Source organism: Nilaparvata lugens, unplaced genomic scaffold, assembly GCF_014356525.2.
Source record: "Nilaparvata lugens isolate BPH unplaced genomic scaffold, ASM1435652v1 scaffold1920, whole genome shotgun sequence".
Taxonomy (NCBI): Eukaryota; Metazoa; Arthropoda; class Insecta; order Hemiptera; family Delphacidae; genus Nilaparvata; species Nilaparvata lugens.
Window position 1 is genome coordinate 316 of NW_024090266.1, and position 67,753 is coordinate 68,068.

Below are 67,753 nucleotides of genomic sequence, written 5' to 3' on the forward strand. Positions count from 1 at the left end.
GGATGAAATGATTTCATAGGGGAATTGAGTAGGTAGCCCTATTAGGGGAACTTAAAGAAAGGTTAGAGTTTTAGGATTATTAGACAAATTTTCATGAATTAATAGGAGATTAAAAAAGTTCTGTAGGCCTATACCTAAAAATATTATTGTATGATTCTTGTCACTTATTAGAGCTATTAGACTTAGGGATCAATGGAAATTTGTTTTTAGTCATTTAATATATTATAAAATGAATTACACTGTATAAGGTTAACATATGTGGTTGAAGATATTTCTACTATATATACTGTATATTTTAGGAAATAATTTTAAACCATACTTGATGATTATTGTCTTTGTCACAGTTCCTGAAGGGAACCTCAAAGAGTTTGATAATTATTTTTTAAAGTAAAAACATTTTGTAGCAAGCCCATTGAGTCAAGAATGGACAGCCGGGGTCGGCTGTCACAGTGGAGGAGGGGGAGATGTCATGAACCACAAGGTTTGACATACCCCCAAACATCAGTTCCTTCCTTAAGAAGAGAAATAATTTTTTTCAACTTTAAAAACTAAAAGCTGATCAGACAGTTTTGGCTGACAGACTAAAAACGCTGAGGAGAGGTAGAAGTGGGGCTAGCATTCTAGTCTCCCCTCCAGCCAGCTAGTGGAAAAAGCTTTCCACTTTTCTTTCTGTTAAATTACACACTTTTTCATCGCCTACCTCCTGAGACAGACCGAGCTGGCCCGTGGATGGACATCCCCTGGTTCTCCATTCAGACCATGGCAACTTAGGATGGACATCAACAGTATAACGGTATCGTTCCACATTCAATTTATTTTTCAATATTGTTTTGATTTTAGAAATTCCAAATTAATTAAAAATGAATAATGCTTTTTAAACTGTCATATAACTTGTTTAAATAAAAAACACAATAATCTGTCCAACACATTTCTGTCTAACGTTTTGTAAAATCATTGGCAACAAAGTTTATTTTTAATTTTTTTAAATTGATTAAATGCTCAAAATTTCATAACCCTCCTTAATTGTTCTGTATTAGAATAGTTGTAGCATAACTAATTTTATAAAACCAAAATTATGTTAAAATTCACATTTAAATCTCACAGAAATTTCTTCTTTTAAATAAAATAAATCTGACTCCTAAAAAAAATGTTTTTCTTTCAAATTCAAAAAATCATCTAGTTGATAATAAAAAACCAACTGCTTTTGCTCTACCATCAAATGCTATGCAACAACAATATAACAGTGTTCCCGTCTGGGAACTGGTGGATCGCCCCCTTTTATTACTTTACAAACAGGTCACCAATCATTTATTACAAATGATGGATATCACAGTTCAATCAATTTAATGTTACATTATAATGATCTATTTATCTGTTAATTCTGTTAACTATGTTTCGGTGATACCATGTAATGTGCAACACAACTATTTACGATAAATTCTCAGTTAAAAGTTGTCCGCATATCGATTACTCTGATATTTACTATCAAGTTTTATAGATCTCGAATTGAAGATTCGATTTTAATCGAGAAAAAATGTAATATTACAAAGTTAATCAGCTCAGTAGGTACCTAGGTATTCATACGTGATGAAGCTTCATTCTTGTAGGCTATTCCCTATCCCGTATAAATTTATAAGCCGATCCTTCCCTTTATTATATTATATAGTCCTAGACTAGCAGGAAACCCGTGATCCGCAAGAGTCTATTTTAATACTTGACAAACTGAAAACTTGACGTAATGAAATCTTGAATTGAAAATAGGCCTTGGTTAATTAAGAATCTATATACAAAAATTCAAGTTGATCAGTCCAGTAGTTCAGACGAGATGATGCGTCAAACACAATTTTCTTATCCCGTAGGCTACGTATACAGAAAACCCGTGATCCGCAAGAGTCTATTTTAAAACTTGACAAACTGAAAACTTGTAAAAATCTTGAAGAATTGAAATTAGGTCTATAACCATCCTTGGTTGATTAAGAATCTATATACAAAATTTTAAGTAAATCAGTCCAGTAGTTCAGACGTGATGATGCGTCGAATACAGTTTTCTTATCCCGTAGGTACTCCCGTAATAAGCCAGTTCTTACCTTTATTATAGTATAGATATAGATGATGGCTGAACATAAAAGTGAGACTTTTCACAATCATTCATTACAACCAGGTAAAGCTGTAAAAATATAATGACAATTTTCCAAAATCATAAAACCAAAAGGCGGCTGTTCAAAAATACTGTATAGGGCTAAGTTTATTTCTTGAATAACCATAGACCGTTGATTTTACGAAATAAACTTACAATATGAATAACAGTTATTATTAAATTTGATTATAAATCGATTGACACTCATAGTATTCAAGATTGAAAGAATATTAAGTGAGATATAGCAGCTTTATAAATAGTGGTAAGTGACCTATCGTAACTTTAGAGGGTTATGAAACGTTTCATTATTGCTTGAAATAATCCAAAACCGCATTCGTGATGATTTCCCAAAAAACTTACAGGAATAACGTTTTATTAAAAATTTACTAAATTTAAAAAAAAACTACTAAATTTTATTACAAATCGATTGGCACCTCATTTTTCAAGATTGAACGAATATTAAGTGAGATATAGCAGCTTTAGTATAGGTGACCTATCGTAACGTTAGAGGGTTATGGAACGTTTTTACTGTTCGAATCACTGTGTTATTACTGATCTATATAATAATCTAAAACGCTCTCGTGAAAATGGTGATTGTTAAATTATTGAGGCAGACTTTAGCATCATGTCTTGGCCAACTTGGCATGCACTTCAATAAACCTCCAGTGCTGGTCACGTAGGCCTATCACTACAGCTCCCATATCTCACTCTTAACATTTTTTTCATATTCTTGAAATAGGCCGACTTTTCGTCATTAAAACGTCACTAACTAGAAAACTATCAGTCGAGATCGAATTCTAAGGATATGGTTGGAAAGAGGAAAAAATTTCAGTATTGAAGGATTAAAAGGAAATTCAACTTTTTTTTAAATTGAAAACATTGCGAAAATTTCTTTTTCTTTCGAATATCACTTCTCTCAGAATCATGGAGTGTCGTAATGCGTGAGAATTTTACATCAAAATAACGGGGAGAATGTCTCCTCTCTATTGGTGTCTGGATCATTTTTATCCGATCTATAGATATATTTTTATTGATGATTATGTTCTTCAATGTCGAGATATTTCGAGCAGAAAACATGACACTTTTGACATGCTGGAAACGTTTTAGTTTCGAAAGATAAGTGAGTGGTGAAAGCTTCTCAGAAATAATCGAAATTATTTTTCCGAATGTCAAAAGTAGTCGTAAGATTGTATTTTAGTCTCCAAGGAATTTTAAAATTAAGCTGCGTTTAGACCATCCAAAGTTATTAACAAAATGTTAATAATTTAGTCCTTATAGATTCTATTAGATAGAACGGAACTTGACAAATACATAATATGTTCATCATGTGTATGATAAGTCATGTTCAATCTAATATAATCTATAAGGATTAAGGTATTATAATTTTGTTAATAACTTTGGTGTAAACGCAGCTTTTAGGAGAGCGGCTGCATGGTATGCAGCTGACTGAATTATTTCATTTGCAAGCAGCTGGTTGCCATGAGAAAGGTTGCAATGCAACATTGCTTGGATTATACGAGGCGAGGTTGTCATTATTTTCACTATCTACTAGTAGTTCTGTGAGCAGTAGACCTCGCGCAGTTATAACGACGTCCCAATCCATAAGCATATTCACACTGATACACTAACTATTTATTTGATCAGATCATGCTTACACAAGATTTAATTATCATTTATAACGCTTTCCGGAATTTAGCGCGAGAAAACCAGAAGACATCTAGGCGCCCAGACGAGCTGTTATAAGCTCTTTGCATCCTATTTAATAGTGCATTAAAATTGCATTCAATGAGGCATGCAATGAGGCATGCAATGAGGCATGCAATGAGGCATGCAATGAGGCATGCAATGAGGCATGCAATGAGGCATGCAATGAGGCATGCAATGAGGCATGCAATGAGGCATGCAATGAGGCATGCAATGAGGCATGCAATGAGGCATGCAATGAGGCATGCAATGAGGCATGCAATGAGGCATGCAATGAGGCATGCAATGAGGCATGCAATGAGGCATGCAATGAGGCATGCAATGAGGCATGCAATGAGGCATGCAATGAGGCATGCAATGAGGCATGCAATGAGGCATGCAATGAGGCATGCAATGAGGCATGCAATGAGGCATGCAATGATTCTTTCCAGATTTTGTTATCATCTGCACGTGTGCACAAGCGTAGGCCACCGAGATTACTTGCGCAAGCGTGCATCCAATATTATCCTAGCTTTGTATATATTACATTTATTACGTGAAACCCCTATTAAATCATAATTCTAACATATAAATATGCTTTATATGTTAGAATTAGATTATGTATGTTAGATTATGTTCTAATATTTATTGCCTAGGTAAGTCTCATAGTTGATTCACTGTCGCAAAAAGGCAAAAACTATACAGGCCTACAGTTATAACTCAAATTGGTTTTTGGCGATCCCATTTCTATAGTCTAGCGAAGTAAGTGTAGACTTTTCTTCTTGAGTGAGGCTACTTCTCTTTTTTATCCCTCAAAAGGATTGCTCAATTACTCACAACCAGCTATAGTCTGTGTAAAATAAGTTGAGACTTGAACCTCCATCCAAAGAAATTATTACAAGGTTGCCAAATCGTGTAAAATTGCAACTTCCTGAAATTTCCAATTTAACGTCTGAATTGGATGTAGATACTAAAAAATTTCAGTATTGAAGGATTAAAAGGAAATTCAACTTTTTTTTAAATTGAAAACATTGCGAAAATTTCTTTTTCTTTCGAATATCACTTCTCTCAGAATCATGGAGTGTCGTAATGCGTGAGAATTTTACATCAAAATAACGGGGAGAATGTCTCCTCTCTATTGGTGTCTGGATCATTTTTATCCGATCTATAGATATATTTTTATTGATGATTATGTTCTTCAATGTCGAGATATTTCGAGCAGAAAACATGACACTTTTGACATGCTGGAAACGTTTTAGTTTCGAGAGATAAGTGAGTGGTGAAAGCTTCTCAGAAATAATCGAAATTATTTTTCCGAATGTCAAAAGTAGTCGTAAGATTGTATTTTAGTCTCCAAGGAATTTTAAAATTAAGCTGCGTTTAGACCATCCAAAGTTATTAACAAAATGTTAATAATTTAGTCCTTATAGATTCTATTAGATAGAACGGAACTTGACAAATACATAATATGTTCATCATGTGTATGATAAGTCATGTTCAATCTAATATAATCTATAAGGATTAAGGTATTATAATTTTGTTAATAACTTTGGTGTAAACGCAGCTTTTAGGAGAGCGGCTGCATGGTATGCAGCTGACTGAATTATTTCATTTGCAAGCAGCTGGTTGCCATGAGAAAGGTTGCAATGCAACATTGCTTGGATTATACGAGGCGAGGTTGTCATTATTTTCACTATCTACTAGTAGTTCTGTGAGCAGTAGACCTCGCGCAGTTATAACGACGTCCCAATCCATAAGCATATTCACACTGATACACTAACTATTTATTTGATCAGATCATGCTTACACAAGATTTAATTATCATTTATAACGCTTTCCGGAATTTAGCGCGAGAAAACCAGAAGACATCTAGGCGCCCAGACGAGCTGTTATAAGTTCTTTGCATCCTATTTAATAGTGCATTAAAATTGCATTCAATGAGGCATGCAATTTATAGTCTACATAGCTGCTAATTTTTTACCAAGTTACATTGAGATATTGAATTGCATGCGTCATGGCATGCAATTTATAGTCAACTCGACAGCTGATTTATGATGAATAATTCTATAGTCTGATTTTCACTCTAATATTGACGTATGAAGGAGGCTCCTTCTTCCTTTAATATTATCCTTGAAATGCAGAATTTCCAAAAACCTTGTATATATGTCGACGCGCAATTTAAAAAGGAACATACAAGTCAAATTTCATGAAAATCTATTACCGCGTTTCGCCGTAAATGCGCAACATTTAAATATATAAACATTTAAACATTAAGAGAAATGCCAAACCTTCGACTTGAATCTTAGACCTCACTTCGCTCGGTCAATAAAAATGTGGCTTGCAGGCAAAGTTAGTACCGTTACCGTAGACATCTGTCTACTAACATTGGCTTGCAGTCACAGAATTTTTCCAGCGTTACTGTGTACTGTGATTTGTTGCTTTTGTTGGCCCAGCTTTTGATAGCATAGTGGTACACCATTCAGCTGCTATCCTTGACGTCTTTGAAACACCTGAGAGGCCAAGATACGATCTTCCGACTACTTTTGACATTCGGAAAAATAATTCCGATTATTTCTGAGAAACTTTCACGCTTTCACCACCCACTTATCTTTCGAAACGAAAATGTTTCCAGCATATCGAAAATTTCATGTCTTCTGCTCGTTATGTCTCTACATTGACGAACATAATCATTAGGTAATTGAAAAATAATAGGTCGGATAGAAATTATCCAAACACCAATAGAAAGGTGACATTCTCCCCGTTATTTTGATATAAAATTCTCATGCATTACGACACTCTATGATTCCGAGAGGAGTGATATTGAAAAGAGAAACAAATTTTCGCGATGTTTCATCAAAAAAGTTGAATTCCCTTTTAATCCTTCAACCCTGGAATTTTTCAGTACTACTGGGATATCAGGGATGAACTATTGATATTCTACATCCAATTCCGACGTTAAATTTGAAATTCGAGTAAGTTGCAATTTTACACGATTTGAAAAATCGGAAATTTGAGGAAGTTGCAATTTTACACAATTTGGCAACCTTGTAATTTCTTCGGATGGAGGTTCAAATCTCAACTTTTTTTACACAGACTATAACTGATTGTGAGTCATCGAGCAATGCTTTTCAGGGATTGAAAAATAGAAGTAGACTCACACAAGGAGAAAAGTCTACACTTAGTTAGCTAGACTATAGAAATGAAATCGCTAGTCCGTACAAAACTTGGATTTCAGCTTTACTCTTATGAAGTAGGTTGGTAGGCCTACAGTGCTACCACATTCCACCGAAACCAGAAAGTTTGTAAGCTTATATGTATGAGAGAAAGAGGGAAAAAGAAGCGCGGTGATCCTAAAAAGAACTGTTAATAAACTCATAATAATATTCATCATTATAAAAAATTATCAAACTCACTAACCATCATTTACCAATCGGCATTGAAAAGTGCTACCTATTATTGGAAAGTTGCGATTATGTTCGATAATTCAGTTTCACTCTAAATAAATCCCATTTCGAGAATATTCAAGATAACATTTTTTTAATATTGCCAGTCTTTGGTGAATATAATAATATATCGAGTGACCTGGCTGGCTCAGGTCTGGTGTCAGACTTTTCAGATCTTTGGAGAAATTTGTCCTCAAGTTCCAATAAATTTCACCAAAAATTGACTCATCATGGAAAAATAAAAGTTACACGTAATTGAAAAGAAAGAAATTTAGATTCTCCTTTCTTTTCATCATTATCAGTTTATTATCACTCACTAACTAGAGATTGAGCCAAGAAACAAATGATGAGGAATTGTAAGGAAGTATATTCTCTATAGTGTATAGTGTGGTCCACGTTATAATGGCAGTGGATAAAGATATAGTAAGGTCCACGTTATAATGGCAGTGGATAAAGATAGAAGAATAGCGATGCCGATTCTCTGCATTAATTAATTATATTTCTACACTGTCAAAAACATAATTGGCATCGTTGTGAACCTAGAAAAGGATAGTAACACCGGCTTTGTCGAATGATAGACAAGGATAGCAAAACCAAAGTTGATCAAATACTGTCATTATAACGTGGACCTCACTATAGAAGAATAGCGATGCCGATTCTCTGCATTCTTCTTCTCTAAGTGCCTATCCGTTCCGGACGTTGGCTATCAGCATGGCTATCTTGATTTTGTTGGTTGCGATTCGGAAGAGTTCTACTGATGTTTTACCGAACCACTTCCTCAGATTTGCCAACCAAGATATTCTTCTTCGACCCGGTTTTCTCTTGCTGTTCATCTTGCCTTGAAGGATCTCTTGGAGTAGCCCGTACCTTTCTGTGTTCCTCATTATATGTCCTAGGTATTGGAGTTTCCGGCATTTTATGGTGTTTACCAACTCTGCTCCTTTTCTCATGCGCTGTAGTACTTCTGCGTTCGTGACTTTTTTTGTCCAAGATATCCTTAAAATTCTTCTGTAAAGCCATAGTTCAAATGCTTCAAGTCTTCTGGTGATTTCTTTGTTCAGAGTCCAGGTTTCCACACCATACAGCAAAACAGAGAAAATGTAGCAATGCATGAGTTGGAGCTTCATTTCTAAAGACAAATTGTGGGATTTGAAGAGTGAGCTCATTTTAACAAACACTGAACGGGCTTTTTCGATGCGACACCGGATTTCTTGAGAGTTATCCCACTTCTCATTAATAATTGTTCCTAGATAATTGTACTGCTTTACTCTTTCTACCCTAACTTGATCGATGTAAAGGCTGGCTCCAGCAATGTTCTCTTTACTCACTATCAGAAGTTTTGTTTTCTTTGTGTTTATTTCTAAACCATACTGTGAGCTTATTCTTGTTACACTGTCCATCAACTGTTGTAATCCTTCAAGACTATCTGCAAACATGATGGTATCATCCGCATATCGTATATTATTCAAATTTGCACCATTTATCATGATTCCTTCTTCCATATCACTGAGTGCTTCTCGGAAAATAAACTCAGAGTACAAATTAAACAAAATAGGAGACAAAACACAACCCTGACGCACCCCTCTCAATATTTTCACTTCATCAGTGTGGCTGCCATCAACTCTCAAAACTGCTGTCTGATTCCAGTACAAGTTTGCGATTATATTCAAGTCTTTGTTATTCATTCCTATTGCCTTGAGTATGTCAATCATTTTAACATGTTGAACCCTGTCAAAAGCCTTCTCATAATCAATCAAGCATGCAAATACATCACAACTGACATCTCTGCACCTTTGGAACAATACTTGAACACTAAATAGAGCCTCTCTTGTTCCAACAGCATTCACAAACCCAAATTGGTTTGGTGAAATCTGCTCTTCACAAAGCCTATATATCCTTCTGTGAATTATTTTGAGGAATATCTTCAAGAGATGACTCATCAAACTGATAGTCCTGAAGTCACCACAGGTTTTAGAACTTGCTTTTTTGGGAAGTGTGACGAATTCTGACTTCAACCAATCTTCTGGAATTACTCCTGATGAGTAAATGTTATTGAATATTTTAGTCAGCCATTTAATACCATCTTCATTCAGCAATTTCAAGAATTCAGCTTCTATTTGGTCTGGTCCGGCTGCCTTTCGGGGCTTCATATGTGAAATGGCTGCTTGTACTTCCTCAACAAGGATTTCTGGCCCTTCTCCTACAAATGTATCATGTTCTTCTCTAACATCATGGAAAAGCTTCTCCAGATATGATTTCCATAGCTCCTTCTTCTTATCAGTATCAATGATGGTATCTCCTGCTTCATATAAAATTTTAAATTTGGATATTAAAGAAGCAGATGTGACTTTCTTGTGAACGTTGAAATCATCATGCTTGCTTTGATGGTATTCAATATCACAGCAATTTCCCAATAGTTCCCTCTCCTTTGCCATCCTGATTTCCTTTCTTATAATGTATTGTATTCGTTTATATTCTGTCGCATTTCCTTTATTCAACCTTCTTTCCTCCATCAAGTCCAAAATTTCTGTTGTCATCCAAGATTTCTTCTTGATTCTTTCTGGCTTCAATAGCTCCTTCTTAACAGATTCTACAGCTTTCTGAATTTTTTTGAGTTCTGGCTCAACATTATCACAATCATTTTGTTGGATTTGTACATGGAGCATTCTTCATGCTGCTTCCTTAACAATGGGACATTCAATTTTTGCAAGTCATAGTTCAGCGTTCTCTTTTTTTGGACCTTTTTAAATTTCAATTTAAATGTACCTTTCAAGGGACAATGATCGGATCCTATGTCAGCTCCTGGATAAGTTTTGAGGGACAGACAACTATTTCTCTGCATTAATTAATTATATTTCCACTCTGTCAAAAACATAATCATTATGACAATTATTGTCATCGTTGTGGACCTCGAAAAGGATAGTACCACCGGCTTTGTCGGTTGATAGACAAGGATAGCAATACCAAAGTTGATCAAATACTGTCATTATAACGTGGACCTCACTATAAATAGAAGCCCTGTTGTCTCAAATCTGTCTCTATGTACGCCGTTTGATTGAACTCTGGAGAGAGGATATATTCATTGAAATCTTTTGCCTCTTTAAACTTACGTAACTAATTTCAAAACTATTTATTCGTAATTTAACTGAATGCAAGTGAAAGGGAGAATACTGGTCCACAATTTGAGAACGCATTCAATTCTCTATCATCAAGGGCTCCCGAGGTGGATGGTATTGAGAGCAGAAAAAAAAACACTTTCAATAATATTTTCCCCGAAATCACGTGTTGGAGGTAGTATTACTCAAATTGGCATCTAGCATGGGAAAAACGTACATTGTGAAGATTAACTACACAATTAAGATTATAGGATATAAAAAGTACCTATGACTTATGATACTTCATTTTCAAGTGTAAATATATAATTATATAGAATTAATGTCAGGTCAGTGTGAAATTTGCAGGTTTGCTGCAATGGAGGTACTGTATATCAGATTTTCTGAAGGATGACCCCTGTATCACCTTTTTTCCAGGGGTATTTCATAACTCCCGATCCCAAATCAATCACAATCAGTATATGGGCCCCCCAATAATTTATATAAGTCAGCGCCTATCATCTCCATTGAATGTATTATACAGTAGGTAAGATAGCCTACTTAGTATTACTTACAATAGTTATAACTGGTTCAATACTTCACTAGGCCTTCATGAATTAAACTTTGCTGAAAGAGTGCTAATGGTTTTTTTTGAAAATATTATCTGTAATTTGCTTGAATCTCGGGTACTTTATTCTATCTTCTAAAAATACTAGGAATCTAACTGAACAGTGAGATAGATTAGCCTATTATTGATTATTGTTACCAAAAAGTTGGTTTTGTTAACTTTCATTCTACAAACTATTTTTTGAGAAATTATCCATATTTGGGATATATAATTTAGGAACATGATGTATTACGAAGGATATATTAGGATAGTTAGATTTTCATTCACAAAGGAATGATAAAATAACTCAAAATACACATTTTCAGTTGCGGGTCACCCATCCATGTAAAGAGCTAAGTGAATTGAATGAAAAAGACTAAGAAATTGTCAAAAAACCACTGATTTATTGATAATTAGAAAGACCGGTTTCGGTTATTACACCATTGTCAATCTCTTAGAGTTTATCAGAGATTGACAATGGTGTAATAACCGAAACCGGTCTTTCTAATTATCAATAAATCAGTGGTTTTTTGACAATTTCTTAGTCTTTTTCATTCAATATGAATAATTACCACAATATCAACTTCTCAACTACACAAAAAGCTAAGTGAATGTTACTAATTCCTTCAAATGATAATCTTAGATCATTTTTTAAAATTTATCTCTTCAAGTTTTGAAGGAACAAAATCAATCCAATCCCATCTCAATGAACAGCTTTCAGGAAAACATTTAGAAACAATAATAGAATAGGGTAGTGGCTCAATTTACAGAGCTTTTTCATAACGCAGCGCCAAAATAATTCTGGGAAATGGTAGGAATATGGAGTTACATCGAAAACGCTCATTACGAAACGAAATAATGCTTGATCAAAGTTGACTAAATCCAGCATAGAAATGTGTTGAGTTGATTCGTTTTTAAACGTTCCAATGTAATCTACATAGTCTTAAAAAATTATAAAATAGTGTTAGCTCATTGCTCAATTCCTTCTAAAATATAGAAATTGAGTAAAACCGATTAAGCCGTGAACATTCTGCTCTTTATTTTATTTGACATGAAGAGCATACAATTTGATGTCACGACCTACATTTACATTCCACAACAATGCCGTGGAAAGGGAAGTGCAAGCAGGTCTACCAATCTTGAAACCTTGGAAATACGTTGTAAGCTTAATCATTCAAATACTTATCAAGAAAGTAACTAAAATTGTGGAATTGATTGTATTTGTAATATAATGTGATATTTCTCGAAAGTCAATTATGAATTTGTTTCTATTTCGAAAGATTTTCTCTTGATATATCTGTCTGACTTACAAAACGTTTGTTTATGGTCCTTGATTCCACACAACTAATTAAGAAATCAATAATCAAAAATACAATTTTTTAAGTATTTTTGAAGGTTATTTAATTGTTAAATTATAATAATGAAAAGGGATGGTTGATTGGATTGAATTTATCTTTACATATATAATCTCCTGTTTTCCCTCCTCCTTGAACAAATTTTGTCAGAATTTATATGTTTCGTGGAATTACTGAATTTTTACAGAATGTTTGAATTATCTATCGTGAGATTTGTAATTAAAAATTGAAATTAAACAACGGTATTTTGGTGACGGAAGTAGCAAGGAAAGTACCAATATTACCTTCTCCCCACCACCACAAGCCTATTTCTCCATTGTATTGAGTTTGAGTTCTTCATTATAAGATAAGTGCAATTTTAGGCGTCATTTTCAGTGGGATGGTGAAAATATATGATTGAGCTTTTCATAAAGGTAAGACTTTTCAATTATGTTTTCAAACAGCAGGAATAATTCCCAGCAGGTTTTCATTGTTGAACTTAGAGTTCAATTGTTGAACGCATAGTCCAATAAGTTACATTGTTGAGATTCAAATTAATAAAATATTAACACCCTAATGCGCTATCCCCTATTTTGAATGCCACGTTATTTCTATTGAAATCAATTTTATTCTTTCCCTTAAATGTTTGTAAATTGTTGGATTCTAATATTGGATTATTGATCAATTACCCACAGATAACTACTAGTACAGCTGATTTGTAAGGATTTTGTGCTTTTAGGAATAAAATGTTTCATGCTCTATTGTAGAAAAAAATAATAGCCTACAATGAGAATCATAAAATTATGAGAGTCGTGATTTAATTTTGAATCGGTCTAAATTACTTTATAATTATTTTCAAAATTAATTGCTCTTATCTTCTATAATATGTCATTAGCATTCTTGTATAATTTGAATTCTGAATTTTAGATCAATGTTCAAGAAGATAATTCAATGTTAATTTCCAAATTTGTTAGCCTATTTGGTTCCAAAATCCCAATTTCTTATAACCTTTCAATTTTTGGTTATTGAAGCTAAGTATTTTTGGGGTTATGTCACAGTCAGACACAGTACGGTTGAAAAGCTCAAGCTTGTTTTGTAAAATCTATCAATTGGTAACAAAATGCTATTTTAAGTTTACTTTTGTGTATAAACGTTTTAAAAACATATTTATCGGAGTGATGTAGCCTAGTTTTTATCAATAGCATTATTTTCAGCGAACTAGGATAATTTTGAGTTGTGATTGAATTTTCTCCTAACCTATAAAGACATTCTTATCATGTTAACTCAATCGTGTTCTTGCTGGAATATGTCAACTTTTATTACATTTCTCCTATACGATAGCTTGAACAAATGGCTTCGTAAATCTAGTTTGCAATGATTAAATTAAAAATTGAAGAACAAACATAGGTAATTATTTTCTTCAAGATTCCACTGACAATGAAATGACAGAATTTTATCTTCGATCAATATGACTACAGGTAGGCTAATCTCAGGTTATAGTTTAGGTTAATATCTTCTAATTCAAATTATATAACCTAATCAAATTAAAAATTAATGTGAACTAACTTTTATAATTTTGATTGTTAAAAGTTTAAACTTGCTTTTGTACAGTAGGCCTAGGCCTATACATTAGGCCTACATTGTCTAAACAATATAGTTTACTTAGACCTAGGATATCTTTTGTTTGAATTCTTTGATAACATAGTAGTCAACAGTGACTAATTATACGGTTTTTTTGAAAATAGCCTGCCAAAATATTGCAATTTTAAAACAAAAACCTAACCTCAAAATTCAAACTTGCATAGCTGTAGAACTGTAAAACCACCCTAACTTACCCTTTTTACCTTCCAAGCATTTTTAAAACAATTTTTTTCAGAACCATTTTAAGAAGATAGATCAATAAATGTATTTTTATTTGCTCTCTACAAGATAGAAAGTGATGTGCGTGAAGATGCTGTCATGTTATTAGATGATGATTTGATATTTTGATGTATAGATAATTTTAATATTGATAATAGGGACACCAGATACAAAACTGTACACATTTTGTTCAAATTCCACTACAGACCATAATTTACTGTGCAATTTTTTGGAAACTTTACATTTTTCAATGGTGGTTTGCAACATATAGGCTAGTTAGATCTATTACTATAATAGATTGACCATCAATCAGTTCAATTATTAAATTAATAGCCTACATTGAATATATATTTTAAGTAATTTTTGTCAACTGTTTATTTATTTAATAGAAACATACTAGCTAAACCGCTCAGAATAATTATGATTGTTTCCTCAAATGGTCTTAACTGTGATATTATTAATGTTCACCAGGTTAGTAGAAATTTTTCTATGTAGTTTTTTTTTTAATTTTTTACAGGCCTAATATTATCAAGATTATTGACAGTCCTTCACAACTCGTGTAGCTGCTAATACTTATTGTGTTTGGTAAGTTAATTTCTATAATTCTCTTTGTACCTGTTTCTTGTATTATTAGTAAATCAGCTAACCTAACCTTGTTCAGTTAATGCAATATCAACCTTTGAATTAATGCAGTGATTTACGTGGGCTCAAATGCTCGCTAATCTTGGTCATAATTAAATTACCGGTATGTTCATCACTTCATCTTAATCATTATTTTATTGAATAGATATTTACAAGATTAATGACTTGAATAGTAGGCCTATCATTAATAGTATTAGCCTAATATAATAAAAAATGTCTCGACGTACCTGTAATGTTTCTTTGTACCTGTTTCTTGTATTATTAGTAAATCAGCTAACCTAACCTTGTTCAGTTAATGCAATATCAACCTTTGAATTAATGCTGTGATTTACGTGGGCTCAAATGCTCGCTAATCTTGGTCATAATTAAATTACCGGTATGTTCATCACTTCATCTTAATCATTATTTTATTGAATAGATATTTACAAGATTAATGACTTGAATAGTAGGCCTATCATTAATAGTATTAGCCTAATATAATAAAAAATGTCTCGACGTCATTACAGAATTGAAAAAAAATTGATTAGAACTTACCAATCTTAATTTCAAAGTGAATTATAATAAATTGTCAAGTTCTACGACTGTGTAAATTAAATGAAACTATAAAATAAAAATAACATAATTCAAAAATAACATTTATTTGCCGATTGGAGTTTATTTGTTTCTTGTTTTGTTACAGTGAATAGTAACGGTTTTCATAGAAGATGTCTTGAAATAAACTGTGTGTTTATAGGCTGCAACTAGACCATGGTCTAAGTGAAGCAAGAATTTGACATTGCCTCAAAATATTAGCAAATTCAAGTAAGTAGATTTCAATATCTTGAACATGAGGCGTTTCTCAGACGACTTGACAAGGCAAGAAGCTTACCAATTGACTAATTGGGTTGGCCTTCGGGAATCAGTCAATCGGAGAGCTTCCTTCCCTGCCGACTCGTCTGAAAAACACCTCATGTGACTTGGCCCTAATTGTTTCTGTTGATCATCCTCTCAGTTTTTTAAATTTTCCTCTTTGAACATTTCTATTTTCACTCGCACTCTGTTATACTTTTCTAACTATCTTCTTATGTATCTAAATTTGTTTTATATGTGTAGCTTATTAGGTACTTCATTTAGTCACTTTTTGTTATTAAATAGAACTACTAGCAGTTGAATTTCTTCAAAAAATGAATATATATTCATTTACTGTGATCTGTGACAACGAGAGAAGGTTGGTCTGTAACCTTCATGGACCTGCCGAAAGATCTCGTTGTCACAGTGAGTGAATACACTCATTTTTTCAAGAAATTTGACTGCTTGTCGTCGTTCTTTTTAATAACAAAAAAGAGATTTAATAGTAAGCAGTCAACATTGGAGAACTTTATTTAATATTATTATAATATTTATATGTTTTTTATATATGTTAACATACATTTTCTTTATATATATATTTTCTTTTCAAACATATAATATATGTTTCTGACTATCTTTTTTTCTCATTAAATAAAAATATAACTTCACTTTGTTGGTTGTCTCTGTAGGTAACTTTGTTGGTAACTCTGTCTCTGTAGATGAATGTTGGACTTGTGAGAAATTAGCTACCCTATCAGCAAACTTGTTTTGATGTTGAATATCTATTAGTGTCTGATGCTTTTTCTTATCCAAAACTTTTTGGATGTTAGTTTGTGTTATATTTAATACCTTATTCAGTATTTTTAATAGTTGATTAACTGTGTTTTTATTATCGTTTTATAGGCAATACGACAGTGAAGCTCTTGTTGGAAGTAATCAGACGTGTTTTGAGAGTTGAATCGAAGCTTATAACTGTGGAAATTTCTCAATTCTTAATTACAATAAGGTGAGTTTTGGACTTGAGTTGTAAAAACTAGAAATCTCAATCGTGAAAATTTTGGGTGTTGTTTGGTGATATCTATTAAAATATAAAGTGTTTTCTGGTTTTAAATTAAATTAAAATTATAAATATCATAGTTGAAAATTATGTTATGCCGAGTCGCTTGCCAAATGTCTCGCCGAATGGCCAACATGAGCGGATCGTGATCCACACTGCAAAGATGCGTGTAGAATTATGCGCCACGAACTTGATGTGTTTTTTTTTACTTTACTTTCATCAGCTGATGTTTTCTTACTATTTCTGTATTTGTACAGAAACAGTAACATGTTTCTAACTCTTCTTATCTATTTAAATTTGTAGCTTATTAGGTAATTTATTTAGTCACTTTTTTGTTATTAAGTAGAACGACTAGCAGTTAAATTTCTTCAAAGAATGAATATGTTCACTTATTGTTTATTGTTTTTGAAGGGATGGAATCAAGGATCCAAAGGTTCAAAAAACCCCACACGTCAACCGAAGCTTATTGTGTTCCCATGTAGTATGTTAGTTAGGCAAACCAATACCTGTGTTTTTTAAAAGAACCAGGAGTTTTCCCTATACTAACATCCCATTCATCACCTGGTTGCAATCCAGTGTGATATGCTTGGCAGTCTCTTCAGACTGATTAGTTCTCGTGACCTTCGTGAGTACCACTCCTGGCCTTCTTTATAGGTCCTTCCGCTGAGGAAGGGGCGGCCTAGTTGCCTCTAGGGCACCCGGCCACCCTTGACTCAGCCTCTTAACCCACATTCGTGCCTGGAGTTTCGCCCATCTCTGGTCTCTTGAGTTTCTCTTTTTGCCCCTCCGTAACTGCCCTGATGGGGCAGATCCCGAGGGTTTGAAGGCAAGGCAACTTCTGGAGTTGCCTTGAGGTCCATTTTAGTCGCCTCCTACGACAAGCATGGGTACTGTGGGTGAATTCTGGTTTTCAACACATTTTTGAGTACGATGATCGACTCAAAGCTCCCCCAACCCACAGGGGGCAATATATTCACTTACTGTGACAACGAGATTTTTCGGCAGGTCCATGAAGGTTCGGACCTGCCGAAAGATCTCGTTGTCACAGTGAGTGAATACATTCATTTTTTCAAGAAGCTTGACTGCTTGTCGTCGTTCTTTTTAATAACAAAAAAGAGATTTAATAGTAAGCAGTTTGTGATGGAAAACAACATTGGAGAACTTTATTTAATATTATTATATCTTTCTGAATATCTTTTTTCTTATTAAATAAAAATATAACTTCACTTTGTTGGTTGTCTAAATAGCTATGACTACTATCCTAGTACCTAACCCTGTCTCTGTAGATGAAAATTGGACTTGTGAGAAATTAGCTACCCTATCAGCAAACTTGTTTTGATGTTGAATGATAGGCCTATTAGTGTCTGATGCTTTTTCTTATCCAAAACATTTTGGATGTTAGTATTTGTTCAATGTAATACCTTATTCAGTATTTTTAATAGTTGATTATGTGTGTTTTTATTATCGTTTTATAGGCAATACGGCAGTGAAGCTCTTGATGGAAGTAATTAGACGTGTTTTGAGAGTTGAAACAAAGCTGATTACTGTGGAAATTTCTCAATTCCCAATTACAATAAGGTGAGTTCAGGACTTGAGTTGTAAAAACTAGAATTCCTAGTGGTGAAAATTTTAGGTGTTTTTTGATGATATCTATTAAAATATCAAGTGTTTACTGGTTTTAAATTAAATTAAAATTATAAATTTTATAATTGAAAATTATGTTATGCCGAGTCGCTCGCCAAATGTCTCGCCGAATGGCCAACATGAGCAGATCGTGATCCACACTGCAAAGATGCGTGTAGACTTATGCGCCACGAACTTGATGTGTTTTTTTTTTACTTCACTTTTTATCAGCTGATGTTTTCTTACTATTTCTGTATTTGTACAGAGACAGTAACATGCAGATACAATGAGCATAGATAGCATCAGCTGATAAAATGTGAAATTCGCGTGTTAGTGGCGCATAAGTCTGTACGCACCTCAATTCGACCAGAAGACGTCAGTTGGAAAGAGATACTTGTCTTCCCTCGACTCCCCTCGCCAAAAATCTGAACGATGTCGAGCCGAGCGGAGTGAAGCACTACCTCCGTAAACAAAGTCATAGTGTATTCGTGTGACGTCTGCACAGGTAGGGCTCCTACACCAATAAAAACACTAACTGATATAGATCAGCTGAAATCAACACATTTTTATTGGTGTAGGAACCCTACCTGTGCTGACGTCACACGAATGCACTATGGCTTTGTTTACGGAGGTACTGAGTGAAGGTGAGCGATGGCATAGTAGGCATCCTACTTATTAAATAAAAATATAACTTCACTTTGTTGGTTGTCTAAATAGCTATGACTACTGTCCTAGTACCTAACTCTGTCTCTGTAGATGAAAATTGGACTTGTGAGAAATTAGCTACCCTACCAGCAAACTTGTTTTGATGTTGAATGATAGGCCTATTAGTGTCGGATGATTTTTCTTATCTAAAACTTTTTGGATGTTAGTTTGTGTTCAATGTAATACCTTATTCAGTATTTTTAATAGTTGATTATGTGTGTTTTTATTATCGTTTTATAGGCAATACGGCAGTGAACCTCTTGTTGGAAGTAATCAGACGTGTTTTGAGAGTTGAAACGAAGCTCATAACTGTGGAAATTTCTCAATTCTTTATTTCAATAAGGTGAGTTTTGGACTTGAGTCGTAAAAACTAGAATTCCTAGTGGTGAAAATTTTAGGTGTTGTTTGATGATTATTAAAATATGATGTGTTTTCTGGTTTTAAATTTATACTTGAAAATTATGTTATGCCCAGTCGCTCTCACTAACACACTCTCGCCGAGTCGCTCGCCAAATGCCTCGCCGAATGGCCAACATGAGCAGATCGCGATCCACACTTCTTAGATTCGTACAGACTCATGCGCCACGAACAAGCGCCTTTTTACTCTCCATCAGCTGATGCTTTTCTGTATTTGTACAGAAACAGTAAGATACAGATACAATGAGCATAGATAGCTCAGCATCAGCTGATAAAATGTGAAATGCAAGTGTTTGTGGCGCATAAGTCTGTACGCAATTCAATTTGACCAGAAGACGTCAGTGGTAAAGAGCTACTTGCCTTCCCTCGTCTCCCCTCGCCAAAAATCTGAGCGATGTCGAGCCTAGCGGAGTGAAGCACTAATAATGGTGAAAACTATGATTCAAATTCATACAAGCACTGCATTATTTCATTTTATAGGGTCATAAAATTTGATAGATTTTAGCACTGCTACTGCTTTTATATTATCATTAATATGTAACTTTGATGCAGCCTCCACTAAGTTGCAATAAAACCGAAATAGTTTAACTTTGAACAAAAAATAGTATCTATGAATGGTGGTCATTTCATCTGTGCCATAGAGGAACAATAGCGTAAGTAGATATCCCATGACATAGGGCGTTTATGTCGCAACTTTTACTGTTATCTCAAGCCGATTACTGTCGACTATTGTTGATTTTTACTGTTTTCACCGGGTAAGAGTGTATGAACGGCACAATATGAGAGACTACGAGCTTCACACAGCTTCACGGGAAAGAACTACGTGGACTATCGGCTTGAGATAAAATTAAAAGTTGCGACATAAACGCCCTATGCCATGGGATATCTAATTATGCTATTGTTTCTCTATTTCTGTGCTTCCTGTGAATGTGAGAAGTTGTACGTATACTATTTTAAAGTATTTCTGTTTTGAACTACTATTTCAAATCAAAGCTATTGCAACAAGCAAAATATCTTTACCTTTTCCTTTTACACTCAAGGCACAATAAAGTAAGCCTATGTATAAACAAACTACAAGACGATTAAGTATTACCATAGAGAAACAATAGCTAGAGTAGATATCCCATGATTTATGTCGCAACTTTTACTGTTATCTCAAGCCGATAGTTCACGTATTTCTTTCTCAAAAAGGTGTGTGACGTTGGTAGTCTCTCACATTGCGCCGTTCATACACTCTCAACCCGGCTAAAACAGTAAAAATCTACAATAATCGATAGTAATCGACTTGAGATAAGAGTAAAAGTTGCGACATAAACGCCCTGTACCATGGGATATCTACTCAAGCTATTGCTTCTCTATGGTAATACCTTGTACTTGAATTCATAGACCCATGTAAATCTCTTTCCTGTATAGGGCTACTTGTAATATAAATATGAAGAAAATAAAAATCTCAGTACCCTTCTTTTAAAATATTCCATCACAACATGTTTCGGTCATTTATGATCACTTGAAAATGGCATAAATGATCGAAACATGTTGTGATAAAATATTTAAAAAAAAGGGTACTGAGATTTTCATTTTCTTCATATTTACCCATGTAAATATACATGAAGCCAAGTTTCTTCCTTCAAGTTTGGAGAATACTGCTTGAATATAGAGCAAAATAGAAGAAACGAAAAAATACTTAGAATAGAATTCTTTGTCATAAACACATAGTGCAATAGACATAGTCATCAAGAAACAATAGTCATACAAAAGTAACTTAGAATCATTCATTTCTATCTCTATCTCTAAATTGCATTCAATCTCTATTCTCGTTAATTTATTTTTCATACTTTGTAAAATCCGTTGAATTATTAGCGATACTGTCATCTTCTCAGCCTTTTCCCACTCAGGTGGGGTCGGCGTTTCGGGTCACTCGCTTCCAGGAGTCTCGGTCATGGGCTTCGTTTGGTGTTAGTCCCTTCTCTACAAGATCTTGGGCGATACAATTTTCCCATTTCTTCCTAGATCTTCCCCTCTTCCTAGTGTCTTCTTCGACATATAAGTGGTCGATCTTTTTCCCCACATAATCGTCCTCCGAATGTCCGTACCACTGCAGTCTTTTTTCTTTGATATTTCTGTAACCTTTATTCTGTTTCTTATTATTCCATTTCGGATTCTATCCCTTCTATTTCGGCCGCAACTCCACCTCAGCATCTTCATTTCAGTGACCTCCAGTCTGTGTTCAAGGCAGTAGCGGCTCGTGATCTTCTAGCTTGGGGTTCAACCTCATGATCTATTGGAGAGAAAGGTCAATAGGATATAGAGTATTGCGCATAATCAAGTGTAAACGTGATCAATATAATTACACCCCAAAGGTTGAGCTTATTTTCTACAAATATAAATTTTTGTCCTGTTCATATTTTTCTTGTTTGATTTTTACTTCGGGAGTTGGTCACCATATGTTTATTTTACACCTACCCTCAATATTAATATTGTTTGTATTTAACAAATACTGAACCTTATTCATATTTCTTCATCAAAATGCTGTTACGGTAACACAATAAATTATATTCACACTCTCACTAAAAGAAAATGGACACACTAGAAATACTCACGAATACACAAAACACACTAGAAATTACTATATTCTTCTACACGCAAAACAAATTTATATAACGAAAAATGCAGTGAGATCTATCACAACTGTAAACAGTGTATACCCGTAACCATACCGTATAACCTCAAAACTGTCACGCTTAGGCTACTTGTTTACCGCTTTTTTACTGTTTACTGCCACCAAATTTAAATTTATTGGTTATAAGCAAGTTCAAGATGGCACTGTATCCGTATCACGAATACTCACGATTCATTCCGAGGTTTACCGAATGCTTCACTTGCCTCGGCTAGGTTCGGCTACTCTCGGATGAACTCGTGCAAACTTGGTTCACACAGGATTGTGAACCAAATCCGTGCTAGCAAACCGATTCCCCTCCTCCGTTCCACTACCATACCCAGCCCTGTTTTTGGGTTCACATCGGGAAATGAACACTGCTTTCCATCTCCACCATTCCATCGTCATTCCATTCGGTGCTGTTTCAAGCAAGCCACTCCGGGCTCTCAGGCACCGGCCGCAAAACATCGACATTAAGTTTACGTAGATGAAAAATGTTGTGATGTAATTTAATGAGTATAAAGAAATATAATTATTTGAGTTGCAAATTCATCATTGTATAGGAAGCTGATTCAATTCTGGGGGTTCAATGAACCATTGAACACATAGGACGAGCCGCCACTGGTTCAAGGACTGTTCAAGGTCTCCGCTCCGTATGTCAACGCGGGCCGCACGACTGTTTTATAGATTTTTCCCTTTAGTTTTTCATTCATTCTTCTATCACAAAGTATTCCAGTCATTTTCCTCCAATTTATCCAGGCTGTATCATTATACGTATTAATAATTAGCGCTATTGCCGTTCAATGTAAATTCGTGTGTAAGCCAGTATATATCTAGGGTGCTACGACATAAGCAGACAAGTCACAAAATGGTCAAAATGCGTTTTTCGGCCTAACATATTAAAAAAATCATGTTTTTGGACTCAGGGGACCTTGAAACGTATAGAAAACTTGAAATTAGGGTACCTTATTTTTTTTGGAAAGCAATACTTTCCTTACCTATGGTAATAGGACAAGGAAAGTAGAAATAGAGATCTATCGTTTGGTCATAGTAATATAAGTCAATCTTGCTTATTACTGGAGTTATAAGGCTTTTTCCGTAATAGTATAAGTATAAATCTTTATTATGTGATAGGGAAGAAGCATACAAGTCAAGTTAAATCCCTTTAACCCATTTGTTTTTACATCGTCTGCTAGGGAAAAAGCAGACAAGTCAATTTATCCCCCCGTAAACCCAGGTGTATTCTCATCATATGCTGCTGGAGGAAAAGCAGACAAGTCAAAGTTTCTTGAATGGAAATGAATTACATGGAAAAATCAACCATTATAATTATAAATTTTAAGCTGCGTACAACAAAGTTATTAACAAAATATTAATAACTTAATCCTTATGGATTCTATTAGATTGAATATAGCTTATCATGCACATGATGATCAGATGTGTTTGTTATCATTTTTTGCACTCTAATAAAGGAGCTACATGCGTATCGAACGTACCTCCCCAAACCACCAAACCATATTGTAGCAATGATTGCACCAGAGCGAAGTACCCATCTCAGCATTGGTAGCCGAAGATCGATCTTAGTTTGTGCAAATTATAAGATACAAACCTCAATCTATCACACGGTAATCTATTGTTTTCTTCCATTTAAATCCCTGCTCAATTATAACACCCAATATTTCAAGTGACTCGTTCTTTCAATTTCGGGCAATCACAACAACCGTATTAACATCAAATTCATTACAATTAATATGCAATTTCAGTTTACATGCCGTATCTTCCTGGCCAGTTATATTTCTTGAAATGCAATATATTTTGTTTTTTAATATTCAAACTTAGTGAGTTCATATCCAGCCATTTCTTTAGTAAGGAGATGCCCTTGAGGCGGCTCCATACACTTGGTGCCATGTTTCACCGCAAAACAAAGAACAGTATCATCTGCAAAAGAAACACCTCGCCCCCGCTCAGATCCAATTTCAACAATTCATTTACATACAGCAAAATAGGATTGGTGATAAGACTGTACCCTGAGGTAGGCTGTAGCCAGTAGGAGAGTCATTGATAACTTCACTAACTGAGTCATTAATAGTTAGAATCTGTGCCCTACGTGAAAGGTAACTATCAAATAATTTAATGTAGTTCCTCTGATTCCAACCCTTTCTAGTTTACATAATAGCGCTCATGAGATACTGTATCATAGGCCTTGGCCAAATCAATAAAGATAGCATGAGTTTTCTTTCCTTTATTTAAATGATCTGCCACAGAGTTCGAGACTGAATTAAAGCATCGTTAGTACTCTTATTATTTTGAAATCCAAATTGATGATCTTCAATTATCTTATGTGACTCTAAGAATTCCACAATTTGTCTTTTTATTAGCTTCTCCATTATTTTAGTTAATGAACTCAAAATTTTCAATTAAATACGTTGTAATTGAAAGAAAGTGTTAGATGATGATATCTATGTGGGGTTGATTGTTGCTAATTGGAGGCAGCTGCGTTTGCTGGCATTATCACGGGATGCAGAAATAGTCTGCATTGCATAATTGAACTATTAAGTTGAGTCCAGACGGTGAAGAGCGACCCTTCGTTTGCGTGATCCTTTTTGTGGAAGTGATTTTGTGAGTGGATGAAGTGAATAATGGATTATCTTAAATATTTGGATTATTACGAACCAATACCTCAAGTAGGCCAGTACGGTGTCCGAATTTAAACTGAAGAGAAGTGCTGATTGCTCTCAGATTTTCTGCTGATAGTAGTCCACAGAGAGACTGGCGATTTATGTGAGTACTGCAGCATCATATCGCATTGTACGTAGTGTTGCGGCGATAGCTATTATTTGTTAGGTAATGAAAAAATATTACATTAAATTCCTAGCTGGACAATACGCTAGAAAAAACTGAGAAATTGATAAGAATGAATTTCAAATGAACACCAAAAAGGTGAGGAGTTGTTCATGTGTTCACTGTAACGACATTTGAAAGAGTTTAGGAGATTATCTAATCGCAGATGATCATTATAACGACGGTCAAGAGAAGATCGAGACTGAAAAAGGGAGAGAATGGGAGTAAGTGGGGGAAAAAGAGAGAGAGAGAGAGAATGAGATTGATTTTTTCTTCTTCCCCCCTCACACTCTTTCTCTTTCTCTCTCTCTCAGGCATAATATGCCGAATGACCAACATAAGCAGATCGTGATCCACACTGCAGAAATGCGTGTAGAATTATGCGCCACGAACTTGATGTGTTTTTTTTTACTTTACTTTCATCAGCTGATGTTTTCTTACTATTTCTGTATTTGTACAGAAACAGTAACATGCAGATACAATGAGCATAGATAGCATCAGCTGATAAATAGTGAAATTCGAGTGTCTGTGGCGCATAAGTCTGTACGCACTTCAATTTGACCAGAAGACGTCAGTGGTAAAGAGCTACTTGCCTTCCCTCGTCTCGCCCCGACAAAAATCTGAGAGATGTCGAGCCGAGCGGAGTGAAGCACTACCTCCGTAAACAAAGTCATAGTGTATTCGTGTGACGTCTGCACAGGTAGGGCTCCTACACCAATAAAAACCCTAGCTGATATAGATCAGCTGAAATCAACAAATTTTTATTGGCATAGGAACCCTACCTGTGCTGACGTCACACGAATGCACTATGGCTTTGTTTACGGAGGTAGTGAGTGAAGGCGAGCGATGGCATAGTAGGCATCCATACGCTCGTCGTCATTTGTAGAGACACTCGGCGAGAGTGAAGCGCCGGCATTAGCTTGGAAGTAGATACTCGGCGAGAGTGAAGCTCCGGCATGAGCTTGAAAATATAATATCAAATTTAAAATTAAACTAATGATTTGTGATTCAAATTCATACAAGCACTGCATTATTTAATTTTATAGGGTCATAAAATTTGATAGATATTAGCACTGCTAGTGTTTTTATATTATCATTAATATGTAACTTTGATGCAGCCTCCACTAAGTTGCAATAAAACCGAAATAGTTTAACTTTGAACAAAAAATAGTATCAATGAATGGTGGTCATTTCATCTGTGCCTTAGAGGAACAATAGCGTAAGTAGATATCCCATGGCATAGGGCGTTTATGTCGCAACTTCTACTGTTATCTCAAGCCGATTACTGTCGACTATTGTTGATTTTTACTGTTTTCACCGAGTAAGAGTGTATGAACGGCACAATATGAGAGACTACGAGCGTCACACAGCTTCACGGGAAAGAACTACGTGGACTATCGGCTTGAGATAACAGTAAAAGTTGCGACATAAACGCCCTATGCCATGGGATATCTAATTATGCTATTGTTTCTCTATGTCTGTGCTTCCTGTGAATGTGAGAAGTTGTACGTATAATATTTTAAAGTATTTCTGTTTTGAACTACTATTTCAAAGTAAAGCTATTGCAACAAGCAAAATATCTTGACCTTTTCCTTTTACACTCAAGGCACAATAAAGTAAGCCTATGTATAAACAAACTACAAGACGATTAAGTATTACCATTGAGAAGCAATAGCTTGAGTAGATATCCCATGGTATAGAGCGTTTATGTCGCAACTTTTAATGTTATCACAAGCCGATAGTTCACGTATTTCTTTCTCAGAAAGGTGTGTGACTTTGGTAGTCTCTCACATTGTGCCGTTCATACATTCTCACACGGCTAAAACAGTAAAAATCTACAATAATCGATAGTAATCGATTTGAGATAACAGTAAAAGTTGCGACATAAACGCCCTATTCCATGGGATTGCTTCTCTATGGTATTACCTTGTACTTGAATTCATACACCCATGTAAATATACATGAAGTCAAGTTTCTTCCTTCAAGTTTGACGAATACTGCTTGAATATAGAGCAAAATAGAAAAAAACGAAAAAATACTTCGAATAGAATTCTTTGTCATAAACACATAGTGCAATAGACATAGTCATCAAGAAATAGTATTCATACAAAAGTCACTTGAAATCATTCATATATCTATCTCTATCTCTAATTGCATTCAATCTCTATTCTCATCAATTAATTTTTCATACTTTGTAAAATTCGTTGAATAATTGGCAATACTGTCTTCTTCTCAGCCTTTTCCCACTCAAGTGGGGTCGGTGTTTCGAGTCGGTCGCTTCCAGGAGTCTCGGTCGTGGGCTTCGTTCGGTGTTAGTACCTTCTCTACAAGATCTTGGGCGATACAATTTTCCCATTTCTTCCTAGATCTTCCCCTCTTCCTAGTGTCTTCTTCGACATGTAAGTGGTTGATCTTTTTCCCCACATAATCGTCCTCCCTTCTCTCCACATGTCCGTACTACTGCAGTCTATTTTCTTTGATATTTCTGTAACCTTTATTCTGTTTCTTATTATTCCATTTCGGATTCTATCCCTTCGATTTCGGCAGCAACTCCGCGTCAGCATCTTCATTTCAGTGACCTCCAGTCTGTGTTCAAGGGCTGTTCAAGGTCTCCGCTCCGTATGTCAACGCGGGCCGCACGACTGTTTTATAGATTTTTCCCTTTAGTTTTTCATTCATTCTTCTATCACAAAGTATTCCAGTCATTTTCCTCCAATTTATCCAGGCTGTATCATTTAAATGTAAATTCGTGTGTAAGCCAGTATATATATCTAGGGTGCTACGACATAAGCAGACAAGTCACAAAATGGTCAAAATGCGTTTTCCGGCCTAACATATTATTAGTAGTTCTGTGAACTGTAGACCTCACGCAGTATTCTCATCCACAAGTACCTGATTGAAACTATAGACCTTATGGAAATAAAGCAATAGACTGGCTTCTCCACACATCTGTTTAATCACTTGTCAGCTGATTTATGATGAATAATTCTATAATCTGATTTTTACTCTAATATTGGCGTATAAAGGAGGCTCCTTCTTCCTTTTATAGGGTCATAAAATTTGATAGATTTTAGCACTGCTACTGCTTTTATATTATCATTAATATGTAACTTTGATGCAGCCTCCACTAAGTTGCAATAAAACCGAAATAGTTTAACTTTGAACAAAAAATAGTATCTATGAATGGTGGTCATTTCATCTGTGCCATAGAGGAACAATAGCGTAAGTAGATATCCCATGACATAGGGCGTTTATGTCGCAACTTTTACTGTTATCTCAAGCCGATTACTGTCGACTATTGTTGATTTTTACTGTTTTCACCGGGTATGAGTGTATGAACGGCACAATATGAGAGACTACGAGCGTCACACAGCTTCACGGGAAAGAACTACGTGGACTATCGGCTTGAGATAACAGTAAAAGTTGCGAAATAAACGCCCTATGCCATGGGATATCTAATTATGCTATTGTTTCTCTATTTCTGTGCTTCCTGTGAATGTGAGTTGTACGTATACTATTTTAAAGTATTTCTGTTTTGAACTACTATTTCAAATCAAAGCTATTGCAACAAGCAAAATATCTTTACCTTTTCCTTTTACACTCAAGGCACAATAAAGTAAGCCTATGTATAAACAAACTACAAGACGATTAAGTATTACCATAGAGAAACAATAGCTTGAGTAGATATCCCATGGTTTATGTCGCAACTTTTACTGTTATCTCAAGCCGATAGTTCACGTATTTCTTTCTCAAAAAGGTGTGTGACGTTGGTAGTCTCTTACATTGCGCCGTTCATTCACTCACCCGGCTAAAACAGTAAAAATCTACAATAATCGATAGTAATCGACTTGAGATAACAGTAAAAGTTACGACATAAACGCCCTATACCATGGGATATCTACTCAAGCTATTGCTTCTCTATGGTAATACCTTGTACTTGAATTCATACACCCATGTAAATCTCTTTCCTGTATAGGGCTACTTGTAATATAAATATGAAGAAAATAAAAATCTCAGTACCCTTCTTTTAAAATATTCTATCACAACATGTTTCGGTCATTTATGATCACTTGAAAATGGCATAAATGACCGAAACATGTTGTGATAAAATATTTTAAAAGAAGGGTACTGAGATTTTCATTTTCTTCATATTTACCCATGTAAATATACATGAAGCCAAGTTTCTTCCTTCAAGTTTGGAGAATACTGCTTGAATATAGAGCAAAATAGAAGAAACGAAAAAATACTTAGAATAGAATTCTTTGTCATAAACACATAGTGCAATAGACATAGTCATCAAGAAACAATAGTCATACAAAAGTCACTTAGAATCATTCATATCTATCTCTATCTCTAAATTGCATTCAATCTCTATTCTCGTTAATTTATTTTTCATACTTTGTAAAATCCGTTGAATTATTAGCAATACTGTCATCTTCTCAGCCTTTTCCCACTCAGGTGGGGTCGGCGTTTCGGGTCACTCGCTTCCAGGAGTCTCGGTCATGGGCTTCGTTTGGTGTTAGTCCCTTCTCTACAAGATCTTGGGCGATACAATTTTCCCATTTCTTCCTAGATCTTCCCCTCTTCCTAGTGTCTTCTTCGACATATAAGTGTTCGATCTTTTTCCCCACATAATCGTCCTCCGCATGTCCGTACCACTGCAGTCTTTTCTCTTTGATATTTCTGTAACCTTCATTCTGTTTTTTATTATTCCATTTCGGATTCTATCCCTTCTAGTTAGGTCGCAACTCCACCTCAGCATCTTCATTTCAGTGACCTCCAGTCTGTGTTCAAGGGCTGTTCAAGGTCTCCGCTCCGTATGTCAACGCGGGCCGCACGACTGTTTTATAGATTTTTCCCTTTAGTTTTTCATTGATTCTTCTATCACAAAGTATTCCAGTCATTTTCCTCCCAATTTATCCAGGCTGTATAATTATAAGTATTAATAACTAGCGCTATTGCCATTCAATGTAAATTTTGTGTAAGCCAGTACATATCTAGGGTGCTAGGACTTAAGCAGACAAGTCACAAAATGGTCAAAATGCGTTTCCGGCCTAACATATTAAAAAAATCGAGATCTATCGTTTGGTCATAGTAATATAAGTCAATCTTGCTTATTACTGGAGGTATAAGGCTTTTTCCGTAATAGTATAAGTATAAATCTTTATTATGTGATAGGGAAGAAGCATACAAGTCAAGTTAAATCCCTTTAACCCATTCGTTTTTACATCGTCTGCTAGGGAAAAAGCAGACAAGTCAATTTATCCCCCGTAAACCCAGGTGTATTCTTATCATATGCTGCTGGAGGAAAAGCAGACAAGTCAACGTTTCTTGAATGGAAATGAATTACATGGAAAAATCAACCATTATAATTATAAATTTTTAAGCTGCGTACAACAAAGTTATTAACAAAATATTAATAACTTAATCCTTATGGATTCTATTAGATTGAATATAGCTTATCATGCACATGATGATCATATGTGTTTGTTAAGTTCCTTTCAATCTAATAGAATCTATAAGGATTGAGTTATTAACATTTTGTTAATAACTTTGGTGTAAACGCGGCTTAAAAATTTATAATGGTTGATTTTTCCTTGTAATTTAAGAAATTCGAGAAACTTTTCCTTGTCTGCTTCTTCTCCAGCAGCAGATGATGAGAATACACATGGGTTTACGGGGGGATAAATTGACTTGTCTGCTTTTTTCCCTAGCAGACGATGTAAAAACACATGAGTTACAGGGATTTAACTTGACTTGTATGCTTCTTCCCTATCACATAATAAAGATTTATTCTTATACTATTACGGAAAAAACCGTATGCATGAATAAATAAATAAAATTGAACCCTGTAAATGTGATTCATGGGAAGATAGAACATGATTTTACACACACTCTAATTCCAATATTTAATGTCTTGGAAACCAAATATTTAATGTGTTGAAACCAAAAATTTAGACACGAAACAATATGAATTATTGTACTTTTGATTAGTACACGGATTGGAAATAAACCAGATCTTGTGTTTTCAGAATATGAAATTACTACTGATGATACGGAATCGCTGAGACCAGAATTGTTCAAGTGATGCGGCCTCTCTGAATCCTGCCAATAAGGTAATACACATTCTTAGAAAGTGTAGTGTGTAGTGGTAGTATATTTTCTGTATTTAGTTGCAGTTGAATACTTTACACTGTAGGAATTATCCATAATCTTTATTATCAAACGAGAATCCAAATTCAATTCTGTAAATCACCCCGAAGACTTCTGCTACTGCAAATATTGACAACAGGGTAAACAGCTAGATGGAATAGTAGCGCTCATCGAATTTCCATCTATAGTGAGGTCCACGTTATAATGGCAGTGAAGAAAGATAGGAGAAAAACGTTGCCAAGTCTCTCCATTTTGCCACTGACTGTACACAGCTGTTATTCAATTCATCCCATTAAATTTAATTTGATAATAATTATCATTTTCTTGATAAAATAATCAAATTAAAGTAAAAATTATCAAGAAAATATATTTTTTCATAATTTGATTCAAAAATTTGCTTCCATAACTGAGATCAAATTTTTATTTTGATACAAACCTGAAATGGCGGCTAATTTAAAAAGCTGTGATACAACAATCTGAATTTCAAAACAACAGAAATCAAGTTATTTGGTAGGCATTCTATTCCAATTTCTTTTAAAAATAATACAAAAATAGAAATCCTATTCAAAAATAAGTAATTTCAATAGATTAATTCTGAAATAACTTTTCAATATTATTTATACCGGTACGAGTAGGTCTAACCTATACGTGTAGGCTAACTGAAGCATGGATGAAGTCTAGGATGGTTAGTTATCAACTTTAAAATGTCATTTCAGGTATTTTAATTTGTGTTTCTCTCATACTAATGTTTGAAAATTATTTTATTGTTTCAAAAATACATTTTAAATCAACGACTTGTGTACTCAAGTATTTTGATATCCATGATATCCTATACTATTAAACGAGCAATTTCTTTTTATATGTTTATAGGCTATATATGTATGTGACCGGATCTCGAAAACGGCTCTAACGATTCTCACGAAATTTAGATCAAAGTAGGTTCATGATATGAAAATTCGATCGCACTAGGTCTAGAAGAAAAAAATGGCGGCTGAGAATTGTTTGTTCACTTTTGTACAGTCACTGTCAAAAGTAAAAATAAAATATTCTGGCAAATAGACAACATTGCAAAGCGTGAGAGAGATAGTGCTATATGTTTTGTTGTATGATAGAAAAGGACAGCAACAGTATTGTCAATCGTACACTGCCATTATAATGTGGACCTCACTATAGCTGTTTACCCTGTTGTTAATATTTGTAGTAGCAGAAGTCTTCGGGGTGATTTTCAGCATTCATTTTGGATTTTCGTTTAATAATAATTATAATTTCATTAGCATTTGAATAAATGCAATATCTCAGTAATTTCCATCTGTATCCATAATCTATTACAAACTAGACGGATATGGCGAAGCGAAGCGAGCCTGACGGCTAGTCTATTATATAATAAAGGAAATGATTGGCTTATACACGTATGGGATAGTAGATTCACGAATCATCACGTCTGAACTACTCAACTGATTAGCTTTTTTGCATACTGATTATTAATTTACCGAGGATGGTTCCAGGCCTATTTTAAATTCAATATTTTAGTAGGACAAGTTATTAATTAGACCCTTGCAGAGCACGGGTTACCTGCTAGTGATCAAATTTATAGAGAGATTTGGTTCGAAAGACATGAAAATTTATTTACCTAGAGTTTTTGAGCAATAAACAATTTTTTCTTCCATGATCCCTTTCTTATTTATTTAGCGTATGGCAGATACACAACAAATATATAACTAATGAGTCTCAAATGCCTACATATACACTGTATATTTCCAATTCTTTGAGATGTTGTGTAGTTTTCGGTCAGGAGAACATAAGTTTGTCTGTTCCATTATTTGCTAGTCCATTTAGCGTTATTCCTTTCTAAAAGGAGTCGATATTTGCGGGTCGCAATTAGTAAGGGGCCTAATCGCAAAACAAAACTTTCATAGATGATTCTTTTTATTTCATTCAGGTAGCTGTAGAGGTGCATTTACATTAGTCAAGTTTACTTGAATTGAAGTTTTGTATAATTTGAATGTTTTTTGGAAACTTGAAGTAGAGTTAACAAGAACAGAAGGTTGAAGCCACTAAACCAATGTAGACCCTTCTTCAAGTTTTGTAGATGTTGAACATGTTTGACTTTTGTGCCTATTATTTTTATGATTATATTATTAAATATATTAATCTATATTGTGTATATATTTGAGATTGCAGTAAAGTTTCTCATCATAAATAGAGAATTGTCCATCTGTTTCAAGCACATCTCCAACCTTGACGTCTAGAGATTTTGTTTATATCTTAGTGCCGGTTGCACAAAAGCCTGTTAAATTTCAATCGTTATTAATTTCACAAGAAGCAATCAAAGAAGCCTTCTTCACGAAAATCCTGGTTCTTGTGAAATTAATCACGATTAAAATTTAACCGGCTGGTATGCAACCGGACCCTAAACTGACAATGTTAGGTTAGGCGCACACCAGTTGGTCAAGACAAGACAAGACATGATCAGACACATTACTTTACATAGTTGCTTATGACGCAACACACACTGATTAGTCATTGAAATTGGACATGAATCCATAAGCAACTATGTGAAGTATTGTGAGTGAACGTGTCTGATCATGTATTGTCTTGTCTTGACTAACTTAGTGCCAGTGCCTAGAGCCAGCCTTAGAGCTTTTGTGCCTAGCCTTAGTAAAAAAATTTGATCTTGTTTGTGTAGTAGCTTTGGTGATGGTATATTGCTGTAGTATATTGATTGGTAGTGTATATTGGTGGTAGTATATTGGGATAGAAGAATAGATGGTTGCCATGTCTAATAACATGACTTAAAATTGTCACATAATCTAAAGAATTAAGAAACCAGTTTCGGTTGCTACACCATTATTAATTTCTGGTAGACTGAAAGCTTGTGAATTAATTTATTTACAACAGTATGTGATCACACGGGAAAATCCCAAAAATTGCTACCCAATCAAGATAATAATCAAGGTGAATATAATCAGAGAAATAAGTTTATGATACACTATATTCTGTTTTCTATCGAGCGGCAGAATTTATCATGTAAATGGAACCATATTATGATTGGTATGTATTAACGTTTTTGTTGAGGGCTACCCTTATTTATCTGGAAATTAGAAAATCTAAGTATCCTTTTTTGAAAACTTTACGTTATTAATCACTACATGTTTCAATATATTTAGTCTCATACATTTTCAAGTGACTGAATCACTAATATGTCAAACATCTTGTGACTAATAAAGTATAGCTTTAAAAAAAGAATACATAAATTGTTAAATTCTCAGATTGGTATTGGTATATGGCAGCCAATGAATCATATGGTTAAATTTATACGTTTTATGGCCGGTCGGAAGTACTAGGGCGAGCGAGAAAACAAAAAATGCTTTCAAACGTGTAGGGACACATACTACGGCACCGCGTCAGCACCGTCACCGTGTTTGTTGCCCGAGCCGTGCCCGCGCCGTCACCGACTAGTTCAGTTTACTTTTTGACGGTGACGGTGCGGGTTCGTTTAACATGAAGAGTGAAAATCTTATTGAAGAATACGGAATTTTCCAGTTTTGTACGATCAAAGTGATGAGAAATATGGTTGAACGGAAAAATTTGTTGAACCATAAGTAAAAGTGGAACCAAATAATAAGTTAAGCCAAAGGTATAATAGACATAATATTATAATAAATAATAAAATAAACAATATAAAGTATAAAAGGAGGAACCCGTGACTGTGTCTTGAATTTTAAATTTGAAACTACGTTTAGATACATAAGGCAGAACATAATAATTTTATTGCTGGTATATATTTCCGATACATGACTGTTTTTGTATCGTTATGCACCGAAATATATACCAGCACTATGATTCTCATCATAAAGTTTAAAATTGAAAAATATGAATTTGAATCGGATGTAAGAAGATGTTGATAGTGTTAATATTATTAACAATAGTTTAACACATTCAGAAATCAGAACACAGTAGCACTACAGAACTGAGACACTGCTGCCGCTCGGCTGTCGCACGGATATGTGTGTTCTCCTACCACCATCACCGTGTCGCGGACGTAGCTCGGCCGTACGTCGGCGCGGGCTCGGTGCGGTTATATGTGTCCCGACCTTTATTTTAAATGGTGTCGCAAACGAAACTGGATTGTCTATAGTATAATAAATCAAAGGTTGTTACAATTATTGCAAGTTGTCTTGTCTGAAACTATGTATCAACAATTCCGAATTTTCAAAATTGATGAACACCCATAATATTATAATCTGAATAAAACAAATTGAGATTCTAACAAATTATCCGTGTTACATAATTGTTCTAAATTCGAATCTTTCTATTCAAGATTAAAGTCATACTATGACTGTATGTATTAAATTTGACGACACAGTCTCAAGTTGAGACTCTTAACAAAATATCCGTGATGCCTAATTCTGCTAAATTTCAATCTTTTCATTCAAGATTAAAGTCATACTATGACTGTATGTATTAAATTTGACGACACAGTCTCAAGTTGAAACTCTTAACAAAATATCCGTGATGCCTAATTCTGCTAAATTTCAATCTTTTCATTCAAGATTAAAGTCATACTATGACTGTATGTATTAAATTTAACGACACAGTCTCAAGTTGAGACTCTTAACAAAATATCCGTGATGCCTAATTCTGCTAAATTTCAATCTTTTCATTCAAGATTAAAGTCATACTATGACTGTATGTATTAAATTTGACGACACAGTCTTTGATGACTTTCAATGTCATTTTGAAGTCCATGCAGAGTTGTCTGTCAATATTTGATCTATCTGTATTGAGATATTTTATTGTTAAAAAATGTCCATTTGTTTGGACTTTTAATGTCATTTCGAAGTCTAAGTTATATAATTTAAATGATTCACAAGTCCATATACCCCTTTGAGAGGAGGTCAGTGGCTTCTAAATCATCTATCCATCTATCTTTCTATGTAGAGTTGTCAAATTTTGATCTAGGCCAATTTTTGATCTTCTAGTCTATCTTCTATCGCCTATCTAGGCCTATCTAATTTTCTTGATAAAAATGTCCATTTGTTTTGTTCTCATAGAAATATGTTTCTATCTTACAAATTCGGTTCCCAACTGAGTAATTGCAGTCACTCTTTGAGGGAGCTTTAGTGAGATCATATTCAAGCTGTCAGTATTGTTTGAATGGGAAGCTTGTATGTTATTTATAAGGAATGCTGACAGTTTGGAGTAAATCTCTGCATTTGCTTTTTGTGAAATTTCCTTATTTTTTTATTTACCTTTTTATACTTTTACCTTTTTATGCTTTTTGTGATTTACCTTATTTATTTGTTCATTCGTGTTTGGGTAAAAATAAAACTTGCCTTTGTGATTACTTTATTTCTTTGTTCGTTCGTGTTTGGGTGAAAAGAAAATTTGATTACAACACACATGATTTACCTCCGTCTTTTTACATGAGAAGTGTATTTATTATTGTCTTTTTTCTTCAGGGCTACTTTTGATATAAATAAAAATATAAATCTCAGTATCATTTTATATTATTTTGTCACATGTTTCGGACATTAAGGCCCACCGCAAAGTAGACCCACGCTAATCCACGAAAAGCAACCCACGCCGTGGGATGTTTTGTAAACCATTGCTGTAGAATTATGCATAATCAACCAGCTGACAAGTGGATTATTCATTGCATGTATTACACAGATGTCTAGAGAAGCCTAGCAATGGTTCACAAAACATCCCACGGCATGGGTTGCTTTTCTTGGATTAGCGTGGGTCTACTTTGCGGCGGTCCGATACATGTTGTGACAAAATAATTTAAAAGGGTACTGAGATTTATATTTTTATTTTCATTTATGTTATTTATATGTCTACAAATTGTGTGTTGGTGTTTCCATACATTTATGCTTAATGCACTGTCTACTAATTGTTTATGGTACTTTTGAAGAAAACACTATTGTTAACTATAGTTTGTGTAAAATAAGTTGAGACTTGGCCCTCCATCCGAAGAAATTACATGGTTGCCAATTCGTGTAAAATTGCAACTTTCTCAAATTTCTAATTCAACGTCAGAATTGGATGTAAAATATCATCCCTGATATCCTAGTAGTACTAGAAAAGATCCAGGTTTGAAGGATTAAAAGGAAATTTAACTTTTATGATAAAATTGGAAACATCGCGAGGATTTGTTTTTATTTTGAATATCACTTCTCTCAGAATCATGGGGCGTCGTAATGCATAATAATTTTATACCAAATTAACGGGGAGAATGTCTCCTTTCTATTGGTGTCTGGATCATTTTTATCCGACCTATGGTTATTTTTTGATTAATGATTATGTTCGTCAATGTCGAGACATTTCGAGCAGAAAACATGAAATTTTCGACCTGCTGGAAACTTTTTTGTTTCAAAAGATAAGTGGGTGTAGCGAGAAAGTTTTTGGAAATAATTGAGATTATTTTTCCAACTGTCAAAAGTAGTCAGAAGATCGTATTTTGGTCTCCAAGGAATTTTAAAGTTAGGAGAGCGTCTGCATAGTATGCATTGTGTACCAAATCGTATGCTGAAGGCTGGCAATTTACAAGATATTTGACTGAATTTCAAACGGAAGCAGCTGATTGCCTCTAGATAGGCTGGGATTGATCGAGGCGAGGTTGTCATTTTCACTATTTATAATCATGTGGCTTGCAGTTGCTGAATTTTTCAATCGTTCTGTATTTGGTTTTTGTTGATCCCAGTTATTGATAGCATATGGTGGCTCACCATTCAGCCGCTATCCTTGACTTTGAAACTCCTGAGAGGCCAAAATACGCTCTTTCGAGTACGTTTGACAATTGGGAAAATAATTTCAATTATTTCTGAGAAACTTTCTCGCTTTCACTATCTACTTATCTTTTGAAACAAAAAAGTTTCCAGCATGTCAAAAATGTCATGTTTTCTGCTCGAAATGTCTGGACATTGACGAACATAATCATTAATTAAAAAATAACTATAGGTCGGATAAAAATGATCCAGACACCAATAGAAAGGAGACATTCTCCCTGTTAATTTGGTATAAGATTATCACGCATTACGACGCCCCATGATTCTGAGAGAAATGATATTTAAAAGAAAAACAAATCTTCGGGATATTTCCAATTTTATCATAAAGTTAAATTTCCTTTTAATCCTTCAATCCTGAAGCTTTTTTAGTACTACTAGGATATCGGGGATGATATTCTACATCCAATTCTGACGTTGAATTGGAAATTTGAAAAAGTTGCCATTAGGGCAAGAAGGAAAATTGACAATATATGTATTTCTTCCATGATCGAGTTGCACGATACTTATTTATTCAACAAAGCCCCAGACTTGTTGTCTTTGTGAGGAATAGTCACTATTTATACCGGGTGTTTCAATAAGAATGACCCAATTTTAAACAGTTATATTTATTTTTTAAAAATGGTGTGCATAAACCATTTTTACATCAACTTTCTCGCAGAACCTCTAGTTTATGATCACCGCAGTATCAAGTTTATGATGATGTATTATAAGTGTTCTATGTGCCCTCCTTTTGAGGCTCGGACGACATCTAGACGGTTGCCAAATTCATCCCAGACTGTTCGCAAAATGTCTGTCTTCTCGGACTGTAGCTACTGCATCAGTTATCATGGTTTCCAGCTCCTCAATATCTAGTGCTAAGGGAGGATCAACGTTAAAGATCGTGTTTATGTTCCTCCCTCAGCACTTGATATTGAGGAGATGAAAACCAGGATAACTGATGTAGTAGCTACAGTCCGAGAATACAGACATCTTGCGAGCAGTCTGGGATGAATTTGGCTACCGTTTTGATGTCGTCCGAGCCTCAAAAGGAAGGCAGATAGAACACCTATAAAGGTGCGTACAGATATACGCGCCGCGAACATGAGCAATTTACTTTTAATCAGCTGACTATATCTGTATTTTTACAGAAACGGTATAAGATATCGATATAAAAAGCTTGGCATCAGCTGATTAAAAGTGAATTGCTTTTGTTCGCGGCGCGTATATCTGTACGCACCTTAATACATCATCATAAACTTGATACTTCTGTGAGTAAGTTGATGTAAAATTGGTTTGTGTGCACCATTCAAAAAATTATAACTGTTTAAAATTGGGTCATTCCTTTTGAAATACCCTGTATTTTGTCTCTGCTGCTGTATTTACTTATTTTGTGAATAAAGATTATTTGATTTGAAAGACACATAATCATAAGATGATTGGAAATGGTAAAACAGGCTTGTAGCCCTTCTAACCCATTCCAAAATTTTGATTGAAAATTAGTATTTTTTTCAATATCAACAGAGTTTATACAACTTCTATAATTGCCTTATAGTTTGAGCAATAATTCAATTTTTCAGTATCCTTTGACTTGTTCTGTTCAAACTTTCATTAACATGAATAAATAAATAAACATACATGCTGATTTTGACTCTTATATAGGTGGTTCCTCTCTGACTATCTTAAGGTAGGCGCACACAGATCGTCATCGGACGCATCGGACGATTAGATTCGATGCATTGTTTTCAATTGGAGTGCGCATACCTATACGATGCGGATAGTGCATCAAATGTAATCGTCCGATGCGTGCCGTCCGTCCGATGACGATCTGTGTGCGCCTACCTTTATTCTTACAAATACATCCCCAATGTATTTCCCAATGGGCGATGTAAGTGTGACGTAAGCCATTGCTACGACGCCATTTTAGTCTCTAAACAAACCGTTGCTATGGAGAGAGAGCATGTTATTCTTATGGGTCTACAACATCACCTTACATTTACAAGTATATCAATGAAATAATAGATTTCTAAGAGTTGAGAATATTTTTTTCAAGCTATAAACACTCAAATCATCAATTTCCAGTATTTATTCAGATCGAATAAATTTTTTTGGGACAGCCAAAGCAGAAAGTCTCACGAAGTAGTGCATAGTACTATGTATGAAGGCTGCTATGGTAAGCCTAGTTGAAGAGAAAGTTAAAGTGCCACATGAATTCTTACCTGAAATTTTTAATTATTATTTTGTTTTCAATATAAGTTTACTTTCACAGCATATGCTGGAAGTTTAACAGTCTGCTGTTTCACATTAGAAATGTTTATTTGAAAATGTATACAGTCTGATTTCGATCACAAATGAAAATGGATGAAGCAAACGAACATTTTTTTTGTTCCTGACTGTAAACATTACAGTAAAAAGGCAGGCTACATACCATTTTTTAGATTTCCTGAAAATCCCAAGGCCTAGCTCGCCTCAATAAGTTCTGTACTACATTTTTTGGTTATGTTATTGTCAATAAAAATAATATTTATCAAATTTATCTAGAATAACTACATTAGTGAAATTATTAATACAATAATTCAAATACAATTATTATGTTTACAGTGAATGTAGCACATAAAATACATAATTATTTGCTTTACTTTACATGTTCACTTAGGTACCCCTTTTAAATTCTTGTAAACATCATCACCGTTTAGTTAGAATGTAGGAAGTATACAACTTGATTAGTGGTCACAGCATCTACATCTTTTTACTGTGTTGAGTTCACTCAATATCTTACTATTTCACGTAAATTGAAAACAATTATATACTTCAGAAAACCTCAACACCAAACTTGTAAGTAAGTACCTAGGCTAAACCAAAACACCTAACCTATATATTTAAGCTTTAGTCTACTCTAACAGTTACACTAAACAATAGGAAAACAGAATATATTCATATGAATTTTCAAATTACAACTTTATAACAATCTAATGATATCCTAGGTAATAATTCAAATTGCACTTCAACTTTCTCTACAGGTAGGTTTTCCATAGCAGACTACAGACATAGTACTAAGTTCTACTTCGTAAGACTTTCTGCTTTGGCTGTACCAAAACAAAATTATTTGATCTGAATAAATACTGAGAGTTGATGATTTGAGTGTGTAGAACTTGAAAAAAATATTCTCAACTCTTGGAAATCTATTATTTCATTGATATACTCGTAAATGTAAGGTGATGTTTTAGTCCCATTTGAATAACATGCTCCCTCCATAGCAACGGTTTGTTTAGAAACCAAAATGGCGTCGTAGCAACGGCTTACGTCATCACTTACATCGCCTATACATTTTTGGGAAATAAACATTATTTATTTATTTTATATATATTGTCTCTTGATAATGTTGTTTGTGTGTTGGATATTGTGTTGTCTTGTTCTGTGGCATTGCTTTTATTCGTGATAAATAAAAATTATTCACGCCAATTAAAGACATATAGTTAAATATCCATGCATTACAAATTAATGGGTTATTATTGAATGATTGATTTACTGAGAATGATCTCACTTCAAATTCATTGCTGTGACGCATGTGCTGATATTTGTGTTATTTTAAACTGTGGCATTGGGATAAATAATAAATCTTCGTGATGAATGAAAGCTATCTACGCCAATTGAATACTTCAGTATCCATGCATTATAAATTAATGGGTTAATTTAATGATTGATTTACTGAGAATGATCTCACTTCTAATTTATTCCTGTGATGCATGTAATAAAAAAACTTGAAATTATGTTGAAACGGTTCGTCCCTTGAATATTATTTATTGTTTTAAATTATATTCGTGATAACATCGTGTTTACAGTACAGTAAGTTAGATAAAATTGCTTCCACACACCATTTTAGTAGAATTTTAATTAGTAACATTGAGAATATTCAACTGTGATTGTTAAATTTCAAATTCGAATTTATTTTGTCAATTACAATCACAAACAAATAGTAAAATTACATTTAAATACATTCAGAAAACTCCCTCATTCATAAAATGTTTGTCTTTCAAACATTGTAATTTTTGGAAACAAAATTCTTAAATTTCTGTTGTGAAATTCAGCTAATAAATAATCTATATTGATTATATTCGTCCCAATATTAAGATCATTGTTTTGTGACTCACTGGCTTAGCTAGTAGAAACTAAATTAGCAATTTGACAGCATGTTTGAAATTTCTTTATTAAATTGAGAAAATTTAAGAAATTTCAATTCAACCCACAATCTATGATCAATTAGTAGAATTAGGGAAGAATTAATTAACAGGCATTTCCACAAAACTGTTTAAATCCCCAATTCAAGATAATAAGTTCACAGATTATGAATTGTTCATAATCTCATAACTTTATATCCATTAATCATATAATCATTAAGTTTGTTTTTTGGTCCTGCAAAATTATTTCTTTAATATGTGAATATTTCCTATTTTAGTAATAACAATGTGGAATATTTCTTCTATGTTTAGTTTTGAAGCATCTAAATTTAAAAATCTACTTTGTGAAAATAATTTAGAACTGGAAACTTTGTGAAGTGAACAACTAAAAACCTAACCCATTTAACCCATATGTGTAACCTTATTTAAATTTGGGAGAGGAATAGCACAAGTTTACCTTATTTTTTCTGTCCCTATCATTTTGATGATGGACTTATTGTATGAATCAATAAAGAATATTACATCAATCAACCCCAGAAATTGAGGTTAGCAATTGATAAATAATTTTAAACATTTTTAACCATCATATTATAATATTTCAAAAATTATGAGTCTATTATATTTCAACCCCTCACATGGGTTCTAAGCTTACATGGATTCTTATTTTAATTCCTAAACGGTTCATTAAATTCTACTACGCGCCCTATGTTTTCACTTTTGCATTTAAAGAGCTTTTAACTGTTGTATCGGAAAAGTTTAAGAGCTTTTAATTAATGAGAGGTTTTAAAGTTTTAACCTTTGAATCGGAGAACTGAATTGAATTGAAAATATCTTTATTCATTAAATATGTAAAAATACATATGAAGTGTCATAAAATTGTATGTAGCCTAAATACTAATAACAAACAAATGTCATACACATCAATTATTATCAAACTCCTGTAACAAATACAGTGATAAGTGTAACAAATATTCCTTCAACATAATACCAAAACCTTTAATAGGGGTATTCACAATGTTGTTCTAGCCAGCTAAAGTGCCATTTGATAACTCTAGATTGTGAACGCCTCATCTAAAACCAACTGCTTTGAGCTAACTTCAATAGCGTTCCAAGCGGATAATTTGTGTAACTCAAAGATTATAACTTCTGCTACAAAATATGATCAAAACAAATATGGCCGCCGTTTTAACAGAGTTAGCTAGAGTTAGCGGACTCAAACCTGCGCTATCTGCTATCTCGTCTGCTAATTTTTTTCTAACGTACTACTATAGCATTGAGTTAACACAGACTTAGCAAACAGCAGGAGTTAACGAATAGCTCGACTTAGCCAGCTAACTCCAACATTGTGAAAATACCCCTATTATCTTCCAAACTGTTCGGCAACTTTGTAAAAAATGATCTATATCATTGAACACAGTTGAATAACTATGAACTTTGAACTTATAAACCGGACAATTGGAAGAACCCTGCATGTGAAAAGGTGGATTTAACATAGCTTTGCATGCTGTGACTGGAATGTGGCTAGAAGTGTAAGTTTATTGTATCATTTTAGGACTAATGGAGACATTAATTGTTTCTGCATATCCTGCAGATCTGCGTCATCGGTTCAGAATCAAGGAGGCGGTGAAGAAGCCAGCGAAGGAGGAGGAGAAGACACCAACGGAGGTGGAGAAGTCATCGAAGGAGGAGACGCGAGGAGAAGCAACATATGCCTACACAGACGAAGTATCAGATTTTGTAAAAAAATGTCAAGTTAAGGTCTTTTATTCCCCTGATTTTAGATTTACCAGGAGGAAGCACTATTTTACTTCATTCTACAAACGTTTAAATAAAAAAGCAGAAGATAATCGGCTTGAACTTGAAAGAAGTCGTACTGAAGCAACCAATGGAAGCTTTGTCACTCTCGAAGACAAACTGAAGGTATTGGAGGATATGATGCTCACAGTTACTGCCGAGGAACTCAAGGTGGTTGAATCAAAGATGGAGAGAGAGAAGGAAGTGAAGGTTGGTGAGGAGGTGAATGAGGGAGAGAGTAGAGTTAAATCCACCATTTTGGATAAAGATGGATTTAGTGGTACAAAGAACTGCTCTGATGGAAAAGGAAAGAATTCTTTGATGTGGAAGCGATTGAAAGAACTACTTGAAGAGAACAATGCTCCAAAAACGTGGGCTGATATCAAAATCACCAGCCAAAAACATCCCATAGATCCTAGCTGTTATGGAAAAGAAGTGATTCGGAAGATTATCCATAAAAAGAAGCCTAAAAGGCGTCTGAAGGTTCCATTCACACGTGGTAGCAGACTTCCACAACGTTTGTCTCGAGAATTGTATGAGCAGATCTCTTCATCGGAGTCATCCCAGAACGTGGGAATTAAGAAACATGCATCCCAGAACGATGAAAAGTCATCCCAGAACGTGGGCATTGAGAAACAGCCATCCCAGAACGATGAAAAGTCATCCCAGAACGTGGGCATGATATTGAACATTGGCCGGCAAAGACCCCTCTACCATGAGCAGTTTGAATATTTGCAAAGTTTTGAGAACGCCAACTTCATCAGTGCGGACTGGGCGAAACTGGCCGCTTCCGCCGTGCAGCCCTCACCAACCTCCTGCAAGGTGTCCCGTTTACTAATCCCAGTGCTATGTGACAAGCTGGTCAAACTGATCGAGTGTCAAGATGAGTTGAAAAAGTTCGACAAGAATGTGGAGTATGGAATGGAGAGGCTTGACATGGATGGTGAGGAAGAGGAGGAAGAGAGGAAGGAAGAGGAGGAGGAGGAGGCCACAAAGCGTAGTAGAATAGACCCCGCCAAAGAGTACAAGACTGACTTGATCAGGCAGGTGGAAGCAAGTGTAGAACACGAGCTGTCCAATCCACCTATCAGAGATTGCTTTGTGAAACTAGTCAACGCTAAATTAGACCAACTTCAAAAACCGAGTCCAATTGTAAATGATTCAGATGAAACCTCTGAAAACCCGACTCCAATTGTAAATAATTCTGATGAAACCTACATAGAAGAAATTTGTAGTTTACCTAAGTTTAATCTAAAGGTTCCAGAACATGTGACACGACCACCTCTTTATAAAATTGGAAGCACCAATGATGTGGGTCCTTCAAAATGCAAGAAGAGGAAAATTGAGGAGAGTGAAATGGTTAATTCCAGCCCATTGTCAAGCATTGTTAGAACCGAAGATTTGAACGGTTTGAAACTGGGATCACTTTCGAGTAACTCAGATTTGCCAGCAGTGCAACAGAAACACGTTTTGTTGAACAATAACTCATCTCATAACTCCAAAGTCGTACCTGACGCTCAGAAGCGCATTAAAACATTGAAACCTGTACTTACCCCAAGAAACATTGATCAGCAACCAACAATACCCTCCCCTGACAAAGACGGATCTCCTAAACGTATTAAAACTCTGCAACCAGCGTTACCCTCTCCTGGCCAAGACGGATCTCCAAAACGTATTAAAACTCTGCAACCAGCGTTACCCTCTCCTGGCCAAGACGGATCTCCAAAACGTATTAAAACTCTGCAACCAGCGTTACCCTCTCTTGGCAAAGACGGATCTCCAAAACGTATTAAAACTCTGCTACCGGTACTAACCCCAAGAAACGTTGATCAGCAACCAGCAATACCCTCCCCTGACAAACATGACAAAGATGGAATTCTGCTACCTGTACTCAGCACCGTTAATGTATGTTCTAATTTAGCCATACCTGAAGCTGCTCCGGTTGCTAAACGTTTGAAAAGCATGGAGCCTGAACCCAAGCTGGCTATAAAAATTCATAGTGTGGTTTCACTCAGTGGCGGCACAATAAATCCATTCGAGAACAACTCTCCACAAAAAACAAATGGGCTGGTTGTACCGACTGAAGTTCGGTTCAAGGAAATTGCGGGCGACTTTGAAAAGACAACTTACAATAACAAAGATGTTGTGAGTCGCTCGCAGTATGAGTTTGGCATTCACATTCTGAAAAGGGACAGTTTCAGTGAAATGGTGTATATACCGTATGCGTATGACATGAAGCACAACGAGGATGGGTATTTCGGCATGTATTTTCATCGTGGCACACCCGACACTGTGATGGTGGGACCGTTTCAAACGAACGAAGACCCCCAGATATTCGTACACCGGGGTCGCAATCCAGTGTGTGTCACACTGGCCAACAAATGGTGTGAGGACAAAGATTTCCTTGACACGTTTTGGAACTGCCACAACAAAGTCCTTTTGAAACATATCGTGAAATATGCCTATGCAAATCGTGCCTATGTCTACAAGACACGGAAGCCACAACCTAAATTTATAAACATCATCAGGAGATCGCTGAATGTTTCCAATCATCAGACCTTGAATTCTACAAGAAACTTGTGTGCCGAACCAGCTCCACCGGTTGAACTAGAAAGTACAGAGTCAAAGAAAGTTGATGTCGATCCAGTTGAAGATGGTGAAAACAATCGAGTCAGATCTTTGAAACCAGCTCCACCGGTTGAACTAGAAAGTACGGAGTCAAAGAAAGTTGATGTCGATCCAGTTGAAGATGGTGAAAACAATCGAGTCAGATCTTTGAAACCAGCTCCACCGGTTGAACTAGAAAGTACGGAGTCAAAGAAAGTTGATGTCGATCCAGTTGAAGATGGTGAAAACAATCGAGTCAGATCTTTGAAACCAGCTCCACCGGTTGAACTAGAAAGTACGGAGTCAAAGAAGTTGATGTCGATCCAGTTGAAGATGGTGAAAACAATCGAGTCAGATCTTTGAAACCAGCTCCACCAGTTGAACTAGAAAGTACGGAGTCAAAGAAAGTTGATGTCGATCCAGTTGAAGATGGTGAAAACAATCGAGTCAGATCTTTGAAACCAGCTCCACCGGTTGAACTAGAAAGTACGGAGTCAAAGAAAGTTGATGTCGATCCAGTTGAAGATGGTGAAAACATTCGAGTCAGATCTTTGAAACCAGCTCCACCGGTTGAACTAGAAAGTACGGAGTCAAAGAAAGTTGATGTCGATCCAGTTGAAGATGGTGAAAACAATCGAGTCAGATCTTTGAAAAAAGCAGAAGCTGTAGGTAAGTCTGAACATGAACCAACGGAACCCGAAGCTGGTGAAAACACTCGAGTTAGATCTTTGAAAAAGGCAGAAGCTGAAAACCCGGAAACTGGTGACCAACTTGTGAACGACAATGGATGTGAGCCTGAAGCTGGAACACCGAACAAGGATGGAGAATGTACTACAGATAAAGTTAAAGAGGCAAAGAGAGAGTCTAAATCAGTAACCCCGATTTCTGAGCAGCCCACACTATCTGACCATCTAATAGAGAAAGAGAGACAGTTCTTTGAGTTTGCTAGGAAGCTGAACACTTTGGCGCTAAATAGTGTGAAGCTTTCCGTCAAAAATAACGAAATGAACCAATTAGTCAAAGATAATGTGAAGCTTTCCTTCAAGAATAACGAAATGAACCAGTCAGTCAAAGATAATGTGGAGCTCACCTCTGTTGCTAAAAAGAAAAAGAAGACAGTGACTTTTGCAGATGAATTGTTGCTAGTCATGCCTGAGTCTCCTAAGAAAGTTGATGCTGATACTGAACTTGTAAAACAAAATTCCCTACCTGTACGCAAAGATGTCAAAATCGTTGGATTTGATAAAGGGAATCCAGAAGTTATTGAGAAAAATAATGCTGCAGAAATTGATAGTCACTTGATAAAACAAAATGCATTATCTGTATGCAAAGATTTAGAAATTGTGAGAAAAGTTGATGATGGAACTAAAATTGAGAACAAGAATTTGGTGGAAGCAGGAGTAAAGGACTTGGATATAATCATTAGAAAATTCGATGCAAAAGGAAACGTTGTTTCAGAAGTCGAGAAGAAGGGTAATGCTGCTGAAATTGATAGTCGCTTTGTGAGTAATAATGCTTTATCTGTACGCAAAGATTCAGAAATCAAAAAACATTTTAACAAAATAGAAATTAAAAATAAGAATGCAGTGGAAGCAGGAGGAAGAGACTTTGATATAATCATTAGAAATGTGGATGAGAAAGGAAAAGTTGTTTCAGAAGTCGAGAAGAAAAGTAATGCTGCTGAAATTGATAGTTGCTTGGTAAGGAAAAATGCTATATCTGTACGCAAAGATTTAGAAATAGTTAGAAAAGGTGATAACATAACAGAAATTAATAATAAGAATGCAGTGGAAGAAGGAAGTGACCTAGTCATTTGGGTATTGACGATAAAGGAAATCTTGTGAAGAAAAATGCTCTCTTGCAAAAAAATAAAGTTGACCACACTTCTAACAATAGAAAGGATACGAATCCAATTGAGCCAAAGGTTATCGAAACAATTGACCTGTGCGAGAGTGAACCAACTGTTCCAAATGTCACGTTGACAGAAACTCGTGCTGAGCCCACTGAACGTGACATGAGTAAAAAGAGTGCAAAAGTTGCAAAAAGTATTGAAAAGCAACCTAAAGTGGAAAGAAAAATTTACCCTACGATTGGCTTCCGAAAGATAGAGCCAAAACCCACTACTCTCTTTTTCGACAAAGGTACGTCAAAAATGTTTTTCCGAGTCGATAACGCTAAAAGCATACTCAATCTCGAAAAACTTCAGACACCGAATTCCACCAAACAAACTGAAGCAGTTCAAGTGCATAACCCTGTAATCACAACACGAACTCAAGCTAAAAAACCAGCAACAAATCAAATTCAAGCAACAAAAGTCATTGAAACAACCACGTCGACCAACCAAGTTCAAGTCCTACCAACTACAAGTTCGAGTGCTGCATCTAAATCCACTATAAAAATGCAAGCTAAAAATCTAGCAACAAATGAAATTCAAGCAACAAAAGTCATTGAAGCAACCAAGTCGACCAACCAAGTTCAAGTCCTACAAACTACAAGTTCGAGTGCAGCATCTAAATTCACTATACAATTTCAAACCAGAAATCCAGCAACAAATAAAATTCAAGCAACAAAAGTCATTGAAACTACTAATTCGACAAACAAAGATCAATGCCTACCAAAAGTCATTCAAATACCCAGATTTCTAATTCCAAACGCAGCAAATGGTTCCCCCATCCAAATTCAAGCCCTACCAAAAGTCATTCAAATACCTAGAATTTTAAACCCAAACGCAGCAACCAAACAAAGTTTCGGTCCACAATATTTGCAATTGTCTCCGTTAACAGATGGTCAAGAGAAACAGCATCTGATACCGTATGATGATGATGATACGATGCAGTCGGCTGGTGAGAAATCTGTCGGAGGACTAACGAAGCAGAACCCTTCAGACAAACCAATGCCTCACGTGGTACAAATTGATGGCAAAAAGTTTCTACAAACACTGCCCAGTACTTCATCACTGTCTGCCACAGAAATACAGAGTATGTTGAGTAAGGAAATAATAAAGTCCTGATAACGATGGGGAAGACTGACAAGTTGGTGTCTTTGCAAAATAATCAAAGTGTGGTGAGGTTGACTAAAACACTTGGACTGCAGGCAACTCAATCGCCTACAAACAGCATTCAACCTCCATCATCTTCTCTTAATTTACCAAGTGATGTGTCCAAGTTAACAACGACTGTAACACTGAAGGAAGCTCCATCAATATCAATCTCGAATCTTGCTGAAAAGTCAGTGAGTCAACCAACTTCTGTACAGAAAGTGACACCACCGGAAAAAGTTTCACCATTCAAAGTAGTTGTTGTCTCAAATCATGCAGAAAAAACGTCAGAATCAACCAAAAGCCATGAAAAATCACCGAAAGTGTCTAAAGGCAACCAAACTAACTTACCGAAAGTAACGATTAAAACAATTCCGAAAAAAGTTTCAGTCACTGATTATGCTGAAAATACGTCAGATATACAAAGCCTTGAAAAACAACCGGTATTGCCTAAAGGCAACCAAACCAAGGTACCGAAAGTATCGACTGAGACTCTGAAAGAAGTTTCACCACTGAAAGCATCCATCATGAATCATCATGAAAATACGTCACATCCAACAAATACTCCGAAAGAAGTTTCTACACATGAAGCATTCATCATGAATCATCATGAAAATACGCCAGATCCAACAAATACTCCAAAAGAAGTTTCACCACTGGAAACATCCATCATGAATCATCATGAAAATACGTCACATCCAACAAATACTCCGAAAGAAGTTTCTACACTTGAAGCATCCATCATGAATCATCATGAAAATACGCCAGATCCAACAAATACTCCGAAAGAAGTTCCACCACTGGAAGCATCCATCACGACTCATCCTGAAAATACGACAGAACCAATAAAAAGTCCCGAGGAAACTACACAGCAAGAGAAGACCGAATTTGAAGTGATTGAAGCTTTAAAGAACAATCCGGAGTATATGTTATCTTTCGGGTTATCTTTTAGTAATGATTGGTAATCATTTATCTCTATATCAATTGTTGATATTATTGATAAGAATTGATTATTATGGAAATCTTGTAAAAACTTGAATAATATATGTGTACTGACAGTAATTCTAAAGCTGGATTCAATCAGATTTAAATCTGAATCCAATCAGCTGGATTCAATGTCGAATGTTTTAATTCAAGCTTGGATATAAATATCAATTGTTGATATTATTAATAAGAATTGATAATTGATTATTATGGAAATCTTGTAAAAACTTGAATATAATATGTGTAGGAGATTTGTTGTAAAGATGTCTAATTATGACTTGAAGAACAAGATTTCCACACTAATAAATTGTCAATTTTTATCAATAAAATCAAGAAACAACAGTTGATATAATCAGATAATTACAGTAGATACAGTAAGTAGATAAATTCTGCTTTTACCTGGATTTCCCACAATATCAGTACCAGTTGTAATGTGACCGATTATTTGACATGCATTTTCACAGTCCAAAAGTACCCATTGGTTAAAAATTAAAAGTGTCGAAGACGGTGAAAATTCATGACAAGTAAAATTGGACTGAAAAATGTAGGCTATGCCTCTTGGCAGACGGTTACGAGGACGGGACCTGGTACTATCTACAGCAGATAGCCGGCCCAGCTGCCAAGAGGCATAGCCTACATTTTTCAGTCCAATTTTACTTGTCATGAATTTTCACCGTCTTCGACACTTTTAATTTTTAACCAATGGGTACTTTTGGACTGTGAAAATGCATGTCAAATAATCGGTCACATTACAACTGGTACTGATATTGTGGGAAATCCAGGTAAAAGCAGAATTTATCTACTTACTGTATCTACTGTAATTATCTGATTATATCAACTGTTGTTTCTTGATTTTATTGATAAAAATTGACAATTTATTAGTGTGGAAATCTTGTTCTTCAAGTCATAATTAGACATCTTTACAACAAATCTCCTAAAATCAGATGGAGTAATACAGTGTTTTTGTAATAGTAAGTAGTTTCTAGGTTACTAATCAGTATTAATTTTATATTCTATTAGCATATTGGTTGGCCAGTTGAGGTTATAGAAAACCTTCAAAGTCAACATACGCTCATTTTGTACTATATATATATATTCACAACTTCTAATCTAAATCATGTCGCTCTAGTTAACTTGCAGTTAGAGTTTGTACAAGCTTTTTATTTTGGTGGGTTTCTTAAGAAGAATTTAAGTTTTCAACTGTTCTGTTGAAAATAATGATTTATTATTCTGTTGATGAGAATCGCAAGGCTATGAGCTTCATTTTATGGTTTAGTGTGTTATTTTTAAGGATTTATCAAGATGAATTTTATAGTTTTTCAATGTGATTATGATATATACATCTGTTGGTGTTAATTACAAAGTTATGAGGTTCATTTTATACTTTTAAAGATATTTTCATCCACTAAAGATACTGTACATGTTAATTTACTACTATTGTTCATTACTAATTATGATTATAGTCCTAGGCTATAGTTCACAATTTTGTTAATAATTATTATCTTTGAAGTGTTTTGATTTCTTCAATGAGCATAATTATGTTATGTTGTTTAATGTTCCTTGTTCTATAATAATCACGGTAGCCTAACATGTTATTGACCTTGGTCAATTCATACCAAGTATTTTGTATTTTACTCGACTGATTTGTTTAATATAATTTAGAGAAACCACTGTTAAGCCAGTTTCACACACATCGATTTTTGGACGTAAGATTTTTTGTCGTCTATGAATTCTATCAGATAGAGCGGAACTTGACGTTTAATCTTCCGACGTTTAATCTGGAAGAAAGGCAAAATATCGTACGTCCAAAAATCGATGTGTGTAACTAGCCTTAGCCCTGCACACACACATCGATCTTTGTTCGTACGATATTTTGCCGTCTTTATGAATTCTATCTATGATTAAACGGAACTTGACAAACATCATCTGTTTAATCTAATAGAATTTATAAGGACGGCAAAAAAAAACAAAAAACTCGATGTGTATGTAGCTAGCCTTACAGTAATTACTTTGAATATAGCTTATTCATTTTTGAAATGGATTTGTCATCTTTTTATTTTTTATGCTAAGAGTTTAATTTGAAATTATATTTGATTATTTTCTTCATCACCATTACAGAGTGTTCTGAAAAAGGTGCCCATAAGCCAAGGGATGATTCATTACATCAAAAGAAGAAAAAAGTTCTAATTAACATAGGTCCAAAAATGCTTAGTTACCAAGTTATACAGAGTGAAAGATTTCGTATGAATTTCAGATCCCCTGCCCTACGGGTATTTGTTGGCTGTTAAGATTCAGCGTACTTTATGTAAAAATAGAGAGCTTGAAATTTTCAAAAAATTTCTATTTTTCATGCGTTGTTTATGTTATTAAGGATTATTTTTTCAAGGTTGCGTTTGTCTTTTATACACATATTCTACATCTTTCTCTTCGAATTTAATTTTCTACTAGTTCTGTAAGAAAATATTCTGTATTTATTGTACACTTAACATAGTAAATCTGATTCAAACCTTCAAAGAACTTGTTTTTCGGGACCAAGTTTCGCCTATTTCGTCACATATCTTAGAAATTACTTTAGCTAACGGTCTGGAAACGGTTTTATTCAATTTTTCAGTTCATTTTACATAAAGTACGCTGAATTTAACATCTTAATTAACAGCCAACAAATATCTGTAGGGCAGGGGAACTAAAATTCAGACGAAATCTTTCACTCTGTATAATTTGGTAACCAAGCATTTTCGAATCTATATTAATTAGAACTTTTTTCTTCTTTTGATGTGAGAAATCATCCCCTGGCTTATGGCACCTTTTTTCAGAACCCCTGTATAATATGATGTATAATTCTCAGTGAAAGAATTTGATTTCTCCATTGTATATTGATAATCATGTCTTCCCAAAGATGAGTTTCGAAGTTTCATTACTTGACGATGACAAAGAGTTTAATAAAAATGAATAACTGAACCGATGAAGGATTGGAAAACTTTTACTTTTAAGCATGGCTTTCAAATGAATTTCTGCTCTGTTGGGTAATAAGATAATGCCCATTGGTTTTCACACATTGTAGTCTGCTATTGTGTGAACTCTCTCATAAGAACCAGTGGTATTCTTTTTCTGGCTAACGGTAATTCATTGGAAAACTGTTATTAAGCTGGTTTTCACCAAAGTTATTAAAAAAATGTGTTAATAACTTAATCCTTATAGATTCTATTAGATTGAATGAAACTTGACAAACACATATGTTCATCATGTGTATGGTTATGTTCAATCTAATAGAATCTATAAGGATTAAGTTACAAACATTTTGTTAATAACTTTGGTGTAAACGCAGGTTAATACCAGTTTCCCAATCAATTACAGTTAGCCATAAAAATAATACCACGGGTTCTTATGAGAGAGTTCACACAATAGCAGACTACAATGTGTGAAAACCAATGGCATTATCTTATTGCCCAACATAGCAGAAATTCATTTGAAAGCCATGCTTAAAAGTTGGCTAATCCTTGGATTAGAGCGTTTTGTAACTAAGTTACCATTATTTTGCCTTATCTTGTAGGATCAGTATGATCGGTTTTAGTAGGATGAATCTTGGTCAACCAAATGATCTTGTTTCCAAATATTGTAATTTTTGTATAATATTGTGAATAACATGATGTGTTCAATAGTTGTACTTGTATCATGAAATAACATGTAAATTTGTAATAAAAAGTACATCTTGAGTCCAAAGGTTGGATGTCACATGAAAGATGATTAATTATTTGTATACTACCATGTAAATTTGTTATACTGTACATTCCATCTGCATGTATAGCCTACATAATATTACCATGTAAATTTGTAATATAATACAGTCCATCTTCAGTCAAAAGGATCTGATATGAAAGAGGATTAATTTTTGAAAACTTGATTACAGTATTCATTGTGATAAAATACGTATGTAAGACGTAATAAATTTTGTATATTCTCTATTTCTAATACTTGTATTTTTTACACCTAGTAAACCTATTGCATTGCATACAAAACATTTTTGTCTCTTTTCTGTTTAGGGCTACTAGTAATATAAATAGAAATACAAATCTCAGTACCCTTTTTGAATTATTTTATCACAACATGTTTCGGACATTCTTTGACTTGAAAATGGCATGAATGTGATAAAATAATTCAAAAAGGGTACTGAGATTTGTATTTCTATTTATAAAACATTTTTACTTAGTTTTTTCCATGAAATTCTGGAAGGACCAAAAGTCAAATTCTCAGTTGCACAAAAGCCGGTCAAATTTTAACCGTGATTAATGCCACGACTTCTCTGATTGATTGGTGTTTGACGATTTAATCACGTTGAAATTTAACAGACTTTTGTGCAACCAAGCCTAAAAGTCATTGGGCTATATAGGCCTAAACTAAGGCCTAAGTTATGATTGATATTAGCATAATAGGATGATCAATTATCCTTTACAGATGATACGATGTTATTGGTATTTATAAGAGCAGTTGTTTAATTCCCTCTTTTGCGAATAAATTCACAAAAAATTAAGGCCGTCTGGCTCGCAAAATTACTGGGTTCAAACCTCAGCTCTAGCTCAGTGGTAGATACATGAATTTTACAAATACCAGTAATCACCATAAGGTTCAATGACCGGTGATTAATAATTCTTACCGCTGCTTCTATGAAGTTCTTGAAGAATACCAGTGAGGAAATTAAAAGAATATTTGATGACTGATTATCAGTAACCATGTACCCACTAGAGAATAATAAAGACCAACTATAGTTGTTTCTAGTTGATTCTTAAAACGCTCGTCATGAATACAGGTATTCACCAATTTATCCTTCCAAAATTCCTTAGAACTTACAATGCCAGTTCTTGAAGCTCTCTGGATCCTTATATGATATAACTGGAACCTTATTAATATAATTTTCAATATACTTGTTCTGACAGATTAAAGTGATTATCATCAAAGGATGATAAATACTGAGTGCTCTTAATAAGATCAATATTACTTGATTCAATAATTTTATGTGCTGCTGGATATTTATTGGTATTGAAACAGTTCAAACTGTATATCACGAGATGAACTAGGATAAAATAAATTTCTACGATTTGTATGCTGACATAAAACACAAAATATATTCCCATAAAAATGTGTATATAAAATATTCGATATATCTATAATTTTTCTTTAAATAAATTCTTTCTAAAATCTGAACAATTATCACAGGTTTTGCTAATATTCACAATAGTGTGTTTCAAATTCATAAATACATTATATTTAATACTGATACTTAGACTTCCAATCAATACAAAATTCTGCAAATAAAAACCTGTTTGGTCTATAAGTTTGATATAATATACTTTGTTCAATTAACAAAATAATAATTAACCAATTATTATTCAAACATGAGATCTCAGGGATTTATATGAATTCGGGCTGTGCATGGAAGTAAGCTTCCTACATATATCAAATAAATTTATAAAATGTTCTTATGAACTATGTGATATTACTCAACACGTGGTGACTTTTTATTTAATTTAAGTCAATTTGAATAGCGCTTTTAATTAATTTCCCCACTATACGCAGAAAACCTAAAATGAGCTCGTTTGACTTATCACTCACATAAATGAAGTTCTTGACGGTCTCGTGGATTGAATTAATTATTTCCAATAATTAATTAGGTAGGCTCCTTTCATCTCTGCTGGGCTAGCGCGTGATCCAGATTCTTATAGATTTCTTTTTCTAATTAAAGATATACTTATAGGGAATAATTACGATTACGAACTCTTCAACAACACTGAGTTCACAGATAATTTAACATTTAATACAAATATTTCACATTTAAAAAAGGGTTTGGCTTGGTAATTTTAAAATTTAAAAGAGGAAGAAAGAACCCTAAACTCCATGTGCATCCTCTCAGGTCGAGATCTTAAGCCAGAAGAAGGAGGTTTTCAGAAAAATTTGTCTCTTCCTAGAATAATTTTGTAAGCTACTCTCTGATTGGTCTTCAATTAATAAACTCAATACAATTGGTCGCCTTGGAATCAGGGCTTCCTCAACTTTATAATAGAAAAAATTAAATAAAAAAGTTTTTATACAAATATATGGAGTGTTTATCTTGAATTAATTTCATAAATAAATCGTAACATACGATTTTAATAGATAATACATTTAGTTTTTTATATGAGTTTTGTATACTCTTGATTTTTTGTGCTTTTTTAGATTATAATAAATATTTATACAGAAATAATAGTTGTCCGTATTTCTACACATCAACTTCCTTTAGTATACATAATATATCCTTTGTGAGTAAATTTTTATATAATTCAACCTATTATACTGGTTGATCGAATGATCAGCTGATTCGCTCAGCATTGATTCTAATAATTATCGATTTATTCAAGATCGACTAATTCTTTTCAAAATGTAAACAAATAATTCTAACCTCAATGTTCATGCACACTTTTATTTTTTATAATCCGCCAATAATAAGTAAGCCGCTTTATAATTTTTTGATCTTGCCAATGGGTTCTCATAGTTATTGAATCACAATTATACATGTTTTCTTATCGTTTTTGATAATACTATTACTCCTAATCGCTAATAATATTCGATTTAAGTTGATTGGTCCTTTGACTAGGTCTAACCTTCTTTCCATTTTATAATTCTATTAAAATTCATTGGTTCATTTTAAAATATTTGATGGTACTAAAGTACCACATGACAATATATATATATATATATAGGATGAATCTTGGTCAACCAAATGATCTTGTTTCCAAATATTGTAATTTTTGTATAATATTGTGAATAACATGATGTGTTCAATAGTTGTACTTGTATCATGAAAATAACATGTAATTTGTAATAAAAAACAGTACATCTTGAGTCCAAACGATGGATGTCACATGAAAGATGATTAATTATTTGTATACTACCATGTAAATTTGTTATACAGTACATTCCATCTGCATGTATAGCCTACATAATATTACCATGTAAATTTGTAAATACAGTCCATCTTCAGTCAAAAGGATCTGATATGAAAGAGGATTAATTTTTGAAAACTTGATTACAGTATTCATTGTGATAAAATACGTATGTAAGACATAATAAATTTGGTACCTATATTCTCTATTTCTAATACTTGTATTTTTTACACCTAGTAACCTATTGCATTGCATACAAAACATTTTTTGTCTCTTTTCTGTTTAGGGCTACTAGTAATATAAATAGAAATACAAATCTCAGTACCCTTTTTGAATTATTTTATCACAACATGTTTCGGACATTCTTTGACTTGAAAATGGCATGAATGTGATAAAATAATTCAAAAAGGGTACTGAGATTTGTATTTCTATTTATAAAACATTTTTTACTTAGTTTTTTTCCATGAAAATTCTGGAAGGACCAAAAGTCAAATTCTCAGTTGCACAAAAGCCGGTCAAATTTTAACCGTGATTAATGCCACGACAATCAATCAGAGAAGCCTTCTCTGATTGATTGGTGTTTGACGATTTAATCACGTTGAAATTTAACAGACTTTTGTGCAACCAAGCCTAAAAGTCATTGGGCTATATAGGCCTAAACTAAGGCCTAAGTTATGATTGATATTAGCATAATAGGATGATCATGTAGGTACTTTTGGACCACTCTGTATATTGAACAAGTACTATATTCAGGAGAATCACAACTTGGAAGGTTCAAGCCACACGAAGAATTTTTTCCAGACGTATTTAGACAGTCCTCAAGGCAGAAGGCTTCCTGATTGGCTGACAAATCAGCTAACTCCCAAACGCTAAACCAATCAGGTATTAGATTCTAGGCCTACGCTGCGACCTTGCAATATCGTAGCCCGGGGCCTGTATTAGAGGTGGCTATGATATTGTTGGTAGTAAAAGGTACAAAGGAAGACTAAATAATTAGATTCAATTCATAAATGAGTAAAGGGAGAATAATATTATGTTGATAATGACGAGAGATGTGTATGGATCTATAGTTTTAGATGTGTTCCGAAACACTGGGGAGTTATTTTGAAGCTCACAATTTATTGCCAGTGGAGATGCTGGCCTCAAGATGCCACCTTTCCAACAAGAGAACTGAGAGCACGTTGTTCAACTCTGAGCAATTAAATACGGCTCTGACTGTTGATCCAACCATGTATATGTTGAACCATATGTTGAAACAGGTAAGTGAATTCATATTCACATAATAATATATTATCTGAATACTTGAGGACTGGAAAATTTTGTGAATTGAAGAACTTTAGTGAGGTCCTCGTTATAATGAAAGTATTTGATCAACTTAGGTTTTGCTATCCTTGTCTATTATTCGACAAAGCCGGTGTTACTATCCTTTTCTAGGTCCACAACAATGCCAATTATGTTTTTGACAGTGTAGAAATATTATTAGATAATGCAGAGAATCGGCATCGCTATTCTTCTATATTTATCCACTGCCATTATAACATGGACCGCTCTATACAAGACTTAACCTATTTTGGACTATGAGTTATCTAAATTTGGGAGAGCAATAGCACAACGTTACCTTATTTTCCCTCTTCCTATTATTTTGATAATGTAGCCTACTTGTTGTATAAATGAATAAAGTAACTCTACTATATAGTCCATAGGGTACAAAATTACTTTTGACTTGGAGGAACATGCACAGCAGAGAAGGCATACAGCAGTAGGGATAGGCTACAGTGGCGGTGATGTTGCCATTCTGAATTGGCCAGTGTCCTCTAATTTCTAGTGAGTGTTCTGTTGGAATATAATAATTCATGTAAAACTATATTTTGTATTATTTCTATTGTAAAACTGCACATTCCCAATGCAGGTCTTTCTTGTTGAAAAGTTGTCGGAGTAGAACTGCTCTGTGGCTGCTCCTCATAATTCTGTTTAAAAGTGTTGTTTTCTTCAATTTTGGGATAGATAATGGTGAGTAGACACTTATTTATGAGTAATATCTAATCTTAAATGTAGCCAGTGTTTAATATTGCTCTGTTCATGAAGATTTTATCTGAAATTCAATGGTTTTTGCATAGCGTCATTTCATCCAATATGGCTGACTCAGAAGACTCAAACATTTTCAAATGAAATAAGTTTTCATTCCATGTAAGTTGATACCTTTGTTGGATTTTCATTGCGAATTTCAAAGTGCAATTTTCGAACCTAGTCCTTCAATTTTTAGGAAGCTTCCATTTTTTGTTAATATTTTAAATGGATTTAAATTATTAATTTTCGGCCCACACGGTCGTAAGTTGATTGAAAATTGTCATAGCCACCTCTAATACAAGGCCCCGGCCTACGATATTGCAACGTCGCAGTGTAGGCATAGAATCTAATACATGATGGTGAAAAAGATTTTAAAAAATACCAGCTGATCTTTTTCACCAATCATGTATTAGATTCTAGGCCTACGCTGCGACCTTGCAATATCGTAGCCCGGGGCCTTGTATTAGAGGTGGCTATGATATTGTTGGTAGTAAAAGGTATCAAAGGAAGACTAAATAATTAGATTCAATTCATAAATGAGTAATGGGAGAATAATATTATGTTGATAATGACGAGAGATGTGTATGGATCTATAGTTTTAGATGTGTTCCGAAACACTGGGGAGTTATTTTGAAGCTCACAATTTATTGCCAGTGGAGATGCTGGCCTCAAGATGCCACCTTTCCAACAAGAGAACTGAGAGCACGTTGTTCAACTCTGAGCAATTAAATACGGCTCTGACTGTTGATCCAACCATGTATATACCATATGTTGAAACAGGTAAGTGAATTCATATTCACATAATAATATATTATCTGAATACTTGAGGACTAGAAAATTTTGTGAATTGAAGAACTTTAGTGAGGTCCTCGTTATAATGAAAGTATTTGATCAACTTAGGTTTTGCTATCCTTGTCTATTATTCGACAAAGCCGGTGTTACTATCCTTTTCTAGGTCCACAACAATGCCAATTATGTTTTTGACAGTGTAGAAATATTATTAGATAATGCAGAGAATCGGCATCGCTATTCTTCTATATTTATCCACTGCCATTATAACGTGGACCGCACTATACAAGACTTAACCTATTTTGGACTATGAGTTATCTAAATTTGGGAGAGCAATAGCACAACGTTACCTTATTTTCCCTCTTCCTATCATTTTGATAATGTAGCCTACTTGTTGTATAAATGAATAAAGTAACTCTACTATATAGTCCATAGGGTACAAAATTACTTTTGACTTGGAGGAACATGCACAGCAGAGAAGGCATACAGCAGTAGGGATAGGCTACAGTGGCGGTGATGTTGCCATTCTGAATTTGCCAGTGTCCTCTAATTTCTAGTGAGTGTTCTGTTGGAATATAATAATTCATGTAAAACTATATTTTGTATTATTTGTATTGTAATGTCAAAATTATTCATGTGTTTGAACAACTATGATGGCAGCACTGTCATGGTGATTAAAAACGCAGTCGGTATGTAAAATCGTTTTCTTTGTGAGTTTCCCTCGTCAACTCTTTATTCTTTAACTAAAACTTTATCAGGTTATGGGCCCAGATAATGGCCAAAACGTAAAAACAAGTAAAAAGTTCAATCTTAAAACAAGTAAAACATGAAAAGTGATTATTAGTTTTTCTCTCAAAAAAATAGTAAAAGGTTACCTCAAAATGGTGACAATGAACGGGGACAACTATGTGCATAAGCTGAAGGATGCAGATTCATTCACTATGTGGGAATTTGAAATTAAAATATTACTTAAAGCTAAAGATCTGATGGATGTGGTAGATGGAACTGAAACTTCAGAACAACAGGGTGAAAGTGCTGATAAGATTAAGATTTTCAAAAACAAAGATGCAAAAGCTCAACATTACATCTTGATGACGCTGGACAATGATGTAAAAATACATATGATATCGTGTAATAGTGCCAAGGAAATGTATGATACATTGAAAACTTTATTTAAACGTGACACAACTCAACAAAAATGTGCTCTTCTTCAAGACTTTTATACATGCAAGATAAAGACATTCTCTACAGATAAAGACATGATGGGTAACCTAACTGTAAGCGTGGGAAAATGAAAAAAAAACACAAGAAAAGATCGTACAGGTTTTTCATATTTAAAACAAAACAATAAATTATCTATTACAAAATTAGAATTATAATTAGAAATTTTCGGCCCACACGGTCGTAAGTTGATTGAAAATTCAGTTATAACTTTTCTAAAATTTTCTTGTGTTTCTGCTGTCGTAATTACTAATTCTATGCATTTAAATTACAACACCAATATTGCAAATGAAATTTTTGAAACTATGAGATACTTTGGTAGTCTTTAACTTAGTTTTTTGTGCCACGCGGCCACGCCCTACGGTAGGCTATTATTATACACAGTTATGAATAATTTTTAACCATCAACCTGCTATTATATACGTATGATTCTATAAATCTCTTCATAATACAGTTTTTTTTTGTTGAAAATTTTCAAAAAATAGTAATTTCTCTGAAGTGTTGAGGGTGTGAAATGAGAATTGCCAATTTTCTCTGAGAGCTACCGTACATCTCCATCTTTCAATCTCTCATTTTTGTAGTTTAAATTTATTAATTTTCAAGAATTTAGTTAGGTAGAGTTTTCTGTCGTACTGAAAACAGACAACCGTTGTAATTCGATTTGCTATTTATCACCTTTCATCATAACTTTTTCTTATTCCCCCTGAATACTAACTTATTCAGACATGACTCTAACTATTCCAACATGACTCTTCAAATTGAATCATTTCATTTGTCACTTGATCATTTCCTTTCATTTGAAATATATTATGATAACTTGAGATCGTAATGCAAGTAAATTTTCTAAAATAATGTGATTCGTTTCAAAAACTTATCTGCTTCAATTATTTATCATCAATCGAAATTTTCCAAAGAAATAACTTGAATAGAAATACTGTTTTTATGTGAAATGTTGAATTCCAGTGAGATTGACATGAAATTATAGAATACTGTATGCGATTTCTTTTCAAAAAAAATTGAAATAATCACAGAGAAGGGATCAGAGAGAACATTCTTACCGACTATTGTTTCGCCTAATGTGTAGTATCACTTATACCGGTAGAAAGCGCTTGTATACGCAAATGACGATTTCTGTCTGAGCTTGATTAGTACTGTTGTAGGGGACGTAGTGGGGAGTCATTGGCATCCTACACTCCCTCCCCAACAACCAGTTCACACCACTCTCTACCCCCACAAACAACTGCTGACAGGATTTATGGCTTGAGGCATGCATGCATGTCATTGTTTTGCTAATAATACATAGACTAGACATTCATTTTTCTTATTCTAATCACTTGCTACTCTCAACTCTCCAGATCGCATGAATGCTGCGTCTCCAGTGACAAAGAGGATTATTTTTATTTCTGAATCAACATTGGACTTCTTCAAAAGCTGCAATAAAAATTGAAGAAGAAAAAAAAACTTTATAAGTACATATGACTCATAACTATATAGTCAAGAAAGAAAACAATAAAACAGTTAATCCATCAAAAGCAACTATATAACTCTTAACTATCGATTATATGTATCTTAGGTTGTGCTACCGTTACAGCAGATAATTTACACACATACAACTTGATGCCTAAATATGCACAGAATAAAGTTAAAAACCCTAACCAGCCAAATAATATATAAAAGACAAAACTAGAGGAATTTATACATCTCCCCAAGAATTTGGAAGATCTACTTTGTGAAATATATCTGACAATATTACGTCTTGAACTGTAAATTCCGAAACCTTTATATCTATATCAGTTTTTAAAATTTCCCTAAAATTAACAAAATTAGGATTGAAATGCGGTTGCAAAACATCAATTTTTAACGAATTAAACTTAACCCAATGTAAAGGTAAGTAATGGAGAACCTGAGTTTGTTTATCAACCATTTGCGCCACACAGAAAAGTCCTTCTCACCATTATTCTCCCGCCGACCGAAATCTCGCAATGACAGGGTAAAACCACATACATTGCTCCCGGAATAGGTTGAAGATGATGAAACGAACCTCCCTCGCAAGTGACTGTAGTGTTGGCCTGTATATTCATGACAATATACTCCGAAGGCGAAAATTCGACGATCTCCAACTCCTGCTTAGCTGGACGACAGCTTAAGCTGCAATATTGTTGGATGTCCTTCAGCTCTGTCGCCGCAAACAAGTGATGCATACATCTCGATGACATATGTCCTCCATGCACCAGCCGCGGAAGATAGCATAAGAAAACGTCCTGTGCCTCTTACAAACAGAACCTCTTACAAACAAAAACTATAGCTACTTTGAAGCAACCGCAAATGAATCGTAATGAAAAAAATCAAGAGAAACGTTTACAATAATACTAACAAACTCGACGTGAATAACAAAATATTACAATTAACAACTGGACTGGCTGGTTAGCATATATTATATCAGAGACCTAGAAATGATACAATTTATTAGAAGTGCATAGGACTATATATATATATATATACTGGAACAATTCTGAAATCAGAACAATATATGAGTCATATGAAAACAAAATCACAATCTTACAATAAATCATCAGAATATAAGAAACTTATACTCTAGTTATATTTTTATTGAGAAAGAAATTCAAGTCAAAATAAATGTGAATAAAATATTCATCCATCAAAAATATATTGTCTTATAATAGCTTCATTATGAATTTCTATCAGTGAACGTTTAAAATATCAATAACGCTTGTCACTCAATGAACGACCTTGCCCTGGATATGAATAACAAGATTGACAACTAAACAAAAATATGTGACAATTGCACTTTCTTTAACGTAGGTCACATCAGTACAAACGCAAAAAATAACAAAACAATGAATTACATTACTGTAGTATATTACTTTTTCGTGGCACCAAATATTAAAACGTACCATGATTTATCGAGAAAAAAAAAGTTATATCAGTGAGAAAGTTATATTACAAAAATGTAACATGCAATCAGAATGATAACCATTTAGTTATCATACAATGGTAAACTATCCACCAACCATATCTCCTGTTCATTTCCTGGAATAACCATAATTTGAAATAACTGAGATATAATTATAACGACTATAACATGGTTAGTCATAACTGTACAATCAATACAAAATCAATAATGCAACTGGTGAAATCAAATGTAAAACCCAGCCAAATACCAATTTTCATAGGTAACTGTACCCTAAAATTACAAATATGTAACCATGGAATAAATCCCTCTTCTATAATAACTGATTCTATATCGTAAAACATGGTTCTACAATGATTACCAAAAATCACTTCTGAAAATAAAAACTCAACCATAATAATAAGCCCTAAACTCAACCTATCGTGCCAAAAGAAAATTTTCCCACTCAAAACCATTAATATTAGAACCATGACACAATGAAACTCAATATTATCATGAAATATAATGAAGAATATAGTAATCATTACTTTATACTGAGAAAAAATTATAAAACTAAATTCAATTCAAAGATATAAACATATAAAACTGAAACTCTGCTATCCATAGTTAAAAAATTCTCCTATAACCGTTATTATAACCCATGAACAATAAGTTTGGTCTATATTACCATTGAAAAATATGGACTTCACCTCCAGCAACAATAATCAGTAATAAAATTTTACGAGGACTTATAATTAAAGGCTTAAATCATAAGACCCCATCGAAAACAGATCAAATAAATAAAATATAATCCTATTATTCAACCACTGGATGATAAACCCATAAATATTATAATGAATTCTGATAACAATGATGAAATGTTAAATAATTACAAATAATATTTACAAAAATTTCCTTAGGGACTTTAATATAGCACATAACTTCAGAAAAATACGACTTAAAAAAATGACTATCACCATTAACCTTTATTATCAACACCTTATGACAACAAATTCAAATATTTAAATCATGAAATCTATCAACAATATATCTACCTTTAATAACCCTTAAAAATTTTCAATAAAACTTATTCGTAACCTTAATATAATGAAATATAAAATCCAAAGGGCCAAAATTTTAAAGTGAAATATCTCAGAACCCTTTGCCCTAAACAAAATTATAATTATCGCAATGTTAAAATCTATGCTAAGAAAATATGAAACTGCAATAAATTTTTTTTCGAAAATCGACTTTTTCCGAATTTGTCTGAAATTTCTAGACTAACAATCAAGATACGCCACATACCTTGTAATCGGACGATATTTAATTTATCACCAGCAGCTATTATAGACTAAGCGAGGAAAACATTAGTCTGCTGGCACTGTTACAAAAAAAACGCTATTATTTATTGGGTTTGAAATGTGATATTAAAAAAAATTCAAGATATTATGATTTATTATTAAAATGATTAATAACACCTCGATCTTCACTATTGTAATATTACATTTTTTCGATTAAAATCAATCTTCAATTCGAGATCTATAAAACTTGATAGTAAATATCAGAGTAATCGATATGCGGACAACTTTTAACTGAGAATTTATCGTAAATAATTGTGTTGCACATTCCATGGTATCACCGAAACAGAGTTAACAGAATTAACAGATCATTATAATATAGAGGATATATAAATTCAAAATAACAGTTTGAAATAGAGTTTTATTGAGAACAAATGTAAAATGTGAATTCTAAACTTGTAATTTATAATTTTTGGAATTTAATATCGATGACGTGTTAATAATGTCGTCACTGGTTTGAGGTGTGGCTTGCTCTGTACTTGGTAGCCCTTCTCTAAAAATGGTGGCTGGCTATGTTGTTCTAATTTTTTCTGTGCTCTCTGAATTTTTCTGTTTATTGAAATTTATAATGTTTTAATTTGAGTTTTGAACAGTTTTATGGTGTTCTATTTTGTATAATTTGATTGGTGTGTCTACAAGCCTATAGCCATTGTTTTAAACTATATAATGGATAAGTATTTTAGCTTATAATGATGCTATATGTTTTAAGTGTTGTAAGTTATTGTTCTGTGGATTTGTGTTGCATATTGCCAAAATTCTTATGAAAATTATAAGTTGGTTTGATCTGATAACTGGATTTCTTATGCATAAGCGGTAGATCCATTCATAATTTATCAAGAATCTATTACATTGGAGCCAACAACTATCCTTAGGTTAATAGGTGTTAAATGCTATCCAACCGATTTAGGAGAAACTGGTAGCAAGGCACTATCATTTTGATAATGTAGCCTACTTATTGTATAAATGAATAATTAACTCTACTATAGTCCATAGGGTACAAAATTACTTTTGACTTGGAGGAACATGCACAGCAGAGAAGGCATACAGCAGTAGGGATAGGCTACAGTGGCAGTGATGTTGCCATTCTGAATTGGCCAGTGTCCTCTAATTTCTAGTGAGTTGGAATATAATAATTCATGTAAAATTATATTTTGTATTATTTCTATTGTAATGTCAAAATTATTTATATATTTGAACAAATATGGTGGCAGCACTGTCATGGTGATTAAAAACGCAGTCGGTAAGTAAAATCGTTTTCTTTGTGAGTTTCCCTCGTCAACTCTTTATTCTTTAAAAGTAAAACTAAAACTTTATCAGGTTATGGGCCCAGATAATGGCCAAAAACGTAAAAACAAGTAAAAAGTTTAATCTTAAAACAAGTAAAACATGAAAAGTGATTATTGGTGTTGTAAAGTGGAATTGAAATAAATATGATGTTTGCAAACTCACTGGCTATTTATTTAACACCATTTAAATAATAAATCAAATACAAACTGGAGTTGCCTTGACCCGGAGAACGAACAGTAGTCATCTCGAATGTACATCTTATTGATACATTAACTATCGAATATGACATTATCAATATTAAATATTGGTTGGGGTTCGATAAAATCGATACAACACCCCCACACCAAGTTACAAAGTAGTACAGTTGATGTACAATAAAAGTAAATTCAATACAAAATCAAATCAATAACATTGGAATGAAATACAATACAAAATACAAATGAATAAAATTTATCAATAGAAACAAATTATAAATTCAAACGTTCTGGTGGTTTGATTACTCTCTTAGGTCTTCAGCCTACCCTCGTATTTATAGGGAAGTTAGAATTTGATAGAAAAAGAGATGAGTAATCAATTGTGAAATATGAATCGGCAACACCTTGGGCTGGCGCAAGGAACAGCCGACTTGTGGACCGTTTCCATCATTACAAGTTCCCATCATTCAATCTCTAGTCATGTTGCGGCGCTGAATCTGAGGTAATGGAGACGAGGCTTGCAATAACATAACAGCTTTCCATTCAACCAATGCAGACACGCTGAAG

The 67,753-nt window shown here is 34.1% G+C and overlaps 3 protein-coding genes across 15 annotated transcripts; all 3 read left to right on the forward strand.

Annotated features, from left to right (window-relative positions):
• The first annotated feature begins 12,611 nt into the window (after positions 1–12,611).
• LOC111058423 lies at positions 12,612–46,788 on the forward strand. Of its 12 annotated transcripts, none has more exons than XM_039443872.1 (9): positions 12,612–12,730; positions 14,674–14,741; positions 15,478–15,599; positions 16,530–16,632; positions 18,159–18,261; positions 19,252–19,354; positions 30,958–31,041; positions 43,576–44,405; positions 44,478–46,788. In XM_039443872.1, exons 8-9 carry the CDS (start codon positions 43,581–43,583, stop codon positions 46,785–46,787), a joined length of 3,135 nt encoding a protein of 1,044 aa, XP_039299806.1. In that variant the 5' UTR covers positions 12,612–12,730; positions 14,674–14,741; positions 15,478–15,599; positions 16,530–16,632; positions 18,159–18,261; positions 19,252–19,354; positions 30,958–31,041; positions 43,576–43,580; the 3' UTR covers position 46,788. The 12 variants fall into 12 exon arrangements, with proteins under 12 accessions (XP_039299806.1, XP_039299805.1, XP_039299795.1 ...); XM_039443871.1 differs by having other exon boundaries at positions 43,576–44,374; positions 44,426–46,788; XM_039443861.1 differs by having other exon boundaries at positions 43,576–46,788.
• Positions 46,788–49,434, forward strand: LOC120355470. Its single transcript, XM_039443876.1, has 3 exons — positions 46,788–48,179; positions 48,293–48,867; positions 49,045–49,434. Exons 1-3 carry the CDS (start codon positions 47,429–47,431, stop codon positions 49,432–49,434), a joined length of 1,716 nt encoding a protein of 571 aa, XP_039299810.1. The 5' UTR covers positions 46,788–47,428.
• On the forward strand, positions 49,227–51,298 carry LOC120355469 (soluble scavenger receptor cysteine-rich domain-containing protein SSC5D-like). 2 transcript variants are annotated; one of them, XM_039443874.1, is made up of 2 exons: positions 49,227–49,878; positions 50,014–51,298. In XM_039443874.1, the coding sequence occupies exons 1-2, from the start codon at positions 49,440–49,442 to the stop codon at positions 50,424–50,426; spliced, it is 852 nt and encodes a 283-aa protein (XP_039299808.1). In that variant the 5' UTR covers positions 49,227–49,439; the 3' UTR covers positions 50,427–51,298. The 2 variants fall into 2 exon arrangements, with proteins under 2 accessions (XP_039299808.1, XP_039299809.1); XM_039443875.1 differs by having other exon boundaries at positions 50,086–51,298.
• The last annotated feature ends 16,455 nt before the right edge of the window (positions 51,299–67,753 follow it).

Coding starts and splice junctions, on each gene's coding strand:
- LOC111058423 (XM_039443861.1), top strand. CDS start 43,581: ATGGAGACATTAATTGTTTCTGCATATCCTGCAGATCTGCGTCATCGG.
- LOC120355469 (XM_039443874.1), top strand. CDS start 49,440: ATGGGGAAGACTGACAAGTTGGTGTCTTTGCAAAATAATCAAAGTGTG. Junction 49,879..50,013: donor TTATGCTGAAAATACGTCAG/ATATACAAAGCC, acceptor AAAATACGTCAC/ATCCAACAAATACTCCGAAA.
- LOC120355470 (XM_039443876.1), top strand. CDS start 47,429: ATGAACCAATTAGTCAAAGATAATGTGAAGCTTTCCTTCAAGAATAAC. Junction 48,180..48,292: donor AGAAATAGTTAGAAAAGGTG/ATAACATAACAG, acceptor TCTTGCAAAAAA/ATAAAGTTGACCACACTTCT. Junction 48,868..49,044: donor ATGAAATTCAAGCAACAAAA/GTCATTGAAGCA, acceptor TGCCTACCAAAA/GTCATTCAAATACCCAGATT.